This window comes from Pteropus alecto, unplaced genomic scaffold (assembly GCF_000325575.1).
Source record: "Pteropus alecto unplaced genomic scaffold, ASM32557v1 scaffold14, whole genome shotgun sequence".
NCBI classification, from domain to species: domain Eukaryota; kingdom Metazoa; phylum Chordata; class Mammalia; order Chiroptera; family Pteropodidae; genus Pteropus; species Pteropus alecto.
This window is the reverse complement of record NW_006436810.1, coordinates 15614909-15686997: the sequence shown is the minus strand read 5'-3', so window position 1 is coordinate 15686997 and position 72089 is coordinate 15614909. Positions and strand designations below refer to the sequence as shown.

The following is a 72089-nucleotide window of genomic DNA, read 5'->3' as shown; positions in this document are numbered from 1 at the left end:
GGGCCAGGTGTTTGTAAGAGCCTAGCGGGGAGTCCTCGGCCCCTTTGCTAACTGGCCTTGCCCAAGGGAAGAGGAAAAGCAGACTTCTGCCTGCAGGACAGGAGGGCAGCGCCTCTGAAGTGAGGCCTCCGCCCTCCCACAGAGCCTGCGTGGACGAGGAGCCAGCTTCCCTGATGACGACTGCTCAAGGGGATGGCTCCCTGGTCCTTGAGAAAGACAGTCCTAGGCTGTAAAACCGGTAGGAGGCTTTTAAGACAATTTGCATCTCAAAGGGACAATTTCAATTACAAGGTTTTTTAAAAGTGAATGCTCTAAGAGAAGGAAGATCTGGGAGGAAGAGATCTGTAGAGTGTGGGGGTGGTGAGGGGAGCAGAAATGAACTCTTGGTCAACAGGAAGTCATCGACTGGAGGGGAGTGGAGGACGGCTGTTCTCTACCCGTGGGGAGTGTGTGAGCCTGTGTGTGTCCCACGTGGCTTTAGGTGCAAGTCTGCGAGGAGGATTGTGATGGCTGCAGGCAGAGCTGAGGCTGCCCAGATGCTCTCGAATTCTCTCTGGGCACTGTCCTTGGGCACTCTGTGTTTGGGGTGGCGGGAAGCCATGCTTCCAACAGCCATCCCTTTGGGCTGCAGGCATGTGAGCTGGAATGCCGCAGAGATGCTTCAGAGCCGTACACCTTGTCCTGGCTCCAGGGCCCTGGGCGCCGCCTCAGGCCATGGAGCGTGAGCTGCCTTATGAGGAGGCATCAAGCAGCCTGTGGCTCTGCCATCGGCCAGCCCAGAGCTCCGAGCGCCAAGGACCCCCAGGCGCCAGGCGCACAGCGCGGGAGGAACATCCCTTTGTGACTCCGAGGGTGGAGGGAGACCCTCCTTCAGTGACTGACAGGAGGTGGCCTGCAAATGACCTGACCCAGGGAGCTGAGTGGGTCGGTCATAAGGAAGAAGGAGTTTTTTTCCCTCTTATGTTTTTTTTTAGATGATCAAACATATTTCTGAAAATAAATGGACCTTATTTGTAACACCATCTGATACACAGAGGGTGTGACATCAGGCAGGAAGGGACGTGCAGCCCACAGGGGTCTTTATCCTACAGCCCCTTTCTGTCGTGTGATGCAGGCGGCCTTTCACAGGACAGCCTCTGACAGCGGAGTGCCCGAGACCCATCCCGCTGTCTGGAGGATGTCAGCGGGATGCAGGCGGCCTGCACAGCTGGGCGGAAACCCCTCTGCCTGTGGGGCCTGCTTTCCTTGTCCCCGCAGAGGAAGGAAGGCACTTGGAGAAGAGGCGCCGCTGCCCCCACTCCTTTGGGATGGAGCCACCGCCGGGCTGCGCATGCCGCCTGCTGTGCTGGGGGCGGGGCGCCCTTTCTTCCGTCCTATTCTTCTGGCTGAGGGCGTGGGCGCTCTGAGGGTGACAGACCACCCTGCAGCCTTGGGGGCCGGCGTGGGCCTTGCTTTCCGCATGAGAGAGCTGAGGTTTCCTGGGGCTGCTCTGCACACCCCGGTTGTTCCCTGGTTATGACACACAGGTCCCCTGGGTCTGCTCCTTCCCTGTGCTGTCGAGAACCCCACATTCCCCGGTGTCACCCGCCGAAGGCCAGGAGGTGGGTCCTTTGCTGATGTCTTGTGCAAGCCGGAGATTCCAGCCCATTCTTCTAGGTACAGCTTGACTCTCACTCCTGCCTGGCATGTCCCTCCCTCGGCCATGCGCGTCAGCTGCCGGCGAGCGTTTGTGTTCTGACACCGAGGACAACATGTATCATGTCAGGTGTGCGTGTGTGTGCGTTCCTCTGAATTCTGAACTTACAGAAGTCGAGGACTATGTCATCTTTTCCTTTATACCCTTGAAAACAGTGAGCGCTTAACAAGTAAGAATGAGTTACTGCCCAGGCGACTTTGCAGCCTCCCTGGCTCCCAGATCACGCTGCCCGCGGCGTCCCTGGCGGTCCCCTGCGAGCTTGGCATTCCCGCCTTATCCGGGGGTTGCTTGTGAGGCCGCGGCGAAGGAGATCAGGCCGTCAGGGGCCTGCTTCGTCCGCCTCAGCGGGCAGATCGATTCCCAGTATAATTTTTAAAACCTGTAGTCGTGGCGAATATTTTCAGGATTCAAGGGCGGCGGCGTCTGTGCCTCTGTCCATGTCTCTTCATCTTGCCTGCTGCCATCCTGTCGGGCCACCGTCACGTCTTCTGGATCCCAACCTACCTTCATGTTCTGCCACTTCTTTCCCTGGGAGGCCGCGTAAAGCTCCCTAAGTGAGGAAAACATGGGAGTTTGTAGCAGGCTGTGTCATTACCTGACTGAGACTCAGACATACTCATCCCTACACACCCCCTGCGCTGAGGAGCGCTGCCCAGGGCCTCCAGGTGTACTCAGTGTCACCCATCCTGGCCGCACGCCCGCCCCTCCCCGTGACTGGTCGCTCCCTCATACACTGACCTCCTCCTGGTCTACGACTGCCTCCCTGGACGGCGTCCCCAGACCCAGGCCCGCCCCGGGCTGGCTCGCTCCTCCCTGTGCTTGTCCCGTCGTGACAACTGCATTGTTTTTCTTTCTACTCGTGGTACATAGCTCATTCACTGGTTCATCGAATAATGATAAAAACTCGACAAAGTCCCTCATTTGCCAGGTGCCGCGTTAGGCAGGGCCACGCGGGGGCGAAGTGGGTGTGGTGCTTGTCCTCGGGAGGCTTACGGTGCCAGTGGGGGCGGCCCTCGCCCAGAGATGCACAGCGGGAGGAGCTGCGGGGGGCGGGCGGAGGGTGCCACTGCTTTTGGGAGCTGAGAGTGAGTGAGACGCAGCCAGGGAGGGGAGAGGGGACAGACGCTGAGGGTGCCAGGGTGCGGGGGCTTGGAGCGTCCGGGGTGACCGGAGGCCAGCATGGCTGGGGCTGGGAGCACGTGGAGGAGGGGCGGGCAGTGGGGTTGGGGAGGCAGTCAGGGACCAGGCAGTCAGCGGGTGGGCAGGGACCCTTTAAGGCAGGGGCGTGGCATGGCGTCACACAGGGCAGTGTGGAAGTGGGGGGTCCCATCCATCACCCCCACCTGCACGCACCAGGTTAATTTGTACATAGAGGAGATTTACTTTAGTTCCTTACCCAGTTCTGGACCTGCCCGTTCCTGCTGTGGCCGCATTGGATGCAGGTCCAGGTGACTCAGGATGTCTTGGGGGCTTGTCCTCCAGACGTTGGGTGGGCGGAGTCCCCATTTATTCATTCATTCGTTCATTCATTCATCATTCCCGTTCCCTTGCTCCGGGAGGTCACGTGTACGCACAGACTCAGCACACCCCAGAGGAGCATCTGTTTGGAAACTTAACGCCTCATTTTAGTGAACTGGATTGTATTAGATGCATTTACCTCCTTAGAAAACCCACGTGCCCACGCTTGCACCAGAGTGGGGTTACCAGCCCCTGAACCCCGCAGATGTTGTTATGTCACCTCCAGAAGTTACGGTGCTAAAGGTGGCGTGGAAGTTCTCAGGGTTTTCTCCTCCAGCTCACCGATTCATTCATGGCGCATGGGCACAGCCTGGGCACAGCCTGGGCACACCCCCGGGCACACCCCGGCACACCCCGGCACACCCCCGGGCACACCCCAGCACACCCCCGGCACACCCCAGCACACCCCCGGCACACCCTCGGCACACCCTCGGCATGCCAGGGCATCTCCGTGCTTTGCTCCCGAGGTCTGGCAGATCTGCGGGCAGAAGCTGCTGACCCGTCGCCACCTCTGACTGGACGCGCTGTGTGTGGGGATGTTTTTGGGCGAAGGCGCGTTCGTCACCATGAATCAGTCTTATGATTCCTTTACTAGGAAATCGGAAGAACCACTTTTCCCTCACGATTCTCTCTATTTTCGTGCTGCTTTGCACAGTCTGTTGATTAAAAAGAGCTAGTCCTGAAAACAAGACTCTCAACTCTTCGATGGCAAAGGGACACCCAAGGAGAAGTCCCTGAGCACCCTGTATGAGTGAAGGAAATGCCTGCTCCACTTTACGGGGAGATGGAATGGCAAATTAGGTGCTGAGTCGGCCGAGACGTGTGATGCCAAATGCTCCACGTGCTGAAGGCGTTTTCTCGGTGCTTCTGTAATCTTTACTATTAGAGAAGTCTCTTCATTTTTGCTAGCAAATGAAAGGAACAGGGCACTGATCAGTCTTTCCTTGGTGGAAAAAGGGGGTTTCATGCTGTCTTCTCAGTAATAAATTAAGGGAGACATGGGCCAGGGCAAAATTTAAGGCACAGTTCAGTATACTTCTTTTTAGGAAACGTTTGATTCAAAGAAGTTTATAAAATGTAGCCTACTGTATTGTGGACACTGCGAGTTGTCGAGCTTGTGCTGCCAAACGGGAGCCCACTGTGCCCCTACCCTGGACAGAGGACACTTGGAAGAGGTGATGACCATGGCAGAACCCAGTGTCGCGTGCCGTGAGTGATGGCCCAAGCTCAGCAGGTCCGAGCAACTGTGAATAAAGGGTGATTTTCTTACTCTGGGGCCGGACCCACTGGCCTGAGCATCTGCGGCTGTGTAGGGGTCTGTGGGACGCAGGGGTCATCACGGGCAAAGGGAACGGCCCGTATGGGCATGACGTAGTGCGGCAGCTGGTGGCCCATCGAGGGAGGCGCGTGCAGTTAATGTGGCTTCGGAATCAAATCGAAGTGCCTGTTTCAGAGACGCCTTTCTTGTCTGGGTGGCTAGATTCAAACTCGGGCCCATGGAATCCCGGGCTCCCACGGACAGAGCATCAGGGTGGGTGGGCCGAGGTGCCACGCCGGGGAGCCGGGTCCTCGCGCTTTTCTCAACCAGGGTGACAAACGTCAAAAGGAAGAGTCTGGTCCACACACAAATATTCTGAAAAAAGCTCACATCTTAAAATATCTTCGAAGGATTCCACTGGTAATGAAACCACTGATTTAGGGAAATGCAGTGCTTTCCAGCCTTGGACAAAGTGAATAAAAAGTGGAAAGTGGTCAGTTATCATTTCTTTCAGCACGGAATGGGACAGAGGGGATGACTGAGTAGGACGTACCCTGACACGTGGAGTAGAACTCAGACGGGGGGTTCAGAGCAGCACCTCCACTTCCTGCAGCTGTCACCACCTCAGAAGACAAAACCAAGCTGAATTCGGACTTGAGACCCTGCTCGTCTTGCGTTTCAGGCAGCAGAATCGGTGCAGACAAGGGAAGACAGAAACGGTAACAATGTGTTTTGGACTTTCCGTGGAGGCACGTTTGGTTTTCCAGCATCCAGTGCTGTTTGCATGCTCCGTTTACCACTGAAGGTTGGCATCAGTGCTGCGTCTGAGCGGATGTGGCGAACCTGCAGTGAGGACAAGGTCGGGCCTCCCACTTCATCGCTGCAGCTCCCCGAGGTGACGTGCGAGACGGCAGGGCGGAGGGTCTAAGAGCACAGGTGCTGGCGTCAGACGGACCTGGCCGTGCATCTGGACTTGGCCGCTCGCTGCCACAGCACACGTGACAGGCAGGCCCGTTGCAGAGAGCAGTGTGCGGGGCACCACAGTGCTGACCTCATCTGGATGCCGTAGGCTTTCGGCAGCATAGCCGAAGGGCTGCGCTCATCTCTGTGCCTTGGCCATTTGCAGACCCTCGTCAGCGGTCAGTGACAGTGTGGTCCCTGCGACCCAGAGATGGGCGAGCCACAGTCCAGAATGGAGTGTCGGGCATTTCCGATTGGTCAGCCAGCCAGAGGGTGTGAAGGGCGGTAAAAGGCGCTCTTCAGACCCCAGTGCACTTTATTATATCATTTTCTGCAAGTCCTCAGCCCTCTGTGCCCGTGTGGGGAGAAGACGCTTCTCTGCCCCAGTGACCTTGGCCTGGCCGCAAGGCTTGCTCTGGAATGTGAGTGGAGGAGGCAGGTGACTCATGGAGCAGCGGCTCGACGTGGGCAAGTGCAATTCCGTTTTGCCTTTTTGTGTTCCTGTCCCCTGCATGAAAGAGCGCGTCCCAGGGACTCACCGTCCTTCATGCTGGGTTGCACAATGTGGCACACAGCAGACCCAGCCTCTTCCTGCGTGGCCTCTAGTTGGACTGCAGGGCCACAAGTGAGAGAGAGAGAGAAGTTCTGTTACACACTGTGGACATTCGGGGCCGTTCGTCACTGCAGCAAAGGGCGACCCATACCCCCGAGATACCTTATACAATGTCATGTGGAAAGAAATCTTAAGGGTGGAGAAGCCATAAGAGAAGAATTATAAGCCACAAACCCCTGAAATTTGATTTATCAAAATTCTAGTAATCTACTAGGCTCTGTGAGAAATTTTCTGAGCTCATTTTAAAACAGACATTTCCACTGGATCCAGGCAAACGCTTAAAAAACATTTGGTGTTAGGGAAACTTGGGGCGGAAACGCCTTTATAATCTTCTGTCAACACACTCACTCGGGATTCAGTGGAATAATTTGGTAGTAAAATCTCTAGTCCCAAAATATGAGAGCGATAGCAGCATCTTGGTGTGTGGTCGTAAAAACATAACTTTATTATAAAGTGTCCTTAAAAGTCAGAAGATCAGATTTCTTATTCCTGACATCTATCCACTCTCTCTGGGTTTGTGTATTTGTTTTTTGTTTTCTTTCTGTTTTTATACATGTTTCTTCCGTTATATGAAAAATTCAGTATAGTTTTGATATGATTTGATGTGTATTTATGGAGTATAAATTATACTGCCCTTAAATTTGTTACAGCATACGATGGGACAGTCAGCCTGCTCTGTCTATGAGCAGAGATGATGCTGAGAGGTGTATTAAGACACGTCCTCGGCTTACTTTTTCCTCCTCCATGGGGATGTGAGCTAGTATTTCTTCAATGCTTTGATCCTTACCTTGTGCATCATGTTCCCATGTCTCTTCTTGTTTGGAAATCATTACGTACGTCGTAGTCTATGAGAATGTATCTAAAATATGAGTCTGGCTGTCGCTTTTGAAAGGCCTGGGGTGACTGTGTGGCTTGTCTTGGCAGATGCCACAGTAGAGGCAGCAGGCCCCCTCGTTCTGTCCACGTGCTTCTTGAACAGCAGCTCCACGCGTGGAGTTCAGCCAGGGTGCTGGCGTAGTGGTGAACCCCGCGAAAGGCACGATTCGCACCCTCTGCGACGAATGCACCCACGAAATCTCTCGGCAGAATGACGCATCAGGCCGCAAAACTGAGGCGCACTTGTAGAACCCCTTTTAAATGAAGGGGCTGAAAACTCCAACGTGAGATCGGGCTACATTTCCTGCTCTGGCATTAGCTAATAATTCTGCTTCGGTTTTTTAATGATCAGGAATTGGGGTTCTTCTTCTCTTGGCAGTTGTCTTTGTTGTGTGAATTTTTAATCTAGACAAATGAATACCAACTCAGTATGGAAAAAGAAATAGGATTATTGGAATCTAATTTTGGAAGCGAGCATGTAAAAAATTGTTCTTAAGATGCTGAATGCCATGCAGCTTGTCCACAGATGAAAGGGAATGCAAAAAATGGGGACCCTCACATTCCTAATATGTGGCTTGTCAAGAGAGTCAACAGTTTGTGCCCAAAGCCACTAGGAGGGTTAGACTTTGAGGGTGTGCTAAAGGCATGGAGCTGGTATAGTCACATCTTGACTCAGTGGGCTTTGCGAATGGAAAGTTGGAATAACCTTTGAACTAGGGAAAAATCACTTTATTCATTTATTCTAATTGCCTTTGTAAACATGCCTGCACCAAGTTCATTCATGTGAAGAAATGATGTGTGTTTTAGCCATTTTAGTATGCTGGTCTGTTGGCTGGTTCTAAGGTAATATCCTCTCCTGAAACATCATGATAATGCTTTTCCCCATAATACCTGGTATGTATCAATCAAACTGTGATGTTCAGAGTGCTCTCAGGTCTGTGCACTCGGTCGATCCTTGTAGCTACACTGCCTTATTTGAATATTCGACAGATGTAGACTGCACTTCCCTAGTGTAAGGCGAGGGCCTTGATGGAACAAATGATACAAGCACGAAAAAGCAGCAGTCAGAGGCTTTACAGAGCTTTCCGCTTCACAGTCAAAATTTACAGCCTCGTGTAGGACAGACAAATATCTCAGAAGTCAGAAACTTGTAGTAGAGACGTAAGTAAAATCTTTCCAGCCCCAGCAGGAGCTAATGTTAATCCCCAGGTCACCCTGAATCCCGATTGAGCATTCCCACTGGCATTGCTTAGTTCCACAGTCAAATGCCTTTTTAATATAAAGTGCACATTTTGGAGTATATGTATTTGATAAATAAAAGAGAAAATGAGCATATTTTTAATACCACTTAAGTATTTGGGGGAAGAAAATGTTTGTCAGTGAAGCTTTAGGGGCCAAGGCAAAAGCAGGGGGGTGGGAGTGAGGCCGCCTCGACCCCTGGAGGGACAGCGTGAGGCCGAGGGCTCCCCAGATGCCTCGGTGACGTGAGCCAGGAGCCCAGTGCGGCTCAGGGCCAGGCGTCCCCTCTGCGGGCCCTGCCCTCCCTCCATGTGGTAGTTACGGCTGACGTTTGGGGCCGGAACCTTAGGGAGGCTCTTAAGCGCGCTTCATCTGCTGCTCTGTGACATCATCAGCAGACTTCAGAAAGCAACCGGAAGTCACACAAGTCAGGGAGTCATGTCACACCTGGGGCTTCGCTAAGATGTGAGAGGCCAGGGCGGAGCAGGGCCGTCACCCTCACCGTGGTCTCTGAGGTCTTTGCTGGAACTTCCGGAGTCCCGTAATATCCAGCAGAGGGGTGGGGTGAGCTGGTCGTGACTGGACCCCAGACACGCGGATAAGGACTTCTGAGAACTCTCACTTTAGAATGATGAGGAAGAGGTTGATGTTACCCGCCCCCACTTTACATGTGAAAAGCTTAGAGCCTGATTATGGAACTGGCTTTCGGTTGACTAGCTGAAGGGGCAGCTGATCCACGTGTTCTTGAGACTGTCAAGAAAGGCAGTCACAGTTCTTCTTACCTGGTCATGAGTCACATCAACATGCGTTGAAAATCCTGGTGACCAGGGCCTGTCATCGGAGACTGGAACGCCCAGCGACTCCTGTGGCGAGCTGAGCCGGGACACCTGCAGCAGCGGATGCTCGAGCCGGGTGCCTGAGAGCAGAGGGTGCACGCTGGCTCGTGGACCCGCGTGGGGTGACGTTATGTCAAGTGGCCGTTGGAGTGATGGTGGTAGAGCCGTGACTGGGACTCCGCGTGACAAGTAAGGACCGCCGTGGTCCCTTTCTCAGGTAATGACGTGAGGACACCGGAGGGGAGCTCGTCTTGGAGCGGGCTGTGGGGTGGGGCTGCTGCCCTGGCAGCTGTGTTAGCCGGGGCAGGAAGGTCACGGGCGTGGGGAGGGACCGGTCAGACGAGGCGAGCTTTCCGTTAGCACTCGGGTTAAAGTTGGCAGTGGAGGAGCAGGCGGCGGGCGGAGAGGCCGTGGCAGGGGGCTGCGCCGAGTGCACACGCGTGTGAGGTTGACACAGGGCACTGAAGCTGGGCGTCTGAGCCAGGGTGAGCGTTGTCCGGGACGGGATGGGGGACCCAGCGGCATGAGCTCCTGACACACGTGCGCGTGCTGTGAGGGGCAGGGACGGCCCAGAGTGGAGATGGGGCCGGGCAAGCACAGCCCTGGGTCTGCGCACCTAACCAGACCCCGATTCCAAGGATTAGACAAAAACAGCCTTCTCACTTACCGTTAACTGGAAGCTGAGTTAGTCAACAAGACAATTTTAGAGCTTTGGGAAGTAGAGTATGTTATTAAACAAGGGAAAGAAAACAGTTTAGAATAGTCACCGAAGGCACACTCTGGAAAACCCATAGAAGTAACTAAAATATATAATTCTTCGAGAAGAGTCTCAGTGGATTTAGAAAAAAATGAATTGGCCGTGAGTCACAGAAGGATAGATCTAAAATGAACCGTAACCATGAACGTTCATTCTGGGTCTCTCCGATTACCATGAAGAAGCTGAGATCCAGGGTTACCTGCAGGTGTCACTCCCTGAGCCACGTGCTCGCCCCGACAGCACGCTCAGCCCGGCGAGTCCGGCACGGCTGGCCTGCTCCGCCACCTTCTGTGGCCTGGCTGCGGGAGAGGATGAGACAGGCTGCGGGCATCCGGAGTAGCAAGTTGTCCAGTCACTCCGAGGCACTGACAGTTCTGTACATTGCTCCTCCGTGTGCTCACATCCTAGAAATCCACGCTGTACACGGTTGGAGACCCCGAGCCAGCTCTCGGCCTCTGTCCCATGCTTCGTCCCCAGTGGAAGGAAAGACGTTTTCCTTTGATGGGGAACGAGCTAAAGCATTTCACCTGCAAGTGAGAGCCTGCGTGCAGCCAGCCTCCCCCCGCTCCCCTTCTCCCGTCCGCTGGACTTGACTTTATTTTCTCTCTTCGCGAGGACTTCCCTGCGCTCCCTTCGGCCTCAGCAGTTTTGCGAGCAGTTGTCGGTCACGGATTGATGCTGCTCCCTAAGACATTTCCTTACTATTTGCTATTTGAAGATACTTGGAAAAGGATTTTAAAGTCTTGGGACGAGACCTACGAAAAAATGTAAAGTGGACGAGCGTGTTCCGATGCGTGAAGTACGCCCAAGCGCAGAGTTCGCGGGCAGGCCGTGCGGGGGCCGTCGGCTTCGCTGGACTGTAGCCTCCAGCAGCACAGTGAAAGGTTCCTTACTTGCCCCAGCACGAGGCTCAGCATGAAAAGATAGGGCTCCTCTAAATGCAGAAGGGGGGGGCCCCATTTTCCTTAAGGAAGAGTGGCAAATCACAATAGGTTTCTTCGATAATTGCTGAGGATGGTATGGAAGTCACTTAGTTCCATTGGCACAATGAGCTGTCACACGCTCCTCAGACCGGAAGCGCAGTCCTTGGGGTTCGCTTGGACTTTAATTTCTGCCATTATGCAGCTGGGCGTGCTTGGCGTAGGCATCTGGCCCCTTTATATCATCCTTCCGATTCCATCCAGTTCTGGAGTCGTGTAATCACGTTCGTATGTGACCCGCCGATGTCCTGGGGAGCACCAGCCGCAGGAGGGGTCAGAGCTGTTCACGGAACTGGGGGCTTTCTCAGACTCCCCCTCCCTTCCTCCTGGTGTCTGTTCTTCAGGCATTTATTGTTCACTTGCAAGATGATGCTGACGTAAGGGGAGAGGGTTTGACGTTCAGGTGGGTTCGGTTTGCAGCCTGCTCGTGTTTTTGGAAAGCATTTCGTCTGTCCTTGTGACAGGGATTTTGGAAGTGAAAATACTTGGGTAATAAATTTAGTTCTATAATTAGACGTACGACAGCTCTTACTTATCATAGTGAGATTGTTGGCACGGGGCACAGTGGCCATCTCTTGCTCTTGTACTCTGTGGCTCCCAGGAAACCTCTCATGGATGCCTAAGCTGCTTTTTCATGTATTATGGTCCTTTGGAAAAGTTTCAAGGGACCAAATTATACTTCTGTTGGTTTCGAGATTTCTGAGAACACCCACGTGTTGCATAATTATAAGAATTTTATGGTGGAATCCAAATCTTTTTGTATTAATTCTGTTAAATTTAGGAAGGAGGTAATTATTAGATCAGTAGTCTGTCACAGCAACTGTCCCCAAATCTCAGTGGATTAATGCAGTTGACGTTTATTCCCCCTGAGGTAACAGGACGATGTAGACATCAAGCAGGCGGCCTTCCTAGCGCCCAGGTGCCCCCTGCGGCCCTGTGTCGGGGGCAGGTGAGGAAGAGCAGAGGGTCTCTGTGGGAGCATTTATGGGTCAGTCTTGGAAGAAGGAGCCGTCGCTGCTTCTGCCCATGTTCTCGGCCGGAACTGTGACATGGCTCCACCTGTCATGCAGAGCAGCTGTGCGCCGTGCCAGAGCAGGAGACGGTTCTCTGAGCAGCGTCTGCCGCGGTCCACTCTGTCCGTCACTAGGCATGCACGTCAGGCTTCTCTCCCCCACAGACACACTCTCCCCCCACGTGCTCGGCCCGAACCCCAGCAGCCAGCGCGTCGGGCGAGATCCAGCCTTCCGGTGAGGTGCGGGCCTCTGTCCCCCACCAGGACACAGCGATACGAAAGGGTTGCCACCCTCACGACGCAGGTCTCGTCCAGGAAAGGAAAACAGGTGGCAGAGACCCGCCTCGGCCGTAGCCACGCTGTGGACCTGCGGCGCGTCCCGCCTGGCGCCTCTGGCGGTGGCCTGTCCATTCATGCCCGTTGGCCCTTGTCCCGTGGCTGCCCTGTGGGGGTGGTGCTGACGTGTTCTCTGTGGGGTTCGCCCAGGCTTTGCCGTCTGCTTCCTGCTCAGGCGGGTTTGGGGCCCAAAGCTTGTTTCAGCATCAAAAAGTAAAAAAAGAGTCAGGGCTGGCAGTCACCGTGCCACAGGTACGTTTCGTGGCGGTCACCGTGCCCCAGGTGCGTTTCGTGGCAGTCACCGTGCCACGGGTATGTTTTGTGGCGGTCACCGTGCCCCAGGTGCGTTTTGTGGCGGTCACCATGCCCCAGGTGCTTTTTGTGGCAGTCACCGTGCTCCGGGAGCATTTTGTGATGGTCACCGTGCCCTGAGTGTGTTCCGTGACGCGGCCGTCCAGCCCAACCCCATGGCTTTCAGCACAGTGGTGTCTGGGTGGTTTGGAGTAATTGACTCTGGGGACACCCTTGATCTGACCTTTGCTACGAAGCTGAAATTCTTTGTTTCACTGAAAAGTTGCGCTGGGCCTTGGGGCTGAGGTCACTGCTGCTAGCAGGTGGCTTTCCCAGCCTCGTACGCGCCTCGTTTGGCCCCTCGTTTGGCCCCTCGTTTGGGCCTTTCTTTCCTCTGATCCCGGCTGGAGAGCCGCCCAGCCATTGTCCTGGCTCGTCCGTCCTTGGGTCCCTGCTGGTGTCAGGCAGCAGCGATCGGCACCCCGGCACGCTGTCTTCCACGGTCCTTGGGTAGTGACGCAGGGAGAATGTAGACTTCCTTCCTGACGACCCATGGGACTGGTCACGGGTCAGTCTGCGGTGTTTTGGGAAGCGAGGCTCTTCCATCCTGGGCTCGGCCATCCCCCAGGACCTCAGGGTCCCCTGCTGGGGCCTCTCGCCATGGAAGGACAGAGGCAAAGGCTGACGTGGTGGACGTCCCTGTGAGCCGGATGTGGAGGTGGCCTGTGCAGAGCAGGTGAGGACCGCCGGCCACATCTAGCCAGGAGGAAGGCTGGAGTGTTGTCACCTGGACGCCCATGAGCAAAGGGAGCGGGTTTCGGTGAGCACAGAGCCGTCTCGGCCCCGGGTGGTAGAGACTCACACAAGTAGCAATAGATGCTCACGTTAGCAGTTCAAAAGCACCTGGAGACTCGAGTTAGGAACTTACAGCAGAACTGGTAAGATGGGGGCTGAAGAAGGGGGAATGGCAAACAGTCACTGGGGAGATCGCTCAGGGATAAACCACAGACACACACGAGGAAGTTTGCGTGTGGCCCTCGTGTTGACGTCCCCCCTGCCATCATGGACGGTGGACTGGCCGGGCCCCGCCCCGCCCTGGCTGTGGCAGTGGAGGCGGAGGGAAAGTCTTCTCAGGGGGCGGAGAAGCAGGGTGGGTTGATTTTTCTCCAAAGCTAGCTCTGCAAACCATACATTACTGCCACTTAGGTTTGTTCCGTCCGCAGAGCGCTACGGGTGAGTCATCTTGGTTCATTATTCTGTAAAAATAGCCCGGGAAAGGTGGGAACCGCTGAGAGAAACCCACCTTGGGCCTTTAAGAAAGCCACTGGTGCGCGCTCTGCTCTGCAGGCCGAGGGCTGGGCCCTGGCGCTCCCCGGGGCGGGGGCGTCTCCACGGAGACCAGACCGGCTGCCTGGAGACTCGAGTTAGGAACTTACAGCAGAACTGGTAAGATGGGGGCTGAAGAAGGGGGAATGGCAAACAGTCACTGGGGAGATCGCTCAGGGATAAACCACAGACACACACGAGGAAGTTTGCGTGTGGCCCTCGTGTTGACGTCCCCCCTGCCATCATGGACGGTGGACTGGCCGGGCCCCGCCCCGCCCCGGCCGTGGCAGTGGAGGCGGAGGGAAAGTCTTCTCAGGGGCGGAGAAGCAGGGTGGGTTGATTTTTCTCCAAAGCTAGCTCTGCAAACCATACATTACTGCCACTTAGGTTTGTTCCGTTCCTGCAGAGCTGCGGGTGAGTCATCTTGGTTCATTATTCTGTAAAAATAGCCCGGGAAAGGTGGGAACCGCTGAGAGAAACCCACCTTGGGCCTTTAAGAAAGCCACTGGTGCGCGCTCTGCTCTGCAGGCCGAGGGCTGGGCCCTGGCGCTCCCCGGGGCGGGGGCGTCTCCACGGAGACCAGACCGGCTGCCTGTGAGGGGCCTGTGCGGGGACGAGGGCCTCGGGCAGGCTTCACAGCCCGACTCTGTGACGCTCTGTGACGTACCCGCCGGGTTCTTTCATGAGAGGGGTTATTTCTAGATTTTCTTGGCTATACAGTGCAAAAGTATCAGCCTCTTCAGGTTCCGTTTCCTGAAAAAAATCAACCGCTCGTCAGTATGGTTGTGGCAGAAAGGTGAAAGACAGGGAAAAATCCGTATTCTGCACTTGGCAAATTAAATTTAAATATGTAGCCGCGTTTCTAGTCTTCGAGATTACATCAGTGTGGAATCTTCCTCTCCTCCTCCATTGCTCCTTCCTTTCCCTCCCTCCCTCCCTTTCTCTCTCCTTCCCCCCCATCCCGTACTTCAGGGGCTGTTATGTGTGCAGAACATGCATCAGTGGAGGGAAGCGTACATGCGTCCTAAGAGGCAGTGGTCTCGTGTGCGCAGAACTGCGTCTGAGCCACATGCGTCCATTTAAATTTTCTAGTAGCCACGTGAACAAAAAGCTAAAGAGAAACAGGTGAAATTAATTTTAATCACATATTTTATTAAATTCTATACATCCAAAGATGATGTCACAGAAACATTCTTTTTTATTACCAACTCTTCAAAATCTGGTGTATATTTTTTTCCAAATCCTACTCATTGATTTCCATCTTTTGCTTTTCGTCTGCTGGAAACCAGCCAATTGCCCGATGGATAAATGATTAAACAAGCCAGGGAATACTACTCCGTAATGAGGAGGAAGGCTGCACTGTTGATCCTGGCTTCGATGAAATGCAAGGAAATTATGCTCAATGGAAAAAATTAGACCTCGAAAGGATACATCTTACTCCGCTTCATGGCTGTAACATTCATGAAATAACATGCTTTTAGAGATAGAGAACAGGGCGGCCCTGTATATTTCTTTGCAGTCTCCTGTCGTCTATAAAAAAAAATCGGAATAGAAAGTTAAAAAATGGTTTCTGCTGTTGACATCGTTTGCTTTAAGGAGGGTCTCTGTGAGTCCCATAAAGCGTGATAGAGCGTTTTGCTCCTTTAGCTGCTTTACTGTCAGGTTTTGGTCACCGAAGACGTTTATGAGGGACCCACCTGAGGGACCCACTGTGGGTGCTGCCCCCAGGCAGGAAGTGCGGGGCCGGCTCGCACATCCAGGTTCGTGACTGTCGTGGAACGCGGCTCTGGTCCCTGGGGTCTGCATCGTTGAAGCCACACAGACGATGGCTTCTCTTCCTTTCCCGCCCCCTCCCCGGGGGCATCAGCGTCCTCTGGGAGCCCCCGGGGTTCCGTGAGGGGCTCGCTGCCTCTCCTCCACGTAGCGGCGCTGTGCACAGTGGGCCCTGCCGTGCTTGCGCTTGCCGTGGGCGTCCCCTCTCTCTGAGCTCTTCGTGGCTGGCCTGCGAGGGCTGACGACGGACACGGGGACGTGGCCGGCCGGCTGCAGGCTGTGAGGTGCCCACGCGTGAGAGAGCTCTGGACTGCGCCCTCGCACAGGCCCCCTCCCTGCCCCCACCGGAGCCGGGCGTCCGCCCAGACAGACCCCTCTCCCCCGGGTCCTGTCGGCGGCCTCGGACACAGATCTTCATTCCTTCCTTCTTGGGGCATTTCCGTCGGCTAGCCTCCAGGACACCACAGTGCCCGCATGTTTTTCTCCCCCACCCCTCCGTGTTCTTGGTGGCCCTGTGTCACCTTTCTGCTCTCCAGCACGGGATCCTCAAAGCCAGCAACGCACAGCCCCTTCTCCAGCTCCTGTGACTCCCGAAGTGGCCTCACGTGGCCCGCGGCCTGAGCGTCCATCTGTCGGCCCGTGACTCACAGCTGCAGAGCTCCGCCCCATCCACTCTGATGACCGGCCACCCTAGCTTCTGCATATCCTGTGTTCAGATCCAGACCCCGACGTCCTCCAGCGTCCCCTCCTGCATGGCCGGTTCCTCCCCGCTGAGCCGGCCGCCTCGGGCCGCAGCGCCCCATCCGCACAGTTGCCATGCCCCTGGCCTCGACGTCCCCCGTTTCCCTCATGCGTCGCATCCAGTTCCTCCAGGCACGCTCTCAGGCCTCTCCGCACCTCCCTGCAGCCACCTGCGTCCAGGCCTGGGCGTAACAGCTCCCCTGGGACGGGCTGCGTTGTTTGCCCAAAGTCCCGGTGCTCTTGTCCTGAACGCCAGGACCTCAGGCCATGCTGTGCTTGGAGAGAAGGCCTTTAAAGAGGTGATTATGGCCAACTGAGGTCACCAGGGGGTCCCAACCCGCTTTATCTGGCTCTCTTGTAAGGAGAGATCAGGACGCGGACACGGGGAAAGAGGACCATGTGAGGACACGGAGAGAAAGCGGGGGGAGGCCCCAGGAGAAACGCTCCTTGCCAAGCCCTCGATCTCAGACTTCTGGCCTCCAAAATTATGAGGAAATGGATTTCCGTGCTTAAGCCGCCCAGTCCGTGGTCGCCTGTTATGACGGCCCTAGCGCACTACCGCGCCCACCACCGATGAGGCGTTCTCGCGGACACTAGGGACAGGCACGTTTCCTGGGCCCCGTGGGCTCCGGCTCACTCTGACTGGTCCAGGCTGGCTCTCCGTCCCCTTCTCCCCAAGCCAGATGTCCTCGAATGGGGTGCGAGTCGCCCAGTCACGTGCCTGGTCTCACCGTCTCCCCGCCCCTGCTTTTGCCTTCTGCACAGCAGCAAGACAGACCTTTTCCAGACTTAGAGCAGGTCTCATCATTCCAGTGCTTAGAAGCCTCAAGCGGCTTCGCATTGTGCTTGGGAAGAATCCCAGCTTCTCGCTAGGGCTCGCAGGGCCCTGCTCGGGCACTCGGCACGGCCTCTGACTTCAGCTCACGCCACTGTCGTGTTCACCTGGCCGGCTGCATCCCGCTGGCCCTCCAGGTGTGCCCTTCGCCACAGCCTTATCCCTGGCTGCTCCTCAGCTCTCAGTGGTCCCTAGACGCTCTATTGCGATCTTGTACGACTGGTCACCGTCCCCGAAAGGCTTCCACTGCCCGCCAGCCTGCCTCTCAGGCCACCTCTGTCCCTTGCTCCAGCTTCCACTGTCATCAGAGTTACCACTGCCTGTCATCCCACTCCATAACGATGTGACGTTTTTTTCTGCTGTCTGTCTCTCTTCTTGCCACCAGTGTCTGAGCATATGATCCATGAAGGACCTCGTCTGTCTGGTTCCCTGCAGGTTCCCTTGTGATTAAAAAAGGCGACTATATAAATTCAGAACTATGCGCCTGGATTTCTAACCCAGTTTTGACTTTTTGAAGTCGGTGTTAACTTTTTGGCCATTTGGGGAGGAAGGGAGCTTTGTCTTGGATACATTTGATTACCTGGTCGGTGTCGACATGTTCATCTTGAAATTTTTATAGACAAATAGGCTGGTTTTTGCTTCTCTTCGGATTCGTGCCATCATTAGTTCATGGCAGCATTTGTTCACTATTATGTTCTAATATGTTACATACTCGAAGTGGATATGAAGGGGTTTAAGATCTGGTCCCTCCTGGAAGGGGCTTGGGGTTAAGTACACAGGTCGTCAGGCAGTTAGGGTTCCAGCAGTCCACTTCTAGGTGTTGAGGGGGTGGCCGTGAGCGTGTCCTTCCGCGAGGGGTGGCGGTTGCTTTGGCATTGCGTGTGGGCGAAGGGCAGGGCTCGGTGGCAATGAACAGACACAGGAGCCGCAGCCACGCTCTAATGGACGCCGCCGTCATCTAATTCAGGCTGAGTTTTCTTACATTATTTGTGTAACTTTGGAACAAACAAAATGTTGAAAAGTAAATGAAAGCCCCTCTCTCTTTTTTTCTTTAAGAAGTAATCTTATCCCTCGTTATTTATGGACCACTTGATTGCTTTCTCACAGGCTGACTGTGGAGATTGGTTCCCTAGGTTGAAGGCAGGAACTTCAGGAATTACAGCTTGCGTACACCATTAGCGTTATGTAACCCTCCCTCTGCCTCCGAGCTCTGAAATAGCACATGGGGGTGGGTGGGAAGCTGTTTAATAGCTGCTGTAACAGGCTGATTTGCATTCATTTCTGTTTTGCCAGATTATTTTGGGAGAGGAATTTTAAGTGACAGCACTGGTGCAATAGACCTAACTTTTGGCCAAGTTTAAAGGTCACTCCTGTGCCACGGCTTCGTGGGCCAGGCTGGGCCCCCTGGGGGGGGGCTGCACACGTACTCCGGGACCCCTCTGAAGCCCTCGCCATGTGGCTTTATCCCGTTAGTCACGTGCTTGCCTCAGACGTTCCCAGTAAACACGTGGAGTCATATAAAATAGGGGTCTCGTTGTTGGCTTGTTTATTTTTACCAGCTCTTTGCAAACTAGAAAGGAATCGGGGCTTCTAGTGAGTAGGAAGAAAATAACCATAAATGATGAGCCCGCAGTGGATAAGAAAGGGGAGTCTCTGTATATAAGCAAAGCGTTGAAACACACACACGCACACACACATACACGCACAAACACACACCCCCCATTCACACATAAACACGCCACCTTAGGCACTGACTCTACCTCTTACTCCAGACGTCTATCTGCTGTAGTTTGAAGGATAACACCTCCCACTTAATAGTAAAAAAGAGATCAGTTTCAAATAAACAAAAGGAATTATAGTTTATGTAGTATAATAATTACCAATAAAAAGCTTTAGCCAATGAAAGTGACAAAAATAAAATTTTTAGACATCAAGGCATATTGAAGTTGTTATCCGCAAGAATACGGTGATATTCAGAATGGAGTTTAAAGAAATAAAATTATACAAATAAAATTAGACATCGTATTAACCTCTCTTGACTTGTTCGACCCATTTATTCCCAGACTCAGCCTGTGTTTTACAGGGCTGGAAGAGATTGAACTGAATTTTTCTTGGCTTGTAACTTCCTTCCATAGCTTATTCCTTCTTTGCAATGCTAAAACTCTGGCCACTAAGTTGTTTTTTTTTTCCTAGAGTTCTTTTCTGCTACTCCACAGATCGGCCTCAGGCCAGATGTGCTTCACACCTCCTCGAGATCACTGCAGATTTTGCCTCCTACAGAAACCGGAGGGAGAGGGCGTGTCTGGCTCTTAAACCCTCTTTTTCTTAGTGGGTTTCTCCTGTGGAAATTTCTGCACTTGTCTTGGTTTTGCCTTTCTCTGAAGCTTGAGTATAAAATTTCTAACGGATACTTGGATCGATTCCTTAAACCCGTTCTTAAATTTCCTATGTGTTGATTCTTAATGCTCAATTTATAAAGAATATAACACTTCAGATCCATTTAAGAATACCTTACGAAGGTTTTGAAAATGATTTTTAAAAGTAGATTCATTGAACTAATTTTTTCGAATGCGTAATCCCTATGTCTTTAATTTCTAGAATATTCGGGGATGCCGAGCAATTTTGCCATCTAAATTGCATTTACTTTCGTGTTCAGAGAATAGTATTAGCTTTACTTTTATGCCACACTCACCTCCCCACTTTGTTATCACGTGTAATCTCTGGAGCGTGTCCGCGTTCTATGAAGAGCGGCGGAAGAGATGTGAAGGGAGACTCGAAAGGCAACGAGAAGTTGTTTGATCATTGTCGCGCTTTTTCTTTTACCACCTGAATGAAAAAGGTGCAAGAAATCGGAGGTCTGCATCGATTCTGGGAAAGCCTTAGAAGAGTAATTGCCCCGGACATGAAACCCTTTGTTACTTTTGTCCTTCTCTTATTACCGAAAGGTATTTTTATGTGCGATTATCAAAAGTGGCGAAGTATAGGACAATGATAGGAAATTCACCGTATAATTACCCTTTGGTAAAATGGCTTTTTTGTTCACTTGAACTGGAAGAATGAGCCGATATCATACAGACGGTGAACTCTTTGATGCCATAAAATTACTCTTCTGTTATGATTTCCTTCTGAGATTTCTTGCTAGTGTCGAGCGGAAAGTTTAATTCTCTACTTGTAACTATCTGAAAATGGGGCTGAAGCAAAATACAGACCCCCAGAATGTGCTTATTAACATGCAGAGAAAACTTTAATTTCAATGGAAAGTACTACTTCCTAACCTCAGTGAGAAGTCACCTCACAGCTGTTAGAATGCCTGTTATCAAAAAGACAAGAGATGGCAAGGATTGGTACTATATATATATTTATATATAATGGAATATTATTCACCGATAAAAAATAAAGAAGGTCCTGCCACTTGCAACAACGTGGGCATTATAAGTGAAGTAAGCCAGGCGCAGGAGGACAAATGCCGTATGATCTCACTGACACGTGGCATCTATCAAAGTTGAATTTATTAAAGGAGAGTCGAATGGTGGTCGCCAGGGCTGAGGGGGCTGGGGAACGGGGAGACGTTAGTCAGCACAAACTCCATTATCAGGTGAATAATCTCTGAGGATCTAATTATTGTTTCTAATGTAGTGACTGTAATTAACACTAGTGTATCATATACCTGAAATTTACTAGGACAAAATATCCTAAAAATTCTCACCACAAAACATGGTAATTATGTGAGGTGATGAGTCTGTGAATCAGCTTGATTGTAGTAATTATTTCACAATGTATATGCACCTTAAAAAAACAAAATCTTCATGTCGTATAACCTAAATACATATAATTTTATTTGTCAGTCATACCTCAATAAAGCTAGGAAAAAACATACAGTTTCATGACCCAACACTGTTAAAACAAATTGAGTACGTTTCTCTAAGACTACGAATGGCAATTTTTGTATTTAGTTTTAAACTATGCTTTCTAATTTTCATTCATTAAACGGATTTTTTAAATCGGGTATCCACAGTGTTTCAGGCCCGTTTCTACATGCTGGCGAAAACAGAACAGAAGCAAAGTCCTTGCACCCATCCAGTGTCCTGTCCATCAGATCGCGGGAACTGAGCTGTCCAGACAGGGGGCAGCAGGCACTCAGCGTCTCTGTGGGAGGACGGCACAGAAACCGATGACTGGCACAGGAGGGTCTCACGGGAGCATTGAGGGCAGGTGAGGGGAGGCCCAGAGCGGCAGAGGCTTTTGTAGGAAGGACGAGCAGCCGGGAAGGTGAATGACAGGAAGGGAGGAGGGACGGAATGAGCAAAGAGCCTTTCTGCGCCTGGGGGACCCCCGTTCACACTGGCCTGCACGCCGGCTGGAGGCCGAGGGGAGCGGGCTGAGACAGCAAGGTCGCACTGTGGGGCGGACACCGGGAAGGGAGCCTTGGGGAGGCGCCTTGCTCTGGGGCTGGCGAGGGGGGAGGTGTGGTCACGGGAGTGACAGGTAAGCACTGAGAGGGTCGCCTGGCGTGACCTCGTGATGGAGGGAGAGAGCGGGGAGCGCTCGAGAGACCCCAAGTCTTCTCGGGCTTCGCGATAAGCTGCCGGGGCCGTGGAGGACAGAAGTCGGGCGGCACGTGACAGCTGGTTCGGCCACGCTGACTTCGAGCTGGCTCTGGGGAATGTAGGTGGCAGGTCTACATCAGGCTGCCGCTCAAGGAGATTTGGGCTAGAAATAATCCAGAAATCATCAGCATTCGGGCAGCTGAAACACGGTCAGATGAGCTCAGCACGGAAGGCCACAGAGAGCGACAGAGGTGACAGTCCTCCCGCAAAACTTACGACACGTCAGCAGGCACATCTGGGGCCGCCAGCGCCGTGCCGCTCTTCAGAACCAAGTGAGGGTGGTGGCGGGTCGGCGGCCCTGTCCCCTGCTCGGTGGGAGCTGGCCCGGGGCAGCGCCGTTACACGTCCGGGCCGCCGTGGGTGACACACACCGGTGCGGGCCAGCAGCCTCCTGTCAGTCTCCGCTGAGGTCCCGCACACGTCTGTGCTTCCTCGGTGGTCCCACTGTCCACGTGCTGAGCCCTCCACTTATAAATGGTGCCACCTTCCGGAGTGACAGGGACGAGCCGAGTGTCCTCGGTGTAATCCCGGTGTGGACTGATGCCCGTCCTCCACAGTGTCCGGCGTCGCGTCCTCCCCGTCAGTGTGAGGGTGCTGGCAGGCGGGGCCTTCGGGGGCGATCGGGGCAGATGGGGGTCGTGGCCTCTCTCCTCTCAGGAATGTGTGCATTCTGAGTTCCAAGACTGTCGCCCCCAATTCCACAGGCTCACGTCACCACATGCCCTTTAGCCGATGGCTGACGTGGGCTCTTTGCAGAAGAACGTGATGGGCCTCTCAAGTCTCAGTCATGTTTTTCCCTATTATAAAAACCCTCACAAGGGAAGTAAACCTCGACTACAAAAGCAGTGCTGTCTGTCTCCGTTCCCGCTGCACGACAGCGAGACTGGTTTCTGTGGCCCGTGAAATCCACTCTCCTTCCCTTATTGGGCTAATATGTTTATGGCGTAACGTGTGTATTCCCAGTTGAGTCGTCTTTTATTCAGAAGGCAAATGTGAGCCGGGTAGGAGTGGATTAGGGCAGAAATAATAATGATTTGAATACGTTTATAAGGCTGTATGTTCTCAGTCAGGCTTTGGGATGGAGCAGTATGAGAGGCTTAAAGTAGCTGATTATATTAATACTCATCACATTGGGGTTCAGAAACACCATTTTCTGTGCCTTCATTTGGGCAAGATAATGTGTGGAGCAGAAGTCAAGGGACCTCGCGAAAGCCACTTGGAAAGTCGGGGTCAGAGCTGACTCAGCGACGCTGGGCCTGGGGACCTGTTGGGCACAGGGCCCGCCGCGTGGAGAAGGGCCGTGTGGTTGGTCCAGCGCTCTGCCCTCACCCTCTCGAAGGTGTAACATTTTTTTTGAGCAAGGGGCCATTTGGCACTAGGCCACACGGATTTTGTAGCTGGTCCTGATCATAAGCTTTGAGTATTTTACACACATCATTTGAATCTTGCAGCTGGAAATCACAGACTACACCTCAGAGCTCATTGTTGCGAAGAACTCGGCCCGTTGCGGGGGTGGGGAGCGACGAAAGACTTTCCACGTGGAAAGTGAGCCCCAAAGCAGTGGCCCCAGGGACTTGTATGGAGGTAGGTGAATTTGTTCCTCAGCTTTCAAGGTGCTCCTGCAAGGGAATGAGACAGTCTGCACTAAGGAAATCTGCTCTACAGTGTAGCAAGGCTCTCTGAACCCTGGCAGTAGTCACCTGAGATTTTTGCCCGAAGTTTGAAACCTTGGGAGTCATTTAAAATCATGAAGTAGAAGCAAAATTTGCAATGTTTTTGTTTCAGTACTGTAAAGAACTATAAGGAAATGGGCTGTGCATTTAAGTCTTTAAAGCTTTAAGTGCAATAAAATCATAAAGCATGGGGATAACTGTATGGACTGTGCTAGTCTAGTTTTATTATGACTCCAAGGTACATGAGGTTTAGTATTTTTTTCCTTTGAAGCACAGGGGCTCGGTGAGAGCAATGAGCCAGCAAGCTGTGGTCCATTTGCCTTCATTCTACACTTAGCTCTGACGTGGGTCAGACTCGCCAGTTGCTTGCCTGACCCCCCCATGTGATGTCATTATTTTCTCCAGTCTTATAATTTGCTTTTATGGAGGTATTAAAAAGCAGAATATCTGTATGATGACATCCGTCGCTTGGCGACTCCCTGCCTTTCACCTATTTGATGTCATTTTTCAGATCATGACGCAAGAAAATCCCTCCCTTTCATGCTTATCTTCCTGTACTGCAGTGGTTTTCAGTTGGGGAGCAGTTTCATTACCCAGAGGACATTTGGCACTCTCTGGAGGCTTTTTTGTTGTCTGAATTGGAGATGCTACTGGTATTTAGTGGATAGAGGCCAGGGATGATGCACTGGAAAGCTTTCCCAAAAAAGAATTATCTGGCTGGAAATTTCAAGAGTGCTAAGGATGAGAAACCCTCCTCTGTCGCTTAAAATCCACAAGTTAACGTTCTGCCTTCGCAAATAAGGTGACAGTGCGCATGCTGACGTGTAGCTTGGCTATGTGAATGCTGATAAGGCCACTGTCAGCTAGGTCAGCAGTGATTTTTTAAGTTAAAGAGCATAGAGCATTGCCAGCGAAAGGCACAGGGGCGTGAGGACTGGAGTTGTTCTCTGCCGGGCAAACCTTGCCTCGTTTGGTCCAGAGCTTTGGACGAGTTCAGGGTTATCTGTTGCAGCCGAGATGAGGAACTTGTTGAGCAAAATTAACACTTTGAAACTGGGTTTATGTACAAGATAACTAATTCGGCAAACGTTTACGGAGCATCACTTATGCCATGGGCATTAGATGGGGTATTAGGAGGCATATAGATATGGTCCCTGTCCTCAAGAAGGGCGACGTCCAGCCCTAGACAAGAGAGGTAAGGATAGCAGGGCATAAACAGCTTCACCGCCCCAGAAATCGTGACTTTGGGGCATGACGTCCATTTATGTTTTGGCAGTGGTTCAGTGGGGAAGGGAGAGCAGTAAAGCCGGCCCTCTCGGCTCTGGAGGGTACTGCTTGGGGGAGCAGAAGCCCCCCTTGTGTTTGGTGAGCTGGAGGCCATGCCAACATGCTCGCGACGTGGATGGGTTGTGACTGGGTGTCATCAGCACTGTCACCAGTTGGGGACTGCTGACTTTCTCGGTTCTCACTCTCTGCCGGTCCACGTGTAGGTCACGTCCCACCGTCACCCAGACAGTCATCTGGGATGGATGGCATCCCTGTGTTCATAAGGTTGAGATCTGGTGTACGGGAGTGAGTCGCGTGTTACACCACCAGTACGATCCCTCCTGCTGGGGGTGAGTAGCTGCCCTGCTCCGTGCTGGCAGCGAGGTCTCCGCCAGATGCCAGGGGAAGGTGTTGGTGTCAGTATCCGGGGGCAGCTAAGAAGGTCGCTGATCGAGTGAGTGTCAGTAACGTCTGAGCGCCTGCATGGCCCTGGGCCTACAGTCAGTACCCTCCGCGGGTCCTGGCCCGGTCCGCTCGCTCGGTTCTGGGACTGCTGGCCCCTCCGTTGCTGGGCAGCTTTCCCAGAGTCCATGTCCATACTCTGGGAAGTTCCCTCCTTCTTTTCCTTTGAGTCTTCAGTTTCTTGTTTAGATTCAAGAAAAACCTTTGTTCTTCCAGAAGTGTCTCCTTTCTCCTCCCTTCGACGTGAACCTGGGACGCAGTTTTCTGGATCAGCCTGTTTTCAATAGAAATGCAATACAAGCCACATGCATATAATTAAAGATATTATAGTGGACACATTCTCTAAATTAAAGGAAATGAGCGAGAAATTTTAGTAAGATATTCTATTTAATGAAACACAAAAATAATATAATTTCAACAATCGTTTGTGGGGGTTGTGATTTGGGAGGATGTTGTAAAGAAGAACATATATTCAGTGACTTTTAATGCCTGTAATGTGATGGTAGCTGTTATTTTTTCTCAGTTCTGGAGGCGGGAAGCCCCAGATCCAGGTGTGGACAGGGCTGGTTTCTCCTGAGGCCTCTCCCCCGGGGGCGAAGATTTCTGACTTCTTGCTTTGTCTGTGTGTGCTCTTTCCTCCGTGTGTATGTGTGTCTTACTAGCCTCTTTGTATGACACCAGCCGTATTGGATTAGCGGCCACCCACGTGACCACATTTTTCTTAAGTACCTCTCTGCAGGCCTTGTCTCCAGATGTTCTGAGGTGTTGGGGGTGGGATCTCAGCACATGACTTCTGGAGGGGCATGGCTTAGCCCGTCGCACTAGGTCCCCTCAGGGAGGAAATCGGGCTGTCCTCACTCGGCTTTCATGGACCGGCCTCCATGCCGCTGACGCAGGGAGCCTGTCGTGTGCTAACGATTGCCTTGAGAACCCCGAGGGTCCGTTCTGGTTCTCGCCCCACACCTCTCTCTGATCAGTGTCTACCTTGGAAACATGTAGTTCAGCAAAGAAGTTTCCTTAAAAAAATCATCGTTCTTATTTGGGACATTTTTAAATAATGACACCATTTCAAACATTTAATTTTGAGACTGACAAGGCGACTTGTTTTTCTTTTCTTTTTTTTTTTGCATTGGTTTTAGACATTGTTTCAGAAACTCTTTGGATTGTTTGATTTTAATTTTCTAACTTACTTCAAATTAGAAATATCTCTGTGCCCATATATTTAAATTAATTTTAGTCCAAATGACTCTACTTATTAAAAAAATTCTTAAATGTCTCTTGTGTTCTCAAATTAATGTCCTCGAGGAAAGAGTAAAAAGCTAACAACATTTGACCTCTTATTCTCGGAGATCCATCGTCTTGTTTCTTAGGTCAAAATCTCTTGTCTTTTGTTTAACGCTTGTGTTTCATAGGGAATTAAAGTCAGTATTACTAACTCGACCAAAATTACATCAAAAATAGTGATTTCTCTAGCTACATATGTATTTACAGTATGTGAAAGGAAGTTCAATACGTGATGTCTAATCCATCTGGTCTTGAGAAAACTATTTGGTTAGCAGGTATTACCTGTATTTCCTATTCTTCAGTCAGTGTCTGCATAATGACAAATGCTGGGTTGAGATGGGAAAGTTTTGCCTATCAGTGGTGTGGTCCGACCTGTGTGACCCTCAGATAAAATGCTCTCGCACATTTTCTCATTAAGCAGCTACTAGAGGAACATCCCCCGCTATTGGGGGAATATCTATTCTTAGGTGTTTTTTGACAGCAGCAACCTAGTTTTTCCGATAAATACTCAGACTTATACATAGTTTCTTTGCGTCAAGGATTAATGTGTTCGTTTGTTTGTGGATGAAGTCTTAGGTAAGCGACCGTACTAGAGTTACATTTTTGGCTTTATGGTGATGACATTCTGGATAAGTTAGTAACGATCCACTGGCAACAGCGTGTACAGGTTTTTTATTCATCATTTGAACCGATTCACTTTGAGTGTGGTGTGTGCCCAGCTGTCGGCTCCCCGGTCTCACGGAGACGTGTGTGAGAGAGAGAGCCCTCATCCGTTTCCCTGTCCCGTGGGCGGCGGCTTGCTCACTTAGGCCTGGGCGCATCACACGAGGCTGGACGAGGCTGGACTTGGCGCGGTCGGCGGCTTCGTTCTCCTCTCCCTCGCCTCTCTCGTTGGCTCTGTTCACGCACGGCAGTTTCCTGGAGTCATGATGGTGCGAGTTTTAGGTAGAACACACGCTGGACGCTGTGAGGGCCGCTCCCGTGTTAATGCGGACCATGCGTTTCAGCAGACCGCTTGAGTGACTGGCAGTTAACGCTGAGTGTGGCGCACGCTGGTGGTGGGCCCGCTAGAAAACATCGGCGTTTCACGTTAGTCGGTTTGGGCTGCAGAGTAAATCGGAAGGTAAAGTGATGATCACTGTTTGTGCCTTCAGCTTGCTCTGAAGCTGCCATGCTGGTATGGCATTTCCCCTGGCCCCCCCGCCCCAAACTCCTAAAAGGACGTGGCTGGCTCTCGTGGGACGGGTGTTATCAATGGAACATTGTGAGGGGACTTTACTACATGAGTCTCCTTGGTCATCATATTCTCCCCAGCAGCAGTTCACATTTGCTCCCTTATTTACTCATAAACACTTGTGTTTAAGTACGTCCATGCAGTATGTTCAGCATGTGAGCACCAGTGACCACGAGACACCATGCCCAGTGGGCTCCCAGTGGGTTAGGGGGTCACACCACAACCTGCCATACTGGATGATGCATCATCGTCCCATGTGCGCTGGTGCCCCCATGAAATGAAGGCTCCACGGAGAAGGGACGTGAGCCCGCTGAGATCGTGGAGACAGGGCCTCGGAGGCAATAAGAGGCGTAAGTGAAGGCACATCGTAGAGAATCGTCAGCAGTCGGCATTGTGGGAGCCCAGCCGTGCAGGAAGATGGGCTGCTGTTGGTGGGAGAGGGATCTGGAGAAGCAGGCAGGTGGCCGTTGCGGAGGGCTGTGTGTGCCTTTGTAAGTGGCTTGGACTTCATTCTGGATGGCAGGTTTTCATCAGTTCCCAGCTCCTTACAACGCACGTTAAACGTTCTTTTTACTGTCTTGAAATCTGCAGTTTCTATAACTTACTCGCAACCTTAATATTAAAAATCAATATGCTTTTACGGCAATCTGAAGACAATATAACAGGAAATTAACTTATAATAAAATAATACATATTCAGCTATGAAAATGTTTGACTATAACCTCATTAAGAACATTATGAAATAGCGAGGTGCTTAAATTTAACAGAATAATGGTCCCTGTGACAGCTCCAGACGCAGGCTGCTGCAGGCGTTCCATACCGATGACTCAGATGCCAAGAGAATGTTGCGTGTTAGGTAACATTTGCTACCTTTCCGAATAAAGCAAAGGCTAGGTGGATGCGTTACTGGAAAGAATCCGTGTAAGTTAAAACTGCACGAGCGCTTTGTGTCTATGGGCGAAATAGCTCGCACACTGCAGAGCGTCTGGCTCCGCTGGCTTCCCCATGAAATGCCGCAGCCCTCCGCCCCCGTCACTGTGACATGACAGCCAGAAGTTCACTCACGTTTCCGAACCGCAGGTGCCACCTCTGTGAGCAGCGTTGCTTTGGTCGGCGAGGAGGAAGAGCGATGAGCGGGGGACGCCCATCGCTGGACTCGGGGGTCGACAGATGGCTCTAAGTGTTTTTGACTTGAGTTGGAAGAGCACAGCATGAGAGGCCAGCAGACCTGTAATTGCGCTGTTGTGGTCATCCGGGGGAGACATTCTACGGAATGAGCACAGGGACAGCAGGAAGGGAGGGAGGGAGAGTGAGGTCTGGAGACGGTCGACCCTGATGAAGTGATGCTCTAAGATACTGACCGACCAGGGGGAGGGGCAGGGCAGGTCTCAGCCTGAGTCCCAGGGTCCTATGCTGGAGGATGGGCCGGCTGGTCTTAGACACTGAGAAACAAAACGCCAGACGGGAAATACAGAGAAAGGGGAATGAGCCTAGCTCCGGCGACTTCGGTGCCCGCGGATAGCCAGGAGAGGTCCGCGGACACGTGCGTGTGATGGGGGAGGGGCTACGTATGCATCTAAAATTCGGTGGGCGCGGCAGGGTTGGAGGTAAAGATCTAAGAGTCCTCAGCATACAGTCGATTGCTAAAATTCTGGGCACTTTCCAGAGTGTGTGACATATGAGCAGGAGATCAAGGGTGAAATGTGTTTTAACGTGTTGGTTTTTACGAGATTAAAAATCCATTTTACACTCCTGATCCCTCCAGAAACGAAATCTGATTGTACTAAATGTGAATTATCCCACTCACGTGGATAACCAAAGGAGTGAAGAATCATATTTCTTTCACATTTCTAAGAAACTATTTTCCGTCAGCTCTGCAGTTCGAATGATGAATACGCATACACGCGGCAGGTTTGAACATCCCAAAATCGTTTAAAGAAACTTGTTCTTGAACTCTTACTGCCATCGTAAGCACGGTAGTGAGGGATTTCCTGTCCCTGTTTTGCGGGTGGGGACGTGGGTGCCGGGGACACAGCGATGTGCGCGTAGCCGGGGACTCCAGGGCATTGCTGGCGCCTTCACTGAGTTCCTGTGGTGCTTAACTGAGCCTGGCGAGCGTTTAGACAGGAGAGGAGAGACAAGACGACCCCTTCCCAGGTCACGCTAACGGCTTCATTGCCACGGGGCCTTCCTGCCGTGGACAGACGTCATGTTTGCAGAAATCATTGGAAATTTAGTGTCAAATTACATTAGCATGAAGGCTCCCCCTCCCTTCAGGTTAATCCGTCACGATCAGTATCAGTTTGGATGGAGGTGGAGGATTTCCCTCCAGTGACAGAGATTCACCTTGCCACACCCAATCATTTGCAAACCTTTGGAGACGGTGGCGTCCCTGGCACCTTTGACACCCAGCGCTGGCCACTTTCTGACTGGGACTTCCCCACGCAGCAGTTCAGACGACTGCTGAGTCACACCGCTGAGGACACGGCTCATCTTCTTGGTTTATTCTGTAGCTTTAAAACAAAGATGAGCAATTATAAAAATGAAAGACCGACTTTTGATTTTAAAGACAATAGTCGAATACGATTATATGCTTTCTGCATGTTTTATGCTTAAACTGAAGTTTGCACTCACTAAGCATAACTAGTACACCTATTTCACAGTATGGAAATCTCCAGATGGTCACGGAGGATGACAGAAGTGAAGTAAGTCAACTCAGTTTCTCAGTCTTTACTAAGACTGAGTTATTGTTTTGTGTGTGTGTGTGTGTGTTGTTTTCGTATGTACTGTTTAAATGCAGAGAAAAGGCAGGGAAGACACGAGCTGTGTGCGAAGCAAGCCAGACAGTTCAGAGCTGTGAATACCCCCGTTCCTCCAACGCCACACAGTGACCTACAACTGGAAATTCCCCAAACTTAACTTCCATGTGGACTATGACAATTATTAAGGAAGAAAAATAAAAAAAAGTGTTAATTTATGGCTTACATGTATGCCATTAAAATTCACTAGTAACCACAGCAACCATTTAGAACTTAGACTAACAAATGTACCCTCCTCCACCCAGGAGGTGTATTTTATTACTGACCTCATTTAGAATTTCCAGTTTGTGATGATAATAAAAAATAGACAGATTTTAGTCAGTTAAGTTGCTTATTTTAAATTCTCTACAACCCATGCCCTTCCTCTCTTCCGCATCCTGCAAGTCGATGTCCCTCGGCTGTGCAACTAACTGATAATGAAATAGGCTGTGTTAAGTATCTTAATGTCTCCTGAGATTATAGCCAGTACTACCAGATTTTAGAAATAACGGTACGAATCAATTTATATTGAACACTGTCACGTATGATTGTCATGGGCTGAATGTTTATATCCACCTCAACTCATATGTCGAGATCCTGTTCCCCCAGGCGCAGGTGTTAGGAGGCGGGGCCTTTGAGAGATGCTTCAGGATGAGATGAAGTCACGAGGGTGGAGGTGCCTTTGTAATGGGGAGAGAGCTTGCTTCCTCCCTCTGCTTCCTGCTAGGTGGGGGTGCAGCGGGAAGTGGCAGTCGGCAGTCTGGGAGGGGGTCCAGCCAGAGCCCTATCATGCCGGCACCCCGATCTCAGACTTCCGGCCTGCAGAACTGGAGGAAATCAATTCCTGTTGTTTCCAAGCTGCCTGGTCTGTGGAATTTTGTCACGATCCTGAATGGAGTAAAACAGCTGTCAGTGTTTCGCAGAAGCTGCAGACCGACTTAACTCCAGTGCCGTGTGTGGGGTGGTGGGACAGTGATGTCTTCCTCTGACAGCAGCATGTCGGAAATTAGACACAATGTGACCTGATAAACTGGATCGTGCATGTTTTCCAGGCTTTATTAAAAGGCTCCAAAGCAATGGAGCTTATAAAGGCTTGTGGAGAATAATAAACACAGTGGGGAATTTGAAAGCACCGGCTACGAGGAGCTCGGGCCATTTCATCCTCCTCATGAGCGCTCTGCATGTACCGTGTAGCGTTTTGCCGAAGGCCCTAATCCTGGCTCAGTGAAGCCAAGGACGCTCCCTTACCGCCTCGTCAAAAGGAGATGCGGCATTTGCAGAACAAGGCTGCACACTCAGACCCTCCGCGGTCAGCGATGGCAGCCCTCGCTTGGTTTGCCACGTCCTTGTTGGAGCCGCGGACTGAATAAGTCTCTTGGGGGCGCTGCTGGGCGCGTGCATATCCCTGTCCTTGCTGTCAGGGCTTTCGTCCCAGCTGACTCTCAGCCACTGCACAAACGCCACCAGGCATCTGCAGGTCACGGCAGTGTGCCCAGGCAGACCTGTCCCCATGGGCAGAGCTCCAAGATGACCACAGAGCTTTGTCAGCCAACCCGCATCTGTCAGACTGATGGAGTTATCGATGCTCTAACGTGGTGACCTTGGTCTGGTTTCAAGCTACTGAATTCTCCTTTTCTTTAATTTTCCAAACATCTAAGTAGAAGCAGAATGTTCTAAATGTGCAGTATTTGCTGTGTATGCAAACATGTTATTTGCCTTCCTCAGAGTTTTAGGTTGGCTTTTCCTGGTTTGATAGGAAAACAAACAGCAACTCGGCGGTCTTTACTGAGAAGTGTCCCCTCAGAGTAGTTTCCTGAATGTCACGGAGGTAGACAGCTGAGATGGGACCCCACGTTACTTGCCCTGCCTCTGCAAAGTCAAAGCATTGCAGAGCACGTTGAAATTAGGGGTGTTCTCTCACTCGGCGGCTACGCTCGACCTTGGAAATGCCTGAGAACTTGTGTGTCCTCACGGTGAGAAATTCCCCGCTGCAGTCTTCGCTGACTCCTCTTTGCTTTGAGTGTTTGTTTTGCCCTAATTAAATCGAAGTTAACAAGTTTGAGGCCATGATGTACAGCAGCTGTTCAGCCAGAACCACAGAGACAAAGGGCACTCAGGATGGTCGCATCAAACGATTCTCTAGGTTAGAGAAAAAAATATATTGACTCTGCTTTTGTTTTTCCAGAGGTAGAAGTAATCACTTGCTATGGGAATCAAGTTTGACATTTCTGCCTCTTAGGAAATTGCAGAAGAATTACTAGACGGGGTTGGGAGTGCAGACATTCACTGCAGACGCCATCCTGTCCTCAGCTCACTGCATGTGGACACCGGCTTCAGTGGGGGTGAAACGTGACCCCGAGAGAAAGCCATGTCACCAAGGCCAGTAGTTCCTTACTCTGCCTTGTTACATTTTCCGTTATTACGGGTCTCTGCCTTGATATCACCCCGAGAGTGTTTATAAATGATGCCTTGTGCAGGCAAAATAAGCCTTATTTTATTTAAGGCAGATTGGGCTCAGCTGTGTGGAGCGATTCGTGCACGTCTTTCCCTGGACACAGACAGTTCGTATCGTCTCAGTGTGGTGACGGGGGGAGCTCTGGAGTCCGACGCTTTGGTTCAGGCTTCGCCACCCACACGTACTCAGGACCAGGCCGCAGGCAGATTCCGCGCCCGCTCTGTGCTTCGGTCTTCACTGGGACAGTGGAGTCGTCGTCGAGAGGACGAATCGGGATGATGCGTGCATCACCGTCGTGCCTGGTGCATGGTAGGCTTTCACGTTTAGCTAATACCATGACTGTCCCCAGGACAAAACGAGAGACCGAAGAACTAAGGGTAGCTGACATTTCGAAGCCACAACTTTGAGACAGTTTTGATGCAAGTGACTCTGTCATGTGGACATAGAACCGTTTTGAATTTGAGTAAATACAAAAATGATGTCAGCTCTTCAGCCTTATGTGGTTTCGGTTGGGTAAGAACATGTCACATGAGATCGGCTCTCTTCACGAGATGTCAGGTGCGCCATGCAGCGTTGGGAACGACAGTCATGAGTGAAGACACGGACCCCCTTCGTCTTTAACGGACGCTGCACCGATGAACCATGCTCCACGCACCCCTTCTCCCGGCCCTGGCGACCGCCACCCACTCTCTGTTTCTGTGGGTTTGGGGAACGTGCTCAGACACACCTGATCTCCAGTGCCAGCCACACTAGTAGGGTTGCTACCGGGGTGGGATCAGTTTGGGTACGGGTCCGAAGTGGGGGGTGAGGGACGCCAGTGGTGCGTGGGGCTTGGCTTTAAAACTTCACGTTTTGATTGATCCTTTTGTAATGGCCGTGTCCAGCTGGCAGCGTCAATATGTTGATATTTCACATCATAGAATAAGTCTCCAAGGCATTCCAAAGCTAAAATCCTGTATTTACTTGAATTATTTCAAAATTTTTACTTGAACCTAGTGGTGGTGATCAACCACTTCAGTTTGGAAGAATTGGCCCTGATCTTTATCTTTCTCTGAAGCCCTGCTTTGATTTTCTGTGATTAAAAAGAAAAAAGATCTGTGATCTAAAAGTCAGGCACAGAGGTAGTGAAGACCCTTGCGGACGATTAACATCCTCTGAAGCCCTCCCTCAGGGCACAGGGGAGGACCGGCAGTGTTCAGTGAGGGATCGTGTCTTCACAGGGTCGACGGCGGTGAGGGGCGCTTCACCCCCATCTTCCTCCGTCAAGAAACATCACTAGTCCGGAGGATGGGTGATGAGGACGTGTAACGGCCATTGTCAGGGGCGTGGGTAGAGGACAGCAAATGACAAACGGCTTTGAGGGAGGATGCCCTCGGGTTAGGTCCTAGAGGATGGATGACAGCGGAGTCTGAAGTTCCCGGAGTAGCGTGTGGCAGCGAGGCAGGGCCCTTTCTTAACCCAGAGAGGCCAGCATGACTCCTGTCTGGGCATGCTGACTTGCAGGTGTCGAAGAAACAGGTAAGCGGAGATGTTCAGGAGTAATCGGAAGCGTGGGGCGAAGTTGAGGAGAGAGCTCTAATCTGGGGTGGTGTTGGTGGGCAAGTTACTCCATAAAATAATAATTAAAGCGGATTACTGGCTGTGACCATTGTGTTTGGGTAAGATGTGCACGTTTCCCTCTTGAAAAAATTATCTTATTTGTAGTTAACCATATATGTTTGTCTTTCAAAATTTATATAATTTTTTAGAACTTTTTGGTTAGATCGCATTTCTCCCACAGTTCTTTTCTTTCTTTCTTTCTTTTTTATTTAAATAGCCATTTTTCTCCCTGTTATTTTTCACATCCAGCCTTTTTTCAGGCTGTCAAAGGCACAAGCTGCAGGGGCGATGATAGGGAGACGAGGGAGGTGCCAGTCCTCAGTAGAGACGGGGTTCTCGGTGCTAAAAAGGCTGGCATTCGATTTGGATGGTTCGGGGTTGTCAGGTAGAATGAATCAAATATGTCTGTACTTGCATTTCAAAATGTGACAGATGCGAATGTGCATTATTTATCTTGTATTTCGTGGCTATAATTAATTATGTGTCCGTGAAAATGATGTCTCCAAAGACAGCTGATTTGACGTTCAATCTGTATGTGTATTTGTGAAGCTAATTTGTTCTCATTAAAAAATTTTTAAAGGTTTATTTGAGCTAAACTCAGGAGGTCTTTCTGGGTATAAAACTCATGAAATACAAAGCAAAGTCTAATTTCAGTTTTTACTAGTGTGCGAACTGTTCAGTGCCTGAAGCATCGTGCTAGATATGACTGTAGTGAATATAGTTTGGCAATAAAAATAAAGAGAAGACAGACTTCATTCCCAGAGAGCACGTTTAAGCTCGTTTGGAAAACTAGGGTATAAAACCAATGAATATAATGTAATCTGAACTGTTACTTAGCGAAAGAACATTGCATTTAGTCAATGAAATATTGAGCTGCGTGATGAGTTTGGCAATTTTTCTAGTTAATCTATAGAGATTTGGAAATTCTTTGGCTTTTTTTTTTAAAATTAAAGTTTCAAAGATATTGTTTCAAGTAGTATAAAGGCTTTTTTCCTTGTCAATATCAGTAGTAAATTGATTTACTTTTGAGCAGACCCATGATTAGAGTGTAATACTGCAAGTAATTTACTTATTCCAAGTTTACTATAATTAAACCTATTCATTGTGGTAGAATGCAATTGCAGCCATTAAGGCAACATTTACCTGCCCCCCCCCAATTTTTTTCTCATTTTTATTTATTCACGTGATTATAAATCCTTACATTCTCCTACTTGTGCTATAATTAATCAGTAGTCCAATGTGATATGTTAGATAGTTCACAGACATATTAAAATTAATTTTATTTAAAAATAATAATAATATTAATAAACAGTATTAATATTAACCGATGAGTACGTAAAGAATATTTATGTCTGACATAAATAGGTTGGATTCCATAGGTTACGAGTGTCCCATCCCTTTGTCAGTATTCTTTTGTTAATTTTCAACACGACGATGATGGTAAAAGCAGCTGAATCCTCTGTTTTATTTTATCCAATTTCAGAGATCACTACCCACAACAAGATGAAGCAATTACTTCCCTCTTTGGTGTTTTCAGAGACCATTAAGCTTATTTTGTCCACATTGGGAAACAAAGTAATTTTCTATTCAAGGTATTTCTGATTCTCAACAAGTCATCTTTCACGACTATTAGTCCCATTCTCCTTGCAGTCAGACTTCCCAGCAGGCTCAGCTGTGGCTAGAACATGGCCAAGAACTTGAAGTAAGAAAAACAAAGGATCTCTGAGGCGTAAGTGACCACTACAGAGCCTCTGTGATTACTCCTGATGGCGATATTGAATGCCTTTAGGTTTAACTTTTAAGGAACATAAAAGCCGAGGAGCACGGAGGGGGTTGCAAACTGCACAGTAGCTGGAGGAGACAGAACTGGGCTTCGTAGGTCTACACCAGCAAACAGGCTGAAACCCTAAGATTCTCCTTGATCATCCACAGAGTCTGGTGTAGAGAGGGCCGTAGAGCGGGAGCAGGCATTCGGGGACACCACCAGCAAAGAAGCGAGAACCTTCAAGAGCCTATAAAGGACCCCGAGGAGCAGACTGGGCAGGGGGAGACCAGGAACCAAGGAAATTAGACTGTAGAAAGAGATGTCAGTGTCCTGTGCAAGCAGAGGGGCCACTGCAGGAGAAGGCTTTGCCTTCGATTTCATAAGATGGATGTCGGTGCTAACTGCTGCCAGTTACCACAGTGCCGTGCGGGGTGACAGCTAGACGCCAGAGAGGAGATGAGGGTTAGACAAGTAGGGGTTAGAGACAGCAAACATGGCCCGATCTTTAATGAACAGTGGCTGAGCTGTATGGGCTCTCGACACATACTTCGTGCTAAATAACTGAAAATTATTAAAATAGCATTATCAGTAACATGGTTCTGTGTATAGCGAGAATTAGACTCTGGGTTTTCTTAATGTCACTTAGAGATACACGATGATATTAAAAGTCATAAAAATTCTTGATTCTTCTCCCTCTGTGGTTAATTTTGGACATATAAAGATTCTAGAATTTCACACAATATCTATTCTTGAAAACTCTAGATCTTATTATATCATATCAGCAAGTTTTACTCAACTATGTTAAAGTTGTTCTCTTTTTTTTTTATTTTGTCTTAACCTTAACTATATAAAAGTTACCTGCTTCCACATGACCAATTAGCTGAATAACTTCTATTTATCAAATAGTCAACTTGTGGTTAAGTTAGGACCACTCAGATTATCTTCCTATATCTTAAGGTAAATTGGTTTGAGACCTTAGTCTGTAAAATCTCTTCATAGCAGTACCCATATGGGTAATTGACTGAATATGTGGGAGATGTGTGTGTACCAGGAGCCAGAATCTTCAAGTGGGGTGATCTTCGGAATCTGCATGCCACAGTTCAGTTTTCACACCTCTTGTCAACAATTTAGAAAAAGTTATTTACAGTCAGCTTTCTTAAAATTTAATCTCCACATGTCAGAAATGATTGTAAAGAAATAATATAAATCTTGCATAGAGGAATCGAGAAATGATTGTAAGTACCAGTGGTTTTTAGTTTCAGAAAGAGGACATAGAGAAAGATTATTTTTGGAAAAAAAAAAATGTTTTTTCTTGCAAGTTGGCATGTCTAAATATTTTTGAGAAAATATGTGGGTTTGCATGCTAAAATAATACGGAAGCATAATAAATTCATTTGATAAAAAATCAAATGTATTTAGTGCAAGTAAATCAAAAGTATTCAGAAATACAAATCAAAGCATTTAGAACAAGATAATAGGCATGCTGTTTGTTTAAGGAACACACCGCTGTTTTACAGAAGTGACTCATCCATATTCTAATCAAATTTTTCATGGATTTTGGGAGGTTTTTATCTCTATATTCTGACATTTATCTCATATAATGTTGCATGTCAATTATATCTCAATTAAAAAACCCACAATACCATTTGCAATCAACCCAACGAAAATGAAATACCTAATACACACATAACAAAATGTGTAGAATCTGTGTGATTAAAATTACAAGGAGCTGATGACAGAGATCAGACAACACCCAAAGAACTGGAGAGACATACTATGTTCATGGATTGGAAGACTCAGTGTAGCAAAGTTGTCAATTTCCCCTGGAAGTGATCAACATAGTAAAGACATCAGTTGACCCCAAAATGATCTATAGTTTTAATGAATTTCCTGTCAAAATCCCAACAAAGTATTTTGTAGATATAGACAAGCTTATACCCTAGAAAAGTGAAAATGTTCTTGGCAAAGAAGCGTAAAGTGAGAGACTCTACACTACTTTAAGGTCTCCTGTGACTGCAGTAACCCAGACAGTGTGGCATTGGCCGAGGGACCTTCATCTAGATTCATGACACAAGTAGGAGAACCCAGAATAGACTCACGAAATATGCTTAACTGACTTTTGACAGATTCAGTTTCCTGGGAAAGGAGAGCTTTTCAGCAAATGATGCTGTAGCAGCCGGACATCACAGGCAAAAACAGTGGACCTCAGCCAAAGACGCATATCATATAAAAATTACCTCCAAATGGACCATGAAGGGAAATGTAAGACAAAACTATAAATCTTTTGGGGAAAAAAAAGCCTACAAAATCTTATGTGTAGGCCTAGGCAAAGAGCTCATAGACTTGACATGAAAATCAAGATCCATCAAAAGGAATAATTGACAAATTGGACCTCAACAAAATTAAAGTTTTGTTTGCAAAAATTCATGTGAAAAGATGCGAAGAGAAGCTACAGATGAGAAGAAAATACTTGCAAACCGTGCATCCGACAAAGGACGAGTATCTAAAATACGTAAATATCTCTAGTGCTCAGGAATAAAATATCAAATACCTCACGAAATGGGCCAAAGTCATGAACAGTCAGTCATTCCACTGGAGAGGATTTACACGTCGAACCTGAGCACTGGAAAAGACGTTTGATATTCTCAGCATCAGAGAAGTGCAAATAAACATCCCAACGAGAACACTCATGGAACACTCAGAATGGCTAAAAATGAAGAACATAGTGACAATGCCACATGCTAGTGAGGACGAGAAGCAGCTGGATCTCTCGCACTGCTGCTGAGAATGTAAATGGCGCAGCCACTCCAGGCCACAGTTCGTCAGCTTATTGAAAAGAAAAATCTGCCGGGGGGCTGTGAACTGGTGCAGCCTCTGGAGAACAGTGTGGAGGGTCCTCAAAATTAAAAGGAGAACGAGTTTATGACTCAGCGGCCCCTTTTCTGAGTATCTGCCCAAAGGAAGCCGGTTTTCTGTCTCTTCCCCTCGGCCTTTCTGTAGTTTTCTCGTGAGTTTTGAGCCCCACTGTGACAGCCGGGAGAATGGCGCTCATGACAGAGCATGACTCGATTGTGTTCCTTTCACCCATGTTGGCCACTGCCTCGCTCTGCTAATGACTTATGTTTCATTTCAGCGGGCACTCAGGTGAAGCGCGTCACTAAGTCTTAGAGAACTTTGTCAAGTCGATGTTTTTATCCCCCCCTTAAAATATGGAAGCAGAAATCCTAGGTAATTTTCTAGGCTAGTAAGGGAGACACCATGACTTGAATTCCAGGTCTTCTGATTCTGAGTTGAGTGTCCTTGCATGACAGTCCCGATGGCTGGGCTGAGACAGAAACTGCCTGGCCGACTGGCTCATTTTGCCTGAGTGAATAGGTGGCAGCGAGCTCTTAGGGCCATGCCGGGAGCCCCCCTCAGCCTTTCATTATACATGGTGCCTTCCAGGATGGTCCAAATACTGCATGGAAAAGCACGGGCTTTTCTGAAGTTTTATTTTTATTGGCATATGGATTTTCAGAAACTCACTAAAAGTAACATTTTAAGATCATCCTTCCTGAATTATTGACAAATACGGTAATTAGTTCTGAAAAAGAGCTTCCTCTGCAGGGAGACGAGAATGTCCTTCAGACGCCACAGAGCGATGACTAGCTGCACGTTCACTGAACGATGAACGGATGGATGGGCACACGACGGCTCATGTCGTGATGCGGAGGGCTGCATTCGGCACTTATAAAGCATATTCGCTTAAAGGTGAGACAGAGACCAGCAAATTACGCTAACTGCTTTGAATACTGTGTATTCAAAGACGACGATTTTCTTTGTTGGTTAAATCTTTAGCATGTTACATCTCTTTTGCAGGTACGTTTATTTTCTTTCCTGGGCACTTGACGAATCTCTGCTGATAATGTCATCGTGCAGAAGGAAGGCCGATTGCGTTCCCCTGCTTGAAGTTTCCTTCTGCCTCCCTTCAATTCCCAGTATCTTAGATGGTGTTAAAAGATAAACTGGCATGTTAAACATTGTAAGAGTCTAGATTTGAGCAAAAACCGGTGTGAGCTGGGCAGCACCCAGTCGAGGATACAGAAGCCTTGAGAGGCTGCACGAAGCGAAAGACTTGACAGGCAGAAGGAGCCGGACAAGGGGGTTATGCCGGCGGCAGATCTCGTGGGTTATGGCCAAGTTACCAGGAGGGGGAGCTAGTGAGTGCTGATCAGGTGGTCTCTGGTTGACTGGCCGCAGGTTCCATTTCCGGGAGGGTCGGGACTGTCACTGAGTCTTGGTTTTGTGATGTCTGGCTTACGTAAGCAACTCCATTTCGGGCCTGTTGTCCTGTTTTTAACAAATGAATAGGTTTAAATGAAAAGACCATGAAAAGTGTGAAGAAGCACAGTCCTTGGGGTTTTTACTGTTGTGTTTGAAATACGAGTGAACTGTGTACTGCGTTCACGCCTTGAGGCCGGAGTATCTGAATGGGGGAGGGGTCTCGTTCCAGACCAGTGACTGGGGACACACGAGCTGGGGAATCAGTGAAAATGGGAACGATAATAATGATCCTCACAGCTTTCGATAGTGGCTACAAATGCTGGTAGTCCAGAATTTGATTTATAGTAACCATTTAGAGCTGGACCTCTTTTAGTGTTAGTGTGCAGTTAAAAAATTCGATTCTGTATAAAGAAAAATTAGAGTATTTATAAAGATTAGATTCTATAACTAACATTCATATATCTACTCCCTAGTAAAGAAAAATAATTGCTTTCGCCCTTATTAACACACGAGTCTCTCTCCTCTCCTCCTACACAGAGCTGTTTTCCTGAGTGGGATGTTAATCGAGACCTTGCTTTTGTTCATATGTTACTGCATATGTGTGAGATAATTTATTTTATGTTTTAACTGCACTGAGTTTACAAAAATGGAGTTATATTTCGCGTGTTCACAGCTTGATTTTGGGCTCACGCTTATACGTCACAAGATAATCGCAGTGGAAGAGGTGGAGACCAGGGCGAGGCCAGTGGTACTGGGGGCGCCAGCGCTGAGGGGCGGGGGCGGTGCTGACGTCTTACCTGGGGAGGTCACAGTGGCTCTCGCCGAAATGATCACGAAGCCATCGTGGTCAATTAAGACAACGTGTCATTATGGATACAAGAGCTTGTCAAGTTTCGCCCAAAATACTCTTTGTGATGCCTAGAGAATTGCTTTGAATCGCTGTAAAAAGTTGAACTGTTTTTAGAAAGTGTTTATAAAATGGACATCTTCATGGTAATGAGTCTTGAAATCCATTGGTTGGATATAATTTTCCTTTTGATTTGTCATACTTTAGTAACATTTATCAAAGCTTTCTAATTTTCCCCCCATTTTTTTTTTTTTTTTTTAGTTGAGGCAACCCTTGGTTGACTTCACAGATTGCAAGGACCTTGTCAGCTTACAATCCTTTATTTTTTTATTTTTTATTTTTTATGCCTATAGTATCTGGTCTTCCTAGGTGGTCTCCCATCCAAGTAGTAACCAGGCCCGACCCTGCTTAGCTTCCGAGCTTAGATGGGATTGGGCTTGATCAGGGAGGCATGGCCATAGACCACAAAATATATATTTTAAGATCTATTTTTTAGGTAATTAATAATTTTGGTATAAATGTAATTGATATATTTCATTACATTTTCCTAACTCTTACTTATGTACAGATTTTATATAGTGATTTTGATTTCAACTTACAGCTTCATCCTTATTAATTCCAATAATTTATACATGCAAATAGTGATAATTTTTATTTTTCTTTCAAAAAAATATATTTTCTTGCCTCATTGCAGTGACAAAATCCTTCAGGGCAAGGTTGACTAGAATTGCTTACAGGAGATTCTTAACTTATTCTTGGTCATAATTATTTAACTGTAAAGACTTAAAATTACTGTATATTTTGTTAATGAGTCATGGTTTCTCTTTTCCAGTTCTGTAGATTTTTCTTCTGAATGGACGTTACATTTTCTTAAATAAATTTTCCGTCTCTAATGAGATAATCATGGGGTTTGACTTCTTTTATATGTTCGTGTGATGTAATGAATTAATTGATTTGTCTGTAAGTTTTTCTATTAAAACGTTCCTGCTGTTCTATCCTTTTCAGAATGGTTGGGCTTGGTTTGTAGTGTCGATTGGGTTTTTCATCAGTGTTCACAAACAAGGTTGGCCTCTCAGTTTTCCTCCCAGCACTGACCTCTTCTGCCATAGTATAAGCTTAGCCCGGATGCATTTGAAGCGTCGTCACTTTTTCTGTACCTTGAAATGGTTTATGCAAGATGCATTTGACCCTTGAATGTTTGATGGGTCTTTCTGTAAACTGACTGGGCCTGGCGTTTTCTTCGAGGAAGGGTTTCCCTACTGATGAAGACTTGATGGGGTTATGGACCTCTATTGGTCTTCTCGGTTCTTTACGTTTCAGCCCTCCCCTCTATGCCAAGGTTCAAGACCCACCACGCTCCCCATGGTCTCCTCACGCTTGTGATGGTCGGCACCTTCACAGCTGGGGTTTGTTTGCAGGGAGATTTCCTGTTTTGCCCCATCCTTGAGCAAACCTCAGCTCCTGACACCACGACCTGCCGGCTGCCCAACCCGGGTTTAAATGCCTCCAGTTCAGTCAGTGTCTTCAAGGGCAAACTCGGCTCCGTGCTGTGCCCAGCTCTGTGAAGTCTAAATTTTACTTTGTTTTGGGGTTATGACTATTTCTTAATTTCTTGACAGAAAATTAAGGGTATTTAAATAGATTTTCCCATTTTACTTAACAGTTTTAGTCATTTTTAGCCAAAGGATGGTCAGGATATCTAGACATTGATACCAACAGAAACAAAGGCTTCTTTCTTTCTTAGTGGTAGGATTCATCAAATTCTTAAGGTGCTTTAGGACCTGCTTTACTGATTTTTATTTCCTCCATTATTTCTGTTTTTCTGGACAGTCCCCTAGCACTTTCTCTCTCAACATGTTAACTGCTTATATTCTTGTGTTTTCAGTGCGTTTAGAGCAATGGCATCGATTGTAAACATACCTGCTGCCTTTTTTCTTCATGGTAGGTGCTGCGGTAGAAGCTGGAGGTCATATGAAGAGCAAGAGGGGCATACAGCGTGGAGTGACCTTGAAGTAAGGATGGCTGACCTTGAGCAGAGCCGATCCCAGCAAAGGAAGCGACAGGCTGAGGTGGGGGGTGCTCCAGACAGATTAGTTCATATATCTCCAGAAAGAAATGCAAAGAAGCGATTTAAAGTGGAATGTTTAAATAGAACCTTGTTCGCCTGGCCATATGCAACTTATTTCAGTCAATCAGATTATGTCTTTTTATTGAAAACCGTTTCATTACTCTTAACTCTTTAAGTGCATTTTCGGCCATGCTTCCATTTATCATCAGCTCAGCCTAATGGTACCAGGATAATCAGAAATAATTTTAGATATGTGGACATTGGAAGAAAATGTTTCTGACATTTATTTTGTGGCACATAACTCGGTTAGAGGCAGACATGAGGGAGGGGAGGCCACTGAGAAGAAGAGAAACTAGCCAGTGAGAACTCAGGTTCGGTACTTTCTGTCTGCCTCTCTGACTAGTTGAATTTCCTTGGACAAGTCGTGAGGCATCAGTGAATTACCTCCTGCAGTTTGATTACAATGCAAATTATGAAAATGACATGCTAAAATGATGCTTTTAAATGTTGAATTAATTCATCGATGCTGCTGCTTAAAATCCTCCAACAGCATGTGATTGTACTTGGAATTAAACCTGAGGCCCTTACTAGCGACCACAGTGATGTGTCAATGTGGCAGAGACAGCAGGACAGATAAGCCCCTGGGTGCGTGACAGCCTTGCTCACGGCCGCCCTGACCGATCCTGTGCTGTTTCAGGACCGTCGCGACGTGAGGTGGTGACGTCCAGCAGCCTTGGCCGCGGGCTTTCGCAGGTGGCTGTCTTCTGGCTGGCTCCACGGGTGTGTAAGTAAGCCCCTCGAGGGCGATGATTTTGTCTTTCTTGGCCACTACTTTTGAGTTTCAAATTCCACAGCAGCTGCAAGGTTTTCAATTAGTGCGTCTCAAGTACATGAATAAACAGAGGCTAAAATGCGTCTTTAAAACTCTAAGGCTTTATTCAAATGCACGGCATTTTGATTACATTTTAAGGTTTTTTTTTTGTTTGTTTGATGTAGCCTAAGATTGTCAGAAAAGTTAGATGATGTCGTCGTTTGGATTCAGGGTTTGATGTTCTAAGCGGCAGCGCCCCCACAGCAATAAGACACTCGGTTGACACCAGCATCAGTGACAGGCTGGGCTGCCGCTCACGGCACTGCTGGAAAACCAGCCTCGGCTTGATGGAGGAGCGTTTCCAGATGCCGTTTTTAGCATATTTCCTAAATAAGGACAGTTTAGCCATCAGCAGCTTTAGTGTGTCTTTTGGAACCCTCACTTCAAAGTGCGTTTTAGGAGTTGATACCAAGACGATGTCTGTGTGGCAGGAGCGTGTCAAAGTCCAGCCCCGCCGGGGACCGAGGTCTGGTGACCGCCAAGGGACGTCTCGTCCGACGAAAACCTCTTCTCTGGGTGATGGTGTCAGTGGCGGGCGCTGTGATGACACGTGGGAGCTACGAGCATGTCAGGGGGTCCCTTTGGTGTCACCCACGCACTCCAGGTCATAACTGCACGCAGGCGCGTTTGAGCCTTAGGAAACGTGCATCACGTCACCAGACGCCACATGGTGCTTGGCCGTTTGCAGATATCTGAAATGCGTTGCCTCCTTCGGTTCCTGTAGCAGTGGTCAAGAGTGTCACGTAACTGATGCCCAAAGTGTCAACGTCACACAGCTGTCTCGACTGCACAAAAGCGACTTGTTAGCTCCAGTGTATCTTGTCAGTCATGTCACATGATCTTTTGACCCCAGTGGGGTGTGACCTGTGCCAGTGGGGTGTGACACGTGCCAGCATGACCCAGTGGGTTGTGACCTGTGTCACAGTGGCCCAGTGGGGCGTGACCTGTGTCACTGTGGCCAGTGGGGCGTGACCCGTGCCAGTGTGACCCAGAAAGCAGTGTACCTCTCGGCCCTTCAAGGACGTGGCACCTTGGAATCCTGCCCTGCCTGTCCCAGCGGCAGTCTGGTCATGGAACATCGATTCGCTTTTCAGGTAGGCATCATGGCTCCATCACGACTTCTGGTATGTAGTGATGACAGATGATCTGTCAGAAGCCTCCTCGTTTCTGCTTTTCTCCCTAAAGTGCCTGTTTTAAGGCTCTTGACCCTTGGTCAGCAGTCGATCTCCTTCACCTGGGAAAGTGTTGTCTGCACCTGAAGCTTTTTTCCGAGGAGGAAGCAGAAGGACGAGTGAGGGAGGGAGGGGCTGCCAGGCAGCTGGTGCGCTTGCAGAGTGGTGGGCACGCAAACCAGATCACACTCTCACCCGCACACGCAGACTCGCGAGAGCCCAGCCCTGCGACAGGAATCCTGCCCTGCCTGTCCCAGCGGCAGTCTGGTTATGGAACATCGATTCGCTTTTCAGGTAGGCATTATGGCTCCATAATGACACCCTGCCCGTCTTCCGCTCTCTCTGCTGTGACCTGAAACTCTGCTTCTCCACGAAGCTTTTCTGTAGTGCTCCATCTGCCAGTGACACCCTTACCTGGGTTTATCTTAAACCCAGAGAACATATTTGAATGGTATTTTAGATATCCTTCAGTTGGCTTTTCTTCTTTTTAATTTTTAACTTTTAATTACAGGCGACATTCAGTATTCTGTTAGTTCCAGGTGTACAGCCTGATTAGATCAGTGGTTAGAGCAGTGGTCCCCCGATCGGTCTGGTGCCCACCTGGCACTGTACGCTGTTATTACAATATTACCGACTATATTCCCGATGCCGTACTTGACATCCCGTGACTATTTTGTAACTACCAATATGCACTTCTTAATCTCTTCCTGTTCTCAGCCACTCCCAACCCCCTCCCACCTGGCAATCCCTGGCTGGGTCTCTGCCTCTGTGAGTCTTTTTTCGTTTTGTTTGTTCATTCATTTTGTTCCTTAGATTTTACATGTAAGTGAAATCATGTGGTATTTGTCTTTCTCTGTCTGACTTATTTTACTTATCTTACTATCCTCTAAGTTCGTCCATGTTGTTGCAGATGGTATGAGTTCATGCCATGTTTTATGGCTGAGTAATATTCCATTAAATATCCGAACCATAGCTTCTTTATCCAGTTGTCCATTGATAGGCGCTTGGTTTGCTTCCCTATCCTAACTGTGGTGCATCGTGCTGCAGTGAACTTAGGGGTGCATAGATCTTTTCAAATTAGTGTTTTGGTTTTCTTTGGATAAAAACCTAAAAATGGAATCACTGGGTTAAAAGGTCGTTCTGTTTTTCGTGTTCTGAGGACCCACCTTGCTGTCTTCCATGGCGGCTGCACCAGTTCGCAGCCCACCAGCAGTGCACGAGGGTTTGCTTTCCTCCACATCCTCCTTCGCATCCTCGCCGGCGTTTGTTGTTTGCCGATTTATTGACGATGCCATCCTGACAGGTGTGAGGTGATAGCTCATTGGGGTTTTAATTTGCATTTCTCTGATGATTAGTGACCTTGGGCACCTTTTCTTTTCATACGTCTATTGGCCATCTGTGTGCCCTCCTGGGAGAAATGCCTGCTCAGGTCCTCTGCCCATTTTTAAGTTGGATCGTCTTTTGGTGTTGAGTTGTAGTCAGTTGGCTTTTCTTACAGGTCGAAAACTCTGCCTGCTGTCATGTGTGTTTTCTAGTCTTTGCATGAACATGCCCAGAAATGAGGAGTTTATGTCATTCATTTTTCTAGAACATTCTGTATTCTGTTCAATTGTTCTGTATTCTGTTCTGTATTGTTATGACTTTTGCGGAGAGATGGCACAGTAGTTAATTGTATGTGCTCTAGATCCAGATGACCCAGACTTGACCCATCACTTCACCTAGCCAGGTGACCTTGGTGAGTTACTCAACCTTTCTGTAACTCAATCTTTACATCTATAAATGGGAATAAAATCACAATAATAATATATGTCTCAGAGTTAGCAATAAACATGATGAGCTTAGAATATTGCCTACATGTCAAAATACATGTCACCTGTTATTAGTTTTCATCATATGTATCTTTTATGGTCCCGTAGAATTTAGCATATTGATATCAAGCTCAAAGTCTAAAAAAAAAATCAATTTATGTAACTTGCACTGTGAGCTTTTAGAAGCAGAGTCATAGTGTAAACTTCAAATGGTATGTATTTCTACTTTTCTTTCAAACTTTTATTAAACTTGACCTTAGGCCATGCACTCACCCCGGCTCAGTGACAGGCCTCCGCATTCCGGGTGCAGTAATCATGGGGTTCACTAGGCTTCGATGCAACGTCGTGCTTGGCAAGTGCCCGAGGCCTCAGGACCCGTTCCAACGAAGCTCTGCGTGGTGGGCGGGCTCACACCACGGCAGTCACGTCCTGTCCTCGGCACATTAGCCGGGGAACGGTGTCACCGACGGCAGCGCTGTTCCCACAACCCCAGGGCGTGCGGAGCCGGGCCCCAGAGCCTGTGGGCAGCCTCGGTGGGCTGTGGGGCATCCCATGGGACCTTCAGCATATGGATGTTGCACCCCGTGTCGTTCTGGTCCCGACACAGGGCAGTGTCCGGCCAGGACCACAGTCAGCGTGCCCTTAAGCGCTCAGGTGTGTTTTCGTCCTCTGTCCGCCACGTTAGCCCCTTGATTCGGTGTGATTGCAGAGGGGTGCAGCGTTCCCGGTGCCCCGTGCAGACAGGGTGACGTGCCGTCTCGCAGGGATGTCTATCACGAGTACAGAGTGTTCCTGCTGGAGTGGCCTCAGGCCCCCGGCTGGCCGCATACTGCCGCCCAGGCCGGGCCCGGGGCTGGAGCCGAGGTGTCGGCGCGTTCGGCCTGAGGCTGGAGAAGAGCAAGCTCTGCGGGGCCATCCCAGGGCGTCAGGCACTGTGTTCCTTCTGGAAATACTCGAGACAGAATGCAGCACGCCGTCACGAGCTCACATGTCACTACACGGGCAGGTGTTTTCAGGGTGACCCACAGGACCAGCGGTGTAGGCACAGGGCGCTACAGAAGCATTTGAGAGGGACACCCAGCCCCGTTTTGGGGGCACGTCTATAGACGTGACTTCCCAGAGAAGCTCACTTCTGTGTTGAAACTCAAGGAGCGTGTAGATTTTGGCCAAATGAAGGAAGATAGAGTGAGTGGGTTCAGCACCCACGTGTAAGGGGGTGAGTTGCCTGGAAGAGCCCCCGCCATGACGAGCTCGGCTCCGGTTGGGAGGATGACAGGGACGGGGAGGATGTGTGTGGGGCCGGAGGAGTCTTGGTGGCAGTGGGCGGCACCGTGTGGCCCGAGCGCTCTCTCTCTGCAAACACCTTCCTGTCTCGTGCATCACACTACGGCCGATAGGCCACTGCTCCCAACAGCGGCATCTGGCACGTGGCACAGTCACCCTTCTTCTTAAGCCAAAAATGCACGTGTGCAGCACCTGTAACTGTATCGATGTTAATGGGTTTCTACAAGTGTTTTTTTCAGTCTCTTACGTAATAAACGTTCGCTAACACCTACTGTGTGCAAACGAGAAAGAGGGAGAGAGCGAAAGGGTGTGCTACGTGTGGCTCCCGCTCTGAGGTCGGTTTTCTATAGGAAGCAGACACGAAGCACATGGAACAGTGTGAAAAGTCCGGAAACGAAGGGTGTGCAGAATATCGCTATTTCAGTGTGAAATCCATAACTCACACGGTCTTATATTTGGTAAGCGATACTAAATATGTATTGGCTAAATTAAAATGCAAACATTTGACTCTAGAAAGTTTCATACTCCATCTTATAGGTAGAAATTTTTCTCATGTCATTGAAACTATACGAAAGAGGATTTTAAATGATTTTAAAACTGTTCACAGCATTGTAATAAAGTCGTTGCCTAAATCCATTGGCACATTTATCGACGTCGACTTGTGCTACTCCAGGTAGTTGAGAAACCTTTTGATGACGCTTCACCTGAGTCTCCAGCACCGCGTGCCTTCCCTCGGCTTTCTCCAGCTCTCAGACTACGCCATTAACATATGTGGCTAATGTTCAGTTTCGTCACGTCTTATTAAGAACTAGGGAGCCTCTTCTAGACTTAATTTTGGGAGCAGTGGCTGTCTCGATTTCCTTGAGTCACCGTTCACTTTTGTCGTCACGAGCCTCGGTAATGTCCCCGGGCCGACTTCACGACTGAGGAGTCCTGAGCGCCTCCCCGCCGGGGGGCTGCGCTGCGGGGCTGCCGGCCGTCTGCTCTGGGCACCTCTCCGGAGCTGCCCCCCTCCATCCCCCGCCAGGCACCTCACGGGGAGCAGCACACGCCCACTCCATCCCCTCCTTGTCTGCAGTGGAAACGCAGCCGTGCGTGCACACGGCCTTATCGACACGTTTTGTCCCATTTTTTTTTTTTTTTTAATGTTTGCTTTCTGCTGTGTACAGTTGCTGTGTCTGCTCTGAGGAATGAATTCGGTGTGATGAGAACGATTAAGTACACGTTCAGAGCTGTAGGGTTTTAAGTCCACGTCGTGATGCTGGCTTGCCGTGTGGCGGAAGGGAGCCGTGATGATGACAGCCGCACTGACCGCACAGTGCTTGGGGAGGGGTCACAAGCCCGTTCACACAGAGTAAGCGGATTTCAGATACCGACCAACTTCTTACCGCTGTTCTGTTCGTGTAGATACTAACTCTTAAGGACAGTGTAACCTCACAGCTGTTTACAACGGCGATGCGCATCTCAGGGAGAAGGAGACAGAACTTTTTTGTAAAATATCCTGATTCCAGTGACTTTCTGTAGCCGTCCTTTCTCTTCTTAATCGCTCAATATCAAGTTGCAGTAGAAATTTACTCCGTATTGGCCTGCATTTCAAAATTGTACTTGATAGGAGTACGGGATTCAGACGATTTTACGTGCTTTGTGAAAATAGACTGCGAGTCGCCTCTGATGTGTAAAGCAAGGGAAAAGGAAGTCTTCTGTCCACACGTGCTCACGTGGCAGGCTCACGGCAGAGAGCCACACGCTCCCGTGTGTCCTCCGTGTGCGGTGTGCACGCCGAGAGCTGAGGGTCAGCCCTGCTGCGCTTCCTCCGTGCGTTCAGAAATGTTCTGTGGAATAGTGAATTCCATTCATTTCTCCAGAACTTTCATAATTTCTTTGCAACTTCATTCTTGCCTGTGTGCGTTTGTCTTTATGGTTAAGTGAACACCCTTGAGAAGCATCATGTCACCTGAAATAAGGTGGGAGATTTTTTACAAAGGCTTCTGAGGTCTTAGTTCCCAAAGCTCCGAGGGTCGGGATAAGCAATTAGTGTGAACCCTGACTAAATGCGCAGAATGAATCTCGTTTTCCTACAAGTCTGTCATGGTCACAGGGAGGGAAAGGAAGCTGGCCTGGCGTTTCTGGCCTGCGTACTGTCACCTTGAACATGAGTAGGCTTGACAGTAAACCTTTCAGAAAGCACTGTGCTTGTGTGAAACCACGGGGAACAGAGGAGACGAGCCAGTTGTCCGGATGTTCCTGCATAATCGAGATAGATTTGGTGAAATCTATCATGATTTGGTGTTTTGAGTCCCCTTAACAGGTACAAGTGTCTTCCTTGTCTCATGGGCTCATTAGAGAGAGAGGTAGGAAGATTCCTAACTGGTTGGCAAAATTCAAGTCAATTTGTGACATGTCCTGAGAAGTTGGTGGCTGTACCTAGGAATGGGGATGCTTTTGGGGAGCACTGGAGCCAAATAGCATGAGAAGAATGTCCCGGAACCTCTTAGCTTCTGGGCACGCAGAGATGAGTAAGGAGGAGCTTCTGGCAAATCACATAAAAATGATTCGTAATCCACATATAACTTAGTGATTTATATTCTGCATATAACTGATTTATATTCTGCATGTAGTAAAAAGGCACGTAATAGTCAAACAGGCTTGAAAATATTTGACTTTTAAGCAGTTGTTTAGAAGCGTCTGGGAAGAGTGATTTGAGAGCGGGTGAAGACAGCTGTCGCAGCCCTCAGCTGCTGTCATGTCACTGTCTCTGGCAGGAAGTGACCCAGAAATGTCCACCTGCTCCGGAAGGGACTGTGTCAGCTGGGTTGAGCCGGGCCACGTGCTGTCACGTTGGTGGCAGGGGCTGGGCTGGCCGCGTAGCAGACTGCAGTTGGATCATTCCTGCCAGGAGCGGGAGCCCGCGTCCGAGGCCCACAGCGCCTGGCCCTGTCCATTTGTTCCTGCCGGCTCATCTCTTTCCTGGTTCTGCTACTGCATTCTCGCACCCTCACCTTCTGACTGTGTGTCTTCCAGAATGTGCAGTTGCCCCAAGCGGAGGTATCCGCAGGATAAAAAGTGAAGAATAAATGATTCAGATCTATACTTAGGAATAGTAACAATTACCTGAGAAAGTTCAATATCCAAAAATCGGCACTTAAAATGTAAGTATTAACTTACAGTTTCCGATCTAACATATAAGGATTAAGGGGCTGCAGTTACACAGACCTTTGGCAAGCTTGCCAAGAAAATAGCCATGGACTTCAGAGATAGACAACATGTCCACGAGCTGTATTTTCTTTTTCTTTTTTTAATTTAATATTATTAGTTTCAAGTACACAGTACATTGGTTAGACATTTATATAGTTTATAAAACGATCCCCCTACTTGCTCTTTCTCACTCTGGCCCTCCACCTTATTACATGAATGCTAACTGCATGCTCCATGCCATGCTCCCCATCCCCGTGACCACCTGTCAACTCCTGATCTGTACTTCTTTACCCCTTCACCCTCTTCTCCCAGGCCCCCAAACCCTCTCCTTAGACATTTATATCACCAGATTGTCCTCTATATTTATGAGTCTGTTTTCAATGAGTTTGTTCTTTTTGTCTCTTAGATTCTGCATATAAATGAGATCATATCATATTTATTCTTTCTCTGTCTGACTTATTTCACTCAGCATAATAACCTCTAGGTCCATATGTGTCATTGCAAATGGTAGGATTTCATTTTTTACGGCTTACTAATATTCCATTGTATATATGAACCATAATTTCTTTATCTAATCGTCTCTTGATGGGCATTTAGGTTGCTTACATATCTTAGCTATTGTAAATTGTGCCTCTATGAATATTGGGGTGCATAGATCTCTACACATGATTGTTTTGGTTTTCTTTGGATAAATACCCAGAAGTGCAATTGCTGGGTCAAAAGGTAGATCCATTTTTAATTTTTTGAGGAACTTCCATACTGTTTTCCATGGCGGCTGCACCAATTTGCAGTCCCACCAGCAGTGTATGGGGGTCCCCTTTTCTCCACATCCTCCCCAACACTTGTTCTTTGCTTTATTGATGACGGCCATTCTGATGTGTGTAAGGTGATACTTCATTGTGGTTTTAATTTGCATTTCTCTGATGATTAGTGACCTTGAACATCTTTTCATATGTCTGTCGGCCATGTGTATTTCCGCTTTGGAGAAATATCTGTTCAGGTCTTCTGCCCATTTTTTAATTGGATTTTTTTTTTATTGTTGAGTTGTATAAGTTCTTTATAAATTTTGGATATTAACCCCTTATCAGATGTATCAGTAGGGAATATCTTCTCCCAAACAGTCGGTCGTCTTTTTGTTTAGTTGATGGTTTCCTTTGCTGTACAAACCCTTTTTAGTTTGGCGTAGTCCCATTTGTTAATTTTTTCTTTTGTTTCCCTTGCCCAAGGAGATATATCCGAACAGGAATTAATGTTAGCAGTATCAGACAGTTTACTGCCTCTGTTTTCTTCTAGAAATTTTATGGTTTCAGGTCTTACATTTAAGTCTTTAATCCATTTTGAGTCTAGTACACACCGTAAGAAGGTGGTCTAGTTTTATTTTTTACATGAATTGTGTTTTCAAACTGGGCTGCAGTAATCTCTCCCATTTCACAGGTTCTCATGTGCCTGAACGTGCCTGCTCCGCCTCAGCGGGTCGACCCAATCCCTCTCCCCTTGAATCTGGGTTGGCCTATGTGACCTTTGTACCAATACAGTGTAGCAGACGTGACACCATGTGACCTCCCAGTAAAGGCTCAGTAAAGGCTCTGCAGCTTCTTCCAGGCTCTTTTGGGGGACCTGATTCTACAGGCCCCCGTTGGGGTGCAGCTGCTGTGGCAGGCCACGTTGCTGCGGAGATCCGGGCCAGAGCAGCAGGCGAACCAGCCTCCCCCTCGCTGCGGCCAGGGAACCAGATGCCGGAGCGAGCTGTCTTTCTGACAAGCTTCCCCTAGTGATCCTATAATCACAAGCCTCACAAAGCCTCCAACTCTGTGGAGTAGGGACGAACTCTCTGACTTTCCAGCCCCTAGAAGGCTGGGGGCACGTAACACAGTAGCTGTCGTTTGCAGCAGCAGGTGACAGAGCGTGCGGGGCGTGCGGATGTGCGGTGATGGCAGACGCGGAGGGCCGTTCAGGACCCTGCAGCAGCCTGGTCCCTTGCCCCACTTCCCTGGAACACCTGCCCCTGTGTGGGGTGCCCTGCTTGGCTCGGGTGGGCAGGGAGGGGTGGCGCATGTTAGAAGCAGCAGCCGTGGTGATGAATTTTGAACATCGAACTTGACTGTCATTTCCGAAATGACTGTAATGTGTGAGACACTAAGCCAGAAGACGCTAGAATAACTTTGACATTTTAGTCCACCCTCCACCCAGCGATAGGCTGGAGTCCTTGAGTCAGGTAAGAATCATCTTAGCAGAGGGAGAGGGCGGCATTTCTTACACCAACGTGTAGAGTTCCGGTCAACCTCCCTTACTCAGTGACGGGAATGTTAATTTGTAGAGACTTTGGCTTTGAGAGAAGTAAAGTTGGACTAAACGTATGAATGTCAACAGGAATTTTCATTAACGTTGACCATTTTTATTCATTGGCGTGTATTGACAGTTGGTAATTTATGGTAAACGAGTTAAAGCTGTCCTGCCTTCTACTTCACCACGAGGTGATTTGTTTTCTCAGTGTTTCAGTATCTAAAGTGTCACACTACTAATTTATCGGATTTATGTAGACCTGTCGAGGTTCATTGGCACCAGCTAAATCCCAGCTGTACAGTCAGCAAGGCTCACAGCCTCTCTGCACTCACGTCTTTCATGTGTAAAACGAGCAGGATGTGAGCAAAGTAAACTCTATCAAGTACAAATCAGGAAATATGGCTCATTCGAGGCAGCAGCATCGTGACATCTGGCCCACGGGGAGAGAAAGGAAAGCGAGTCACAAGAAAAATGAAGGAGGCTATTACAAATGGATAATTACCTAACGGAGTAGGAATTGTGTGCCAGAAGTGTGTACGAATTTTGCATTGTGTTAATAGAAACAGTGCATGAATTTATGTAACATGGAAAGACACAGCACTGTATATCCTAAGTTTATAGGAAGCCCAGTTTGAGAAGCAGGCACACGTATATTATGGTTCTAATATCTTAAACAGCAGTTAGAACATGCGTGTTGTGTGTGTTTGCGTGTGCACGTGTGTGTGTTTACTTGTACATATATCTATAACTATGTGCATTTGATCGAAAGCAACCTGATTATAAACTTTGGAGACTGTATATAGAACCAAATATTTTTAACAAATTATTTTCCTTTGGTTTAATTTCCTTTAATTTAAAAAGGAAATTTTACTGTGTTTATATTCTATAATATCTTTTTTATTTTAACAAAAACCTTATGGTACTATTTTGGAACCGAATCAATTGAAGCCATATGGTCTGTGCAGTTTTTTTCTGAGTTCATTATCTGCAGGCATAGTCTGCCATACCGAAATTAGATAGAGGAGAGAGGTTTGGATAAAGGCCAAATAGCAAAAACTTCTCATCCTTGTTGACTCACCTGGTTTATGGATTTCAAAACATTGTGAATGTTGCCAAGGAAATAATGTTTGGTCTAATATTGAACAAATGGTATAAAGTAAATAAGAATTCGATAATTTGAAATTAATAAGGGAGAATTTAAAAAGTTGAGACCTTATAAATACCATAGAAGAATTTAAATAACTCGTGTCTGTTGTATTCCATCAACATTTAGAATATGGATGACTTGTTGACAACTTCTGAGTTTACTCATGGTTAACAAATAATATGCCATACTTCATATAATATAATGATTTGCTTATTTTGTTAAATGCAAGAACATTCATATCTAGATTATTTTAGATTAGTTAAACAACGTGAAGTTTGTAAGTTCCACAGGAAAAACTGAATTTTAGATGTCTCAGTGAACTAGATTCATCATTCACGCAAAATATTCAGTTTTATATTGTCTGTGGTGGGCCATAAATCTTTTCAGTTGAAAGCATATGCTTTTTATGAGAATTACTACTTCAAGCAATGACATGAGACACTCGATCCATAATCTTCTATCACATTTTCCTCCCTCAGTATCTTTTAAATTGATGGTGCTGTGTACGCTTCTCCCATGACTCTGAGAGCAAGCGTGATGCAATTCTGGCTGCTTGATACACCTCCACCGTCCCCATGAAAACATCTACACCGTCACGGTGCGTTCTCCTCTTTAAGGATGCGTCGCGAAAGACAAATCTTATGGTAAAAACTACCCAATTTAATGAAGTGGATAATGTCATTGGCACTTTTTCCAGCAGAGTAATTCTAAAATATTTTTTAAAAGGTGCATTTTATTTTTCTTTATTATTATATAGCTTTTCTTTTCACTTTTCCAAATGTCCTTTATGTCTTTTAAGTATTAAAAAAATTAATTTAGTTTCAAAAACAAAGCTTTTAAGACATTTGGCTTGCATTAAGAGAGGACCTTTTCAAGAATATTTTTGATTTATGATTAAAGAACTCGGGACACTAACCGATACCTGTGTTCATTTAACATTTATTCCACAGGGGTTTCCTGAGGACCTGCTCTATTTTTGGTACTTTTTAGGTGTAGGGTAAAAATTTGAGCAAAAGAGAAATAGACTCTGTTTACCCTGAAGATTATAGTCAATTTTATGACAATGCCCCCTCCTCAATCTGTTTTTTCATGGAAAGAAAGCAAAACAGTCTTTATCTGGTAAACATTTGTGTTTTTGGTTTTTGTATGTGTGTTTTTTTTTTGTTTGTTTTTGTTTTTTTGCAATCAAACGGTCTGTTTATGACAGCACTGCCAAATGTGTTCTGTCAAAAAATGTGTCAGCCGATTTGTGTGACACGGACCCCTGGAATCACAGTCAGGATGTACTTACTCAGCAAGCACTCACTGTACACCCAGAGCATAGACACACGGACCGTGTAAGTTACTCTTCCTTACTGTCGTGCAGTCCCTAGCAGCACTCACCACATACTCGTGGCTTTAATGAGAGAGTAAGTGTCACAGGTCAGTGCTACGAGAAAGAGCAGCCCAGGATGTCACAGAGGTGCTGAGATGGGGCATTTGGCGTCCCGCTGAGGGCCAGAGGAAACTTCCTGGGGATAAGGCTGCCCTGAGGGATCCAGATGTTAGGTGAGGACAGACAGCGTTTTCTTTAGTTAGCCACGGAGCACGCATGGGTGTGGCTTGTCACAGAGCGCTGTGTTGATGAAAACGGTTTGAATTTGTACTGTCCGACGTAGTAGCCGCTTGCCCCGTGTGGCTAGTGAGCATTTGAAACATGGCTAGTGTGACTCAGGGGCTGGGTTTTTAATTAATTAGAATATAAAGGGCCATGCCTGACTAGCGGCGACCATATAGGGCAGCACTGGACTGGAGGCTGGCCCGCCAAGAGGCTGAGACACTAACAGGGTAGCTGATGCATGAAGCCGGCGCGGGCAATGAAGACATGGCTCTCATCAGTGTCAGTGGGGCTAAATATGGGAGGATGTGTTAAGGGGATTTTTAGAGAGCGGCAGGGGTCCAGGGGACCACCACCCTCTGCGTGGACAGCAGGTTCAGCGCGGTCATTCAGTGATACGGGGGCTGAGAAAGAAGAGCAGGTGGGTCAAAGATGACCTGCTGTCCTTGAGATGAAGAAAAGGAAGACCGAGCAGGAGCCGGGGGCGACCACTGACACTCGAAGGGCAGACGTGGAGGACACATGCAGCGAAGGAGACGGCAATGCAGGTGACACAGAAGGAAACGCAGAAAACTGGTTCCGCTAATTCTAAAGGAGCTTCCGGGACGGGTGAAGGTTTAAAGATGTCAGAAGTCACAGAGAGGCCGAGTGAAATAGCGACCAAGGCGTGTCCAGTGGGCTGGGATTGTTATGTCAAAGGCAGCTAGACAAACAGCCTCATCAGAGATATAGGACATCTGTGGTTTCAGGGGTCAAAAAATGAGCTCTCGGTCAGGGCAGAGAAATGCAGGCTTTGTCTTCCAGTTTAGACTTTTAACTTTATATTAAAATATTAAATAACTGCTTTATACAGACATCTCTCAAGCAAACTTATATATTCATCTATTACCAGATAATGTGCCAAATATGCATCATAGACTGAGAGCACCTCCAGGAAAGAGCTCATGTAGAGAAGCCTTGTGTTTCTTTGTCCAAAGGGGAAATTTCTGCTGTTTTTAAAAAATGGTTATTCTTACTCTGAACCCATATGTTGTGTTTCTCATGTATAGATGTAAACTTTTAGAGAGAAGAAAGCATTTCTTTTCCTCAGGATCATAATCCTGGCCGGGCCAGAGTGTCAGTCAAGGCAGGATGGTTTGGATGCTGTGGGCAAAGTCTAGCTGAAGGAGCAGCAGGTTGGACCCTTCTAAGTACTTTTCAAACTCTTGATTCGGCTGACTCCTTTTTCTTTTTAATTACGGTTGGCATTCAGTATTATTTTATGTTAGTTTCTGGTGTACAGCATAGGGTTAGACACTTACATAATTTATGCAGTGGTCCCCAGTTGGTCTAGTACCCGCCTGTGCTGTACTTGACATCCCTGTGGCTATTTTATAACTACCAGTTTATACTTCTTAATCCCTCCCCTTTCTCACCCAGCCTCCTGACCCCCCTCCCACCTTGCAACCAACCATCAGTTTGTGGTCTCTGTACCTGTGAGTCTGTTTTGTTTGTTCATGTGCTTCGTTTTTTAGATTCTACTCATAAGTGAGATCACATGGAGTTTTTCTTTCTCAGTCTGGCTTATTTCACTTAGCACAGTACCCTCTAGGTCCATCCGTGTTGTTGCAGACGGCGAGAGTTCGCTCTTTTCTGTCGCTGGGTAGTACTGTGTCATGTGTGAGGCAGGCTGGCTCCACATCATCTGCGATGGCAGGCTGGCTCCACATCCCATTCGGCTGCGGGGCCCAGGGCTCCGGTGGGAGCTGCTGATGCGTTTCCCAGAGGGAGGCTGGTCAGAGGGCTTCTGTCACTTACTTCCCATTTGTAGGGTAGCCATCACTTTTATAAGGAGTGACAGTGGTACCCAGACACCGTGGTGTAACTATGGCCGAGCCCGACAGTGGGAACTGCCTGTTATCGCAGCTCAGCTGGATGAGTTTACCCAAAGCCACGCTTCCGCCCCGGTGCCCTGTGGCATCTTCCCCGCGCCTTCTCGGGGAGCTCAGCCCGACTGCATTGCTGGTGCTCAGTCGGAGAAAGTGCCCATGAACTTTTGGAAGCGCTGTCCTATGGTCACAGTCAAGGGTAAAAAGAAGGAGGAAGGTCGTGTATGGCTAAAGATGTTTGGAGAGGGATCCAGTAAACTGGAACAGAGGTCGAAGCTTCATCAGCCCCGAGTAAAGCAGCTGTAGTCTCTAACCATCACATTTACAGGAGGAACTCCTTTGGGGAACGACTGATCTCAGGCCTGATGGATAAGATGAGCCTGGAACAGCTTGTTACACCAGAGATCAAGGGAGCCAAGAAAGCCCGCCAGGGCACAGTGACCAGATCGTGTCGGTTGGACCTGGCCATCAACAAGAATATGATTACAGTGGATGGAAGCACATCAAGTATGTGTTTTTTTTTTTCTATGTGAATTGCACATTGGGGCAAGCAAATGGTTGGCCAATGAGCAAGAGTTTCACTTTATGGGATTATTCTGCATAACAAATGAAGAAGAAACAACACAAGTAGAAGTCACTTTTTTTTTACAACCCCTAATGAAACAATGACTCCACACACAGATCACGCGGCTGCCAGTCTGGTGAAAAGTAAAAGATTCGAACCCCGTGACACTGATGAGTGTGCGCCATGCTGGCCGCACAGGGTCATCGCCAGAAAATCGCAGCCGAGTCTGCTGTCCCCTATCAAGGTGCTGGAAATGCGGAGAGGGAGAAACGTGAAGTAAAACCACAGTCACCCAATGAGCAGAGTCTGCGCTGGGGACAGTTCTGGAGAAGGAACAATCTGATTTTTCCAACGAAAAGAAATTGTGAGCAAAAACAAAATAAAACAGAAGAGTAATGCCATAGATTGAAAGTAGACATGTCAAACAATAGATATTATTTGGATCTTAAACTAAAAAAATAATTTTTTTGCACTTGGAAAAATGTGAATAGTACATGGATATTTGAGGATAGTATGAGTTAGTTAATAATAATTTTAGGAGGATAATAATAATACAGTTATTTTTGAGTCCTTATCTTCCGGAGATGCAACTGTAATATTTAAGGATGAAACGATACGGTGTCCAAAATTCTATTCAAAATAATCCAGGGGAGAGGCAGAGTAGAAGGCGGTGTATTTTCGTGGTAGAATTTTCCCTCCAGCCCCCCACGCCTGCTCAGCCACCGCTCTCACAGGCCACCTGGGCGTGGCCGTGTGGTTGGAGGAGGCCGCTCAGTGTGAAGTGGAGGCCGCAGTGTGTCCACACGTTCGCCTGCACGTGTAAACCTGCTCTCTGTTCCTGTCTGTCTGCGTAATCAGAGTGCTTCCTTAATCAGAGTGCTGTAATTTGAATTCGGTCCCCTGAGGTATAATATTTTCTTTTGTTGCTGAATTTTTCTGCTGCTTGAATGCAGCCTTTGTTTTCATTTATGTTATTTTATCAGTAATAACTATGTATGGTGCCAGGTGGGTACTTTGAACTGAACCTATTTCAATTTGTCAGATGTCCTGTGGTTTTTTTGGGGCCAACTTTGTGAAATTCCAAAATTCCTTCTTGAACACCAGGTCGTGAATTCTTGCTAACTCGTCCACTCCTGAGTAATCCAAATCCTTCACACGGGGAACAGCGGGTTCATGTTTACGCTGCCTGGCAAGCTGACAACCCCATAACTCACAGTCACCGAACCCAGCTGATTCCGTCGGCGTGGCCTTGCTCGTCTCCTGTCTCCTCTGGTGGGCTTGCGCGCCCTGTCTCCGAAATACTCATTTCAACCGTTATGAACCCAGATCCAGCCCCCACCCTTCCTGCTTCATCTGAATCTCAGCAAATGACTACTCTTGCTCCAGAAAGAGGGTCAAAGAAGAAGAAAGCGTAGCCTAGATCTGAATCTGGAGCAACACCAATGCTTACAACACCAATGCATGAAAACAAGTGATAAGATAGGCACTCCATCAACTCTCCTGCATCTGCAAATAAATACGACTCTTTGGCGCCCATCTCCCCCCATCGATAAGTAATGAAAGTCAGTATCTCCTCTGGGAACTGCTGCGTTCCTGCTTTTATACGACCTGCCCAACTGATCACCTTCAGCCTGCATTCTCAGCTTTTCGCTGTCTGCTTGCTCTTCCCATCAATACTGAAATAGTGTTCAGTCTCTCCAGTTTTCAGAAGAAAATGAAACGAAGAGAACGCGGTCTGGATGTCATTCAATCACAGCGTCTGCATCACACCAGAGGCAAACCGTCTGAAAGAAACAGCTGCATCCCTGGCTCGTTCTCTCCGCTTCTCGCTGGCTCTCCAGTGCCGTCTCTCCTGGCTCGGTCCCACCTCTCAGTCGATTCTTCAGGGACCCATCACACTGCGCTCCACGAGGCCAGCGCAGCCCCATTCATCGCTGACCCGACTGTTCAGTCACCTCCAGCACGGGGGTGATCTCGTAGACACCTGTAGCCTCAGTTACTGCCGTCCAGAGTATTCCCTACTTTATTCTCTGGCTGGGACTTTTATTCTGAGGGCTGCTGCATCTCTGTTTTCCGTAAACATGTAGTATTTCCCATGGGCATCTTAGAAGCATCTCTGTCTCAGGATCCTGAGATTGAACTGCTCTTTCCCCAACATGCTTAAGATCCTCCCAAGAGTTCTCTTTATTCATCATCTCATCAAATTGTCTTAATTAGTTACAAATAATTTGGCTCAGATTCACTCATATGTAGTAATTATTGCATTCTTATGAAAGCCCCAGGAGATGGCTATAAAAGTGGAAATTGATTTTTTTTTTTTTCTGTTAAAGCAAAAACAGAATCTCTCCTTTTAAAAATCTGGCTATGCTTATGCTTTGCTGGAGTGCTGGGTGATAAGAATTTCATTTTAGTCCAATCAGATGCGATTTACGTTGTTCGCGAAATGACGCATCGTGCCCAGCTAACATTAATCACACGGGACAATGTTCTTATCTTTGGAATTCATCAATAAGGTAAATCTTATTTTCAGAATCGATTTCTTATTTCTTCCATTAGTCAGCTAATATAGTCAGCAGTTATTAATTTCACCTCTACTTCTGAGGAAGATGCCAAAAAAAAAAAAAAAAAAAAGAAAGAAAGAAAGAAAAGGAAGAAAGATAAAAGTGGCACTTGGGGCTTTTCTACTTGTCATCTTAGAAAATACCTGACGGCCCAGTTCCCATCCTTTGCTTCCAAATAATTGGGGTTAGAGAAAAGCAAATTATTGTTTTTTAAGCAGTCAAAAAAAATTGGGATATTCATAAACACGTTGGTAAGACTTCTAAAATGGTGGAGGGCGGAAGGAAAGAGGGTGACGTTCATCACACAATTTATTTCAGCTTGAATGTGAATTGGCTAAGATCCAATGAAAATAAAATTGCACCGAGGGATCAAATATGTGAATTTAAATTCCGCCTCCGTCATTGAAACCAAGGCTCTGCCGAATCGCCGGGCAATGCTGGGCCTCAGTTCCTCAGACTCAAAGACGGTGATCAAATGCCCCACCGACAGTTCATGCATGTGGAAGTATTTTACAATTCAGCATTATAAAATTATAATCTATTGTTCTTTTTAGAAATCCGTAGATTTCCAGGCCTTCAAGTAATCAGATTCAGCCCCACTCTAGCGTAACGTTTTCAAAGCTTCTTATGATGTGGAACTTTCCTTTTGGATCCCCTGGGGGAATCCAGCAATGCTCAGAAACCCTCCCGGGGGGTTTCTGAGCTGCTGACATCAGCAGAGGCAAACGAAGAAACAAAGAAACAAACAAAGCAAACCTGCACCTTTTCACAGTTGTCCTGTGGGACAGTGTCCCAGAGTCGTCTTCCAAGGCACATATTTACTTTGATTTGTCATTTTACTTCTGCATTTTGGCTCTTAGAGTTTCCCTTAATACAGGCATGTCCGGCAGCTGCTCTGAAGTCCTTAGGAAAGATGGTGTTTATTTTCTCAGTTGAATATTTTCTAGATGTATAGAACATCCTGTAGGACAAAGTTCTTATAATTAATTAAACTTTACAGAGACCATCATGGTCGGCTTTCACCCCTCCTTATTTTCGAGACCATTCATTCAGACTGTTCGAGGCTTTCTAGTTCTCTTCCTCCATCCTTTCTCCTCCCCAAAGGCGAAGGTGAGCTGGGTTGTCCCTGGCACCCCTGCGTCACGAGGGGGCTCGGGTTCCCTTTGATGCTGTCTTCCCAGTTGCCGGTGGTGTGAGACCTTCTTCAGCTGGCCCTCTGTCCTCCAGATCATTCCCTGAGACAAGGGTGGGTCAGTCATTATGGCCGGCGCGCTACACCCTTCTTAAGCTTTCCATCAAGTACCTGGTGTGGTCTTTTGATCTCAGTCTGCTGCTTTTTGTCCATTGGTTAAGAATCCTGAAAGGTAGTGCTGAGAATCATTAAGCTTCTCCAAATGTCAGCAGATACACCTGGGGCTGCTACAGCCTCGGAACGGCCCAGTCTCTCAGCACCAATTCTAGACGGGTGACTGTTCACCGGCCACCATTTCGATGGTTTTCAATTTATAAATCTGTGTAATAGGACGAATAATCGTATTTCGCTCATCTGTTCATTTATTCTTCTTCTTTGAAACCAAATACCTTCAACTGCTAAACATGTGTAGAAAAATGTCTATGTGTCTGTTGCTAAAATTACTTATATTTTACCATCTTTCGTCACCTAATAAAAGTGTAGCCTTTTTATTCTCTTATTCGTTGTTGGCAAATAGATGCTCCATGTGTTACAGACATTTTACCTACTGTTAGAGAACAGCCACTCGAATTTATCCGATGGCATTCTTTTTTAAAAGAATTAACTTATTTTTCTCATTTCCCCACCCTTTGGCAACCATCAGCTTGTTCTCTATATCTATGAGTCTGTTTCTGTTTTGTTTTACTTATTGATTTTGTTTATTTGGATTCTAGAAATAAGGGAGATCATATGGTATTTGTCTCTCTCTGACTTATTTCACTTAGCACGATACCCTCTGGGTCCATCCATGCTGTTGAAAATGGCAAGATGTCATTCTTTTTTTATCGTGGGTAATAATCCATTGTATCTTGGTTTTTATCCATTCATCTGTGCTGTTACTAGTAATGCTGCAGTAAACATCGGGTGCATATATCTTTTCAAATCAGCGTTTTCGTTTTCTTCAGATAAATACCCAGAAGTGGGATTACGGGCACTATTTTGAATGTTTTGAGGAATCTCCACGCTGTTTTCATAGTGGCTGCACTCATTTTCAGTTCCATCAATACTGTGTGACGGTTCCCTTTTCTCCACGTCCTTGCCAGCATTTGTTATTTGTCGATTTATCGATGATACCATTCTAACGGATAGGAGTGATATCTCATTGTGGCTTTGATTTGCATTTCCCCGGTGATTAGTGATGTTGAGCGAATATATGCTGCAGGATTGTATTAAATGCAAATGGCTAATGTAGACAAGTCGTTCAGGCTCACCTTTGAGAAAAGAAAATTAAATGTAGGAGATATATTCACCCACAACGTGGTGAAGATTGAGAATACTGCTAATAAGGGCAATAAGGATATGGGGCTATGGGAACCTTGTGTGCTCTGGGTAAGCGTGTAAGTTTGCACGAACTTTCTGAAAGCAATTTGTTATTTATCCAAAGCTTCTACCCCTTGTTCTTAGGAAATTATCTTAAGGAAATAATTGAGGGTGCTCACATAACGAGGCAGCTACAGAGAAAGCATTGCAGCGTTTTGCGGACAGAGCCGGACGGGCGTGATCTCAGCGTCAGCAGTAGATGTGTGGTTAAGGAGGTCGCGGCACACTCGCTCAGTGTGCCCGTTAACCCGGCGGTGGGGGGCGTTTTCTGACCTGGCAAGATGTTCCCAATCTGCTATTAAATAGAAAGACAGATCACTACACAGCATGGGCAGAATTTTTATTTATTTATTTTTTTGTCATTTAAGGAAGTGGTTTCCTCTGAGCAGGTGGATGATGGGCCACTTCCTCTTCCTTCCCCTGCTTTTATTCCCTTTGCATATCTATATTTTATTCTTTAAGTAACGAACACATGGTAGTTTTTAAATCAAATGTCGAATAAATGTTTTAAGATAACATCTTTCTATGATGCATAAAGGAAAATCTCTTTCCTCTCCCAGAGTCCCCTGCAATGATAGCTAACCAGCAGAAGTATTTATGGAGGAAATTCATGTCATGTGGCTTTTCTACTTCTATTATTTTCAAAGAGTACAAATCGTGGGTCACCTCATCCTCTTAACACAGGCGGAAATTAAGAAATGGAAAATGGGAGATGAGACTATGATATTCAAATTAAGGAGAATCAGTAATTTGTTTAATACATACTTTTTCTTTATAGTCATTGAAGTAAGTATTAACATGCCAAATACTTCCCAATGCAAATAAATGACAGTCGCCCAGTAATTTAATGGGAAAATCCTATTAAGATTGACACCTAAGCAAGGTCATTGTGGATTTTCTTTTCCTTACTCAGTAGCTCAAAATGTTGGAAAAGGCATCGCGGTAACAAAGCTTTACCCTTTCGCTGTATTTAAATTTCATCAAATTATGTAAAGCCATTTATACTCTTGGCATCGAACTTGCTGAATCATTTTTTTTTTTTTTTGGCTTAATTTGGGCAGTGTGTGAGATTTTTCTTCTTAACTCAGCCTGTTTTAGTAACGTTGTTAGAAGAGTTCTTTCAAATAGTTTACTTTGAACTTTGTTCAAGTTCTCTCCTCCCAAATAAACAACCTCAGAACAAGTAACATTTATCTTTACTTCTGAGACCAGACCAAGCCTCCGGTCCTGCTGGGGTCCACGGGGCCTTCACAGATGCTGGGAGAATCACATCCTTAATTACCCACAATGTCCTCTGAATTAACTTCGATCAATGGCTTTTCAGAACATTTCAACAGAGTGAAAATTTCTAAATTTAAGAAACCTTTATTTGTGCAAAGTAAATTGCAATAGAAAGGGTGGCTATTGTAGCTTGCAGAAACCAGAGTCAGTATGTCTTTTTTTTAGTGCATGCATTTAAAAATGTCAGTACACTGATGCATACATTGCTTTGCATGAGATGTCATTTGCTCTTCATTACGGACAGATCAGATGCAGCCCTGTGTCCCAGGAAAACCTGTCGCTGACATGGCCTCGGAGAAGGCTAGCTTGCCGTCTCCCCCCAGATCAAGCTCTCTTGTGTCCCAACGGTGTGGCTTTAAATCTTTCCTCAATCTGAGTTTTCTGGCTGGGTACAAATTCATATCGATCTTAACTAGAAAAATTCCTCTCCCCAAATCTCTTTAGAAATGCACCCACCCGGGCCCTCAAGTGCTATTTGAGTTTTTCCTCCATTAGCAAAGACACGGTCCCATTCCCGACAGATCTGTCGTGACTTGCAAGCATTATTAACTTCCGTAAGAAGCTGTGCCATAATCGATGCTGGTTTCATCAGTTCTCCTCGTAATTTACTGATTTGTTCAGTTCACTTTATTGATAGGCTATAGCTAATCAATTTGAATCTGTGGCATACAGATGCATGCAAAGCATCACTATCCGCATAGCGGTTTATCTGCACACATGGCATCCACTTCTCTCCTTGCCACCCATGTAGGTGGGATTTCATACATTGTAATAAGGCGGATTTACAGGCTTATTTGCTTCCTACGGGTGACAGATTCACAGCTCGTTTCTATCTGTGGAAAAGGCGTCTGGCCTTATAGAATTAAGGGATCAAACCTCTGAAGTTCGTTATCAGGCATCTTTTTAAAAGACAGACAGATGAATGAATTCCTGCACTGTCTGCTATGACGCCTGGACCTCCTGAGGACTGCAGGCTGGCCTTGACCTCCGAGGCCCTCCAGCTTCTTGGGTACAGCCGGTAGGGATGAGAAGGAAGCATCCCTAGAGTTAGAGTGAGTTCGGTCGTGTGGACTCGGGCTGCGGGCTTCGGCTGAGGATTCAGACTGCCCACCTGAGTCCCAGGTCCTTCGCTTTCTAAATCCGAAAACTTAGACAAAGCCCTTCCCACTCTGCATCTCATCCACACGTTTATGGAGGGCAAAAAGGGCATCATCCCACCCAAACTCATAGGGCTGTTCTGAGGAGTAAATGACTTCATATGTGTAACATGATGTCCGGCATACAGCGTTCACTTAATAAATGTTCGTTATTTATAGTACTATCTTCCAAGTGCTGATTTTATTTTTAAAATTTGCAAATAAAAATGTCAAATTCTTTTGTGACTTTTAGGGGGAACTAATTGAAAAACTAATTCTTCCATTCTATTTCTCTAGTTTTTCTATGCTGTTTTATTTCAGATGAAAAGGAGGTAAAGAAAAAAATAAAAATTTTATTAGGTTAGAGTTATTGCTCACTCTTCAGAAAAATAATATTTGGTGTAAACAAAAAGCCCTGAGTAGATTTAGATAAGATTTGTCATAGAAAAACATCGTTATTTTTAAAGTTTAATGACATGTTCAAATGAAAAAATAAACAGGCAGCATTTAATGGTGAAAAAAACAAAACTTGGTTTTGTCGTACAGAATGTGCCGGAATAATCCAAGATGAAGATGACTAATGCGAGATCACCGTTTGGCCTGCAGGGGTATCGTTAATAGAAAAAAAATTTTCATATAGAGAATATTCCAGTCACCTTGAGAATGATACTTCCTACAGAATACTAAATTCCATTTTAACTGAGAAATCTCAAATTCCATGTAAAGCGGGTTATTGCTACGTCATTTAGTCTGCAATTAACTGGCCTTTACCTTCTTTTATTAGAAATTACAGATTCTTGCTTAATAGCTAATATGCCACCTGCTAAATTTATAGCGATATGGGATGAAGGGCCCTTTAAGCGTTTAAGGGGAACGGTAGCAGCCACGTGCTGGAGCGGGTTCAGGCACTCGCTGCGGAGCGGAGTCGGCGGGAAGGACACGTGTCGCCGAGAGGACAGACGCCCCTGGCGCACAGCCGCGCATGCGCCCAGCCTCCCGCGATGCGCGGCGGCCCCGCACTCGACCCCCGCCGCCCTCGCCGATCTACCAGCGCCTGCACCGCTGTCGTCTAAAGATTAAGAAACTTCCTCTTTTGGAGAAATGCAAAACACAATTTTAGCACAGTCCAGAGTTGTACATTTCTTAATGTTTAATAGCCCTAAAATAAACCTTGCTTAATCTTTTATTGTAACACTGGAGTGGATTCGCTACTATGCAATTGGGTGGTTTTGCATCTGATTGGATGTCTAATCCCTAAGTTAGATATCTTTATGGGATGAGTTGGGAAAATCTGCCCCTCCTCTAAACACGTCGTGGATACATCGTGTATGTGGAAGACTATAGTTGAAGCCTTAGCCCCGCCGCGCGGCCACGTTTGGAGTCGGAGCCCCTAAGGAAGTGCTTAAAGGAGCTCGTGGGGGCGGGGCGGGGCGGGGGCTGACCACGCGGACGTAGTGTCCTTACGGAAGAGACGCCAGGGGGCTCGGCAGCGTCCCCTGCGTGCACGTGCACTACGGCAGGTCATGGGAAGACCTCGCAGGAAGGCTGTGTCCGCAGGCCAGTACCCCTCGCCAGTGCCCAGCGCCCGGCACCCTGGCCCTGGCCCTCCCGCGTCTGTGACGGTGGGCGGGGCCCTCCGAGCTGTAAGCCCCGGTGCTGGTGTTGGTTCTGGAGGACGGACGGCATCCGCCGTGGTGTGGGCACGCTGAGGCAACGTGTTCCGAACACTTCAGAGGATACAAAAATATTTCTTCCATAAAGATTTGTTAGGCTTGATAGGAAATTGAATTTTCAAGTGTTCAAGGAAATTCGTAAAAATTGAAAATTATGGTTTCAATTAGTCTCAAGTTTTCCAACCTGAGGCAGTTTTTGTGACATATGCTCTTCTAGAAAAGATACGTTTTTTAAATTTTCTAATAAAAGCTTTTTTTTCCTTTAAAAAATCTCCTTTGCGCTTTTAGTTCTGGCTTCTTTTTGCCATTTTGATGTTTATTCTATCCTCTCTCACTGTCTGTAATCAGAATTAATTAGTGTCCATTTTATTGGTTTCAAGACCAGTTTTTGATAAACACTTTTTCAAATTTCCCATTACTTTATATCATCATCTTTCATAATTCCATTCTTCTCTATAACTAATTATTTTTAGTGGTTTTTCTGTGAAAGAAATTCAGGGGTGAATGACTAACGATGTTATTTTCAGTGTTTCCTGTTTTCTAGCAAAGGTGCATTTGAGGTTGTAAATAGTCTCTGACTGCCTAATGCAGGTTCTGTGGTCCCTGGCATTTAACTCTCAATAGACTACATTTCTGTTTTGATTTTGTAAATTTCCTCTCTGTCTTTTGTACGTAGTGATCACGGATCATAAACTGAATGTGATTGACTTGGTTTCTACTGTTTGGCATTTAACTTTTTCATGGCCTGATAAATGCTTAATTTGCTTGCACGTTCATAAATATTCGAAAACTATGAGTAGTTTTAGTTTAGCGTATATAATTTTGTGGATACATTTATTAAAACAAAGTTAAGTAGGTTACTCAAGCCTTTATGTTTGTCAAAATGTTGCATTGTTAACTATGAACACAGTTATTTCTATCATTTTGGGGGTCCATTTCAAAACCATGCTGTCTGCAGCAGGGGGCGTCTCACCTCTTTGGCAGATGTGCCATTACCAGTAGGATGCGCCTGCTCTGCCTGCCACGTTCAGGGGTGGGGAAGACTCCTTTCTGCTCCTTCACTGGCTCTGGAATGTGATTGGACGGGGAGAGTAGCCCCTGAGGCAGACTGGCCCAGCACTGGCCCGTTTGGGCTCCCTTCTGCCTGGAGACCCAGCAACACCTGCTCTCCACTTCTCTCTGCATAGTGGCCTCATTCCACGTGCTCCATCTCTGTGCCCAACTTCCTTTTTTTCCATTAAATTCCCTTTGTGGAAACATGAAGAGTGAATTCTATTTTTCCTGGTTAGACCCTGACTTTAACCACACACGGGCTTGTTTATGAGATATCAACAGTCCAGCAGAAGTCCAGCTTTTGGGCTAAGCACATCGCAACTCCCAACAGAATTCCGTTTGTATTTCAAGGGAAGAGGGGAGACGTAATAGCTGTATCCGCCACAATCTTGTATTTGTCCATGGGCGTGTGCATGTCTACGCATTTATCCATTTGACAGCTTTCATCTTTTATGAGGGGACTTGAATATTACTCGTTACTTCTTATAAGTAACATAGGAGTTTATCTTTTACCCCAGCCTGGTATTTTCTGTTGCTGCACGTGTCTTTCTCCTTTCTTCCCACCCCCTTCTCGCCTGTAACCTTAGGAAACCTTCCTTCAAGTTGGATTTCTTCTTTTGTTCCCCGGTTACTGACCAGCAGCTACTCTCCGCGCAGCTTTAGCATGAAGCTTAAATTAGATTCCTACATACTTGAGTGATAGTTTGGCTGATAGCTAAAACGGTGGGCGTGAAATTCCTGTTTCTCATGGTGATCGTAATTAGCTCATTATAGAAGTGCTCTTACTTTATTTATGGGATGGATTCCACTTCTCAGGCTTTTTGAATATTCCCTCTGTTCCCATTCACTGTACAGATCAGTTAGGGATGCTCTTGTCTTCAGATAGAGAAGCATCCAACCTGGAAGGTTTTTATAAAATAAGAGTTCATTTTTCTCAAAGGTTAGTGTCTTCTGGCAGTGGTCAAATAATAGTTCAGTGATGCTAGATACGCATCTCTATGATTGTGTTGGCTTTCCTTGTGGTTGCAGCATGGCTGCTGTGTGTCCACCATCATGTCCACATTCCAGATGAGAAGAAAGGGCAGCCATGTGGGTGTTTCTTTTATCAGGAAGACAAGAATTTTCCCAGAAGCATTCTTCCATCTCGATGGCCGCCCTCAGCTGTGAGGGAGATCGGGAAAGCCAGCATCCCGCCTGCGGCAGTCAGGTGGCTTCACAAACAAATCAGGGACACATTATCCGAAAAAGGGGCAAGTGGGCCCTTGGTTGGTATTTAACTCTATGCGTTACACTTAACGTCTTCAGGAATTAAATCCTGTGCTGAACTTCTGATTGGAATCACTACGAGATACCCAGTGCTACGACATATTTCTTTAAGTTTTCATCGTTTTTTGCCACTTGGTCAGGATTGGGGAGGGTGGAGTGTTTCCATTTTGAATCAGAAGCCTGTGTCTTGTTCCGATCTCCTTCTCTCGATCTATTTTGCACTCCAGTTTCATTTCGTAATGGCTCTTGCATTTATTTTCTTAATAAGAGATTTGACCAAGCCCTTCCGTCTCAGGACTTTTCAGCAGGGATGCTAAAGGGCTTCAGCTCTCTGTCGGCCAGTCCCCTTTGTGTCTTGGGCTGGAACCCGCTTCTCAGAGAGCAGCGTGCTTTCCCCCACTCAGCACCTTTCCACGTGTCGGGGCTTCTGAATAGAACACGCGCCTCATCCCGCCTCCGTGAGAAATGCCTGCCCCTCACTCAGGAGCCAGCTCACGGTCTTTTTTCTGTGAATTCTTCTTTAGCCTCTCGGAGGTCATGGGTTGTCCCTCCTCAGGCAGCCACATTACCCAGGGGTCCTTCCTGGAGCTCATCCCCCCAGTCAGCACTAAGGGATCAGAATGGCTTAGTCAACTTTTGATCCTTAGAACTTAGCAAAGTATCTTTAACATGGTAAGAATTCAAATATTGGGCTAGGTGAATAAATAAACGAGTGAATATAAACACTTTAATGAGAAAAGTATTTTTCCTAGAGTACTAAAGAATAATTTTTTTAAATGCAAAATAACTTTTTTAATAAGAAAATAATACTTTGGGAAATCTTAATGCTGTTAGCACTACCTACTTCGTGAACTAATCTCTGAGCTTTAGTTTTGGGATCAATCGTGAAAGTCTATCTAATCTCTATCCTCTCTCTCTCTCTCTCTCTCTCTCTCTCTCTCACACACACACACACACACACACACACACACACACACACAGACTCAGGCAAAACCATGCGTAAATTATCCCATACCTACACGTTAATTCTACATTTCTATCTTTTATAATAGTTTATTTAAATTATGTATCGCTCTTAAAAATAAAACGTTATTTATAACTGCATTCGATTAAAGAACTAAGCCTGTCGTTGCTACTTTTGTAAGATGAGCCTTCTTGAACACGTTCTGAAAGATAAAAATGCAGAGAAACGTGGCAGCGACCTGTCGGGTGTGAACTCTGGTGTGCCAGACGTTTAAAGGCTTATTCAAGATGTGAAAATAAGCTCGATTCCAAAATTCAGCCTGCATTTCTCTGCTTTTTTTTTTTTTTTTCCTCTTTTGATTTGAAGATATTTCCTATTTAAAATGACAGGAGCCTCCTGCTTCCAGACTTCCAAGTCTGAGAAGAAATTGCATGAAACGTTACCAC

The 72089-nt window shown here is 47.4% G+C and overlaps 1 pseudogene; it reads right to left on the bottom strand.

Annotated features, from left to right (window-relative positions):
- Positions 1–41644: 41644 nt before the first annotated feature.
- LOC112481300 lies at positions 41645–41763 on the bottom strand (annotated as a pseudogene).
- Between the last annotated feature and the right edge of the window lie 30326 nt (positions 41764–72089).